The sequence below is a fragment of the Haematobia irritans genome, chromosome 4, assembly GCF_050003625.1.
Source record: "Haematobia irritans isolate KBUSLIRL chromosome 4, ASM5000362v1, whole genome shotgun sequence".
Lineage (NCBI taxonomy): Eukaryota > Metazoa > Arthropoda > Insecta > Diptera > Muscidae > Haematobia > Haematobia irritans.
This window is the reverse complement of record NC_134400.1, coordinates 39729700-39801788: the sequence shown is the minus strand read 5'-3', so window position 1 is coordinate 39801788 and position 72089 is coordinate 39729700. Positions and strand designations below refer to the sequence as shown.

Below are 72089 nucleotides of genomic sequence, written 5' to 3'. Positions count from 1 at the left end.
AAAATTTTGACAAAATTTTCGATAGAAATAAAATTTTGACAAAATTTTCGATAGAAATAAAATTTGGACAAAATTTTCTTCAGAAAAAAATTGACAAAATTTTCTATAGAAATAAATTGACAAAATTTTCTATAGAAATAAATTGACAAAATTTTCTATAGAAATAAAATTTTCTATAGAAATACAATTTTGACAAAATTTTCTATAGAAATAAAATTTTGACAAAATTTTCGATAGAAATAAAATGTTGACAAAATTTTCTATGGATATAAAATTTGGACAAAATTTTCAAGTATTTTATGCACCTTACCTACTAATAATTTTATTCACCCAATAATAAAATTTTGACAAAATTTTCTATAGAAATAAAATTTGACAAAATTTTCTATAGAAATAAAATTTTGACAAAATTTTCTATAGAAATAAAATTTTGACAAAATTTTCTTCAGAAAAAAAATTTTGACAAAATTTTATATAGAAATTAAATTTTGGCATAATTTCCTATTGAATTAAAATGTTGACAAAATTTTCTATATAAATAAAATTTTGACATAAATTTCTATAGAAATAAAATTTGTACAAAATTTCTATAAAAATAAAATTTGACAAAATTTTCTATAGAAATAAAATTTTGACAAAATTTTCTATAGAAATAAAATTTTGACAAAATTTTCTTCAGAAATAAAATTTTGACAAAATTTTCTTCAGAAATAAAATTTTGACAAAATTTTCGATAGAAATAAAATTTTGACAAAATTTTCGATAGAAATAAAATTTTGACAAGATTTTCGATCGAAATAAAATTTTGACATAATTTTCTATGTTGACAAAATTTTCTATGGATATAAAATTTGGACAAATTTTTCAAGTATTTTATGCACCTTTACTACTAATAATTTTATTCATCCAATAATAAAATTTTCTATACAAATAAAATTTTGACAAAATTTTCTTTAGAAACAAAATTTTGACAAAATTTTCTATAGAAATAAAATTTTGACAAAAATTTTCAATAGAAAAAAAATGTGAAAAAATTTTCTATAGAAATAAAATTTTGACAAAATTTTCTATAGAATAAAATTTTGACAAAATTTTCTATAAGAATGAGGTTTTGTTAAAATTTCCTATAGAATTACAATTTTGTTGAAATTTTCTATAAGAATGAGATTTTGTTAAAATTTCCTATAGAATTACAATTTCGTTGAAATTTTCTATAGAAATAAAATTTTGACAAAATTTTCTATAGGAATAAAATTTTATCAAAATTTTCTATAGAAATAAGATTTTGAGAAAATTTTTGATAGAAATAAAATTTTGACAAAATTTTCTATAAATATTTTTGACAATTTTCTATAAAAATTAAATTTTGACAAATTTTCTATAGAAATAAAATATTGCAAAAATTTACCTACTATATTTTGCAAATATCGTCCAAATTTTCTATAGAAAAAAAAAATTTGACAAAATTTTCTATAGAAATAAAATTTGACAAAATTTTCTATAGAAATAAAATTTTGAAAAAATTTTCTATAGAAATAAAATTTTGACCAAATTTTCTATAGAAATAAAATTTTGCCAAACTTTATATAGAAATAAAATTTTGACAAAATTTTCTATAGAAATAAAATTTTGACAAAATTTTCTATAGAAATAAAATTTTGGCATAATTTCCTATTGAATTCAAATGTTGACAAAATTTTCTATGTAAATAAAATTTTGACATAAATTTCTATAGAAATAAAATTTTGACAATATTTCTATAAATAAAATTTTGACAAAATTTTCTATAGAAATAAAATTTGAAATAAAATTTTGACATAATTTTCTATAGAAATAAAATGTTGACAAAATTTTCTATGGATATAAAATTTGGACAATTTTTTCAAGTATTTTATGCACCTTTACCTACTAATAATTTTACTCACCCAATAATAAAATTTTGACAAAATTTTCTATAGAAATAAAATTTGACAAATTTTTCTATAGAAATAAAATTTTGACCAAATTTTCTATAGAAATAAAATTTTGACAAAATTTTCGATAGAAATAAAATTTGGACAAAATTTTCTTCAGAAAAAAATTGACAAAATTTTCTATAGAAATAAATTGACAAAATTTTCTATAGAAATAAATTGACAAAATTTTCTATAGAAATAAAATTTTCTATAGAAATACAATTTTGACAAAATTTTCTATAGAAATAAAATTTTGACAAAATTTTCGATAGAAATAAAATGTTGACAAAATTTTCTATGGATATAAAATTTGGACAAAATTTTCAAGTATTTTATGCACCTTACCTACTAATAATTTTATTCACCCAATAATAAAATTTTGACAAAATTTTCTATAGAAATAAAATTTGACAAAATTTTCTATAGAAATAAAATTTTGACAAAATTTTCTATAGAAATAAAATTTTGACAAAATTTTCTTCAGAAAAAAAATTTTGACAAAATTTTATATAGAAATTAAATTTTGGCATAATTTCCTATTGAATTAAAATGTTGACAAAATTTTCTATATAAATAAAATTTTGACATAAATTTCTATAGAAATAAAATTTGTACAAAATTTCTATAAAAATAAAATTTGACAAAATTTTCTATAGAAATAAAATTTTGACAAAATTTTCTATAGAAATAAAATTTTGACAAAATTTTCTTCAGAAATAAAATTTTGACAAAATTTTCTTCAGAAATAAAATTTTGACAAAATTTTCGATAGAAATAAAATTTTGACAAAATTTTCGATAGAAATAAAATTTTGACAAGATTTTCGATCGAAATAAAATTTTGACATAATTTTCTATGTTGACAAAATTTTCTATGGATATAAAATTTGGACAAATTTTTCAAGTATTTTATGCACCTTTACTACTAATAATTTTATTCATCCAATAATAAAATTTTCTATACAAATAAAATTTTGACAAAATTTTCTTTAGAAACAAAATTTTGACAAAATTTTCTATAGAAATAAAATTTTGACAAAAATTTTCAATAGAAAAAAAATGTGAAAAAATTTTCTATAGAAATAAAATTTTGACAAAATTTTCTATAGAATAAAATTTTGACAAAATTTTCTATAAGAATGAGGTTTTGTTAAAATTTCCTATAGAATTACAATTTTGTTGAAATTTTCTATAAGAATGAGATTTTGTTAAAATTTCCTATAGAATTACAATTTCGTTGAAATTTTCTATAGAAATAAAATTTTGACAAAATTTTCTATAGGAATAAAATTTTATCAAAATTTTCTATAGAAATAAGATTTTGAGAAAATTTTTGATAGAAATAAAATTTTGACAAAATTTTCTATAAATATTTTTGACAATTTTCTATAAAAATTAAATTTTGACAAATTTTCTATAGAAATAAAATATTGAAAAAATTTACCTACTATATTTTGCAAATATCGTCAAAATTTTCTATAGAAAAAAAAAAATTGACAAAATTTTCTATAGAAATAAAATTTTGACAAATTTTTCTTTAGAAATAAAATTTTGACAAAATTTTCTATAGAAATAAAATATTGACAAGATTTTCGATCGAAATAAAATTTTGACATAATTTGCTATAGAAATGGGAGCCACCGTGGTGCAATGGCTAGCATGCCCGCCTTGCATACACAAGGTCGTGGGTTCGATTCCTACTTCGACCGAACACCAAAAAGTTTTCAGATAATCCCACCTCAGTAATGTTGGTGATATTTCTGAGGGTTTCAAAGCTTCTCTAAGTGGTTTCACTGCAATATGGGACGCCGTTCGGACTCGGCTATAAAAAGGAGGTCCCTTGTCATTGAGCTTAACATGGAATCGGGCAGCACTCAGTGATAAGAGACAAGTTCACCAATGTGGTATCACAATGGACTGAATAGTCTAAGTGAGCCTGATACATCGGGCTGCCACCTAATCTATCTAATCTCTTCTATAGAAATAAAATTCTGACAACACTTTCTATGGATATAAAATTTTGACAAAATTTTCTATAGAAATAAAATTTGACAGAATTTTCTATAGCAATAAAATTTTGACAAAACTTTCTATAGAAATAAAATTTTGACAAAATTTTCTATAGAAATAAAATTTTGACAAATTTTTCTATTGAATTAAAATTTTGTATAAAAATAAAAGTTTGACATAAATTTCTATAGACATACAATTTTGACAAAATTTCTATAAAAATAAAATTTTACAAAAATTTTCTAAGAAAATAAAATTTGGACAAAATTTTCAAGTCACTTATGTACCTTTACCTATTATAATTTTATTCGTCCAATAATGCGTGAATTCTTTAGGAATTGCAATGTCTTTAATTATACCATGAAGACCTACTTAAATTCGTGTTTAATGCTTGCTTACAAATTCAATTTAATGAACTTGAGTATTTGATAATCAATTCCATAGGCCATGCGCATGAACGGACAATATGGTCAACTCGCAAACTACACTCAAGCAAAAAAATATGTTAATTAGCTATCAACCTAAGGTTAGTGGAAGATCTACGATGGAACGTGGATTGAATCACTAGGGGATACTATAGACCTTTTACCGGAAACTAATTTTCCAGAAAGTAAAAAAACAGTGACATAGCCGATATTTGCAAAATATAGTAGGTAAATTTTTGCAAATTTTTATTTCTATAGAAAATTTGTAAAAATTTAATTTTTTTAGAAAAATTTGTCAAAATTTTATTTCCAAAGAAAATTTTGTCAAAATTTTATTTCTATAGAAAAGTTTGTCAAAATTTTAGTTCTAAAGAAAATTTTGTCAAAATTTTATTTATATAGAAAATTTTGTCAAATTTTTGTTTCTATAGAAAATATTGTCAATTTTTTTTTTTCTATAGAAAATTTTGACGATATTTGCAAAACATAGGTAAATTTTTGCAAAATTTTATTTCTATAGAAAATTTGTCAAAATTTAATTTTTATAGAAAATTTTGTCAAAAATATTTATAGAATATTTTCTATAGAAATAAGATTTTCTCAAAATCTTATTTCTATAGAAAATTTTGATAAAATTTTATTCCTATAGAAAATTTTGTCAAAATTTTATTTCTATAGAAAATTTCAACAAAATTTTAATTCTATAGGAAATTTTAACAAAATCTCATTCTTATAGAAAATTTTGACAAAATTTTATTTCTATAGAAAATTTTGTCAAGATTTTATTTCTAACGAATATTTTTATTTCTATAGAAAATTTTGTCAAAAAAAAATTTTTTAAGAAAATTTTCTCAAAATTTTATTTCTATAGAAAATTTTGTCAAAATTTTATTTCTATAGAGAATTTTGTGAAAATTTTATTTTTATAGAAGATTTTGTCAAAATTTTATTTCTACAGAAAATTTGGTCAATATTTTATTTTTATAGAAAATATTGGTCAATATTTTATTCTATAGAAAATTTTCTCAAAATTTTTTTGTATAGAATATTTTCTCAAAATTTTATTTCTATAGAAAATTTTGTCAAAATTTTATTTCTATAGAAAATTGTCAAAATTTTATTTCTAAAGAAAATTTGGTCAAAATTTTATTCCTATAGAAAATTTTGTCAAAATTTTATTTCTAAAGAAAATTGTCAAAATTTTATTTCTATAGAAATTTTTGTCAAAATTTTATTTCTATAGAAAATTTTGTAAAATTTTGTTTTCTATAGAAAATTTTCTCAAAATTTTATTTTCATAGAAAATTTTGTAAAAATTTTATTTCTAAAGAAAATTGTCAAAATTTTATTTCTATAGAAATTTTTGTCAAAATTTTATTTCTATAGAAAATTTTGTCAAAATTTTTTTTCATAGAACATTTTGTCAAAATTTTATTTCTATAGAAAATTTGGTCAAAATTTTGTCAAAATTTTATTTCTATAGAAAATTTTGACAATTTTTTTTTCTATAGAAAATTTTGTCAATTTTTTTTTTTCTATAGAAAATTTTCTCAAAATTTTATTTTTATAGAAAATTTTGTCAAAATTTTATTTCTATAGAAAATTTGGTCAAAATTTTATTTCTATAAAAATTTTTGTCAAAATAGTATTTCTATAGAAAATTTTGTCAAAAATGTACTTAACCAATTTAATTTTTATGGAAAATTTTGTCAAAATTATGTATCTATAGAATTTTTTTTAACAAAATTTTATTTCTATAGAAAATTTTCTCAAAATTTTATTTCTATAGAAAATTTTCTCAAAATTTTATTTCTATAGAAAATTTTGTCAAAATTTTATTTCTATATAAAATGTTGTAAAAATATCTATAGAAAATTTTTTTCTATAGAATTTTTTTTATATATAATTATAAGGTATAAAATCCATGATTACATTGTTTGTGCAATTTTAATATTTTTTATTGTTGCTGAATATAAAACTAAACCTATTTTATATATGTATTAGCAAAAGCTTAACAAAAAGAAAGGAAGGATTTATATCAAGATTAGTTGGATATACATTATTGATTTAAAAAAAAAAACGTTTAATTTTCCTTCATTTACTATAAATGAATTTAGTTGTTTTTTTCTGTTGCTCCCATATATGACTAACATTACAAATAGAAAGAAAAAAGACGGAGACACCATAACAAATAAAAAAGGACAGCCAATTGATAAAAAATTATCGTAGATCAGGATCTCCATCGGCTGCTTTTTTAATACGCAACAATATAGTCGTATACCATTGATCCAAACGTGAAATGCTATCGTAGCTTTTAATGGCCTCAGTAAAACCATCGATATTTTGATCCTCCAAATGCTCACAAAGGACCTAGAACAAAAATTTTAAATTAAATTCAAGTTGAAGAGTGTTCTGCTTACTATCGCCCCTACCTTTACCAATTTGTATTCCCTGCAATCCTGAAATGCTGGATACTGTTGACAATATTTCTCAATGGCATGCTGGGCATTAAGTAAATCAATACTTAAATGACATAAAGCGGCACGGAAGAAATATTCCTTAGCACTGTATTTTAGCAATGAGCTTTCTAGTGATGTAGCAGCCACCTGTTAAATAGAAACCAAATAACAATTATTTTTTTAAGGGAATCCTTTAGGCCGTATATTATACGCACTTGTTCATATATGGATATGGCTTTTTCATAATCTTCTAATTGAGCGGCATATTGAGCTACTTTCAGCATACATTTATTGGCTGAGCTTGTTGACTCTTCGCCCTTAAAGTAATCGGCTGCCTTCTCGTAATGTTCTATGGCTTTTTGCAGGGTATTCGGGTCCGCTTCATACATTTCAGCAATGCTTTGATGATATTTGGCAGCCATTGTAAATCGACCCATATCTGTGTAAATATCTATAGATTTTAATAGGCATGCTACAGCACTTTCCACATCCACCTGGAATAAATGAAATTAAAAAAACTATTTACTGGGCTCTTTAAGCATTGTCTATACCTTTTTATAACAATTCGATGCATCCACATAGCAAATACCAGCATCGTGACGACCACCTCCTCTAGCATGTAGGTTAGCAGCTTCACAAAAGCATTCACCAGCTTTAGTCCAATTTTTGGACATTTTAAACATGTTTCCTGCACGTTGATAGCATTCGATAGCTTCCTCTACTTTATTTGAGCTCCTATGGAGAAAGATAAGGCCACAAAATTAGAACAAAGGAGTAAGGAAAGTCAGGCGAGACTGACTTCTCAAAATGTTATTTCTATAAAAATTTTGTCAAAATTTCTATAGAAAATTTTATCAAAATTTTATTTCTATATTTCTATTTTATTTCTATAGAAAATTTTGTCAAAATTTTATTTCTTTAGAAGATTTTGTCAAAGTTTTATTTCTATAGAAAATTTTGTCACAATTTTATTTCTTTAGAAGAAATAAATTTTTTTTCTATAGAAATTTTCTCAAAATTTTATTTTTTTAGATATTGTCAAAGTTTTATATCTATAGAAAATTTTGTCAAAATTTTAATTCTATAGAAAATTTTGTCAAAATTTTATTTCTTTAGAAGTTTTTGTCAAAGTTTTATTTCTATAGAAATTTTCTCAAAATTGTATTTCTATAGGAATATATGGGGGATATATTTAAATATGGACTGATCTCTGCAACATTCCACGTAAATCATAATAAAATTTTGGCCTTTATCTTAAGGTGAGTACTATGTTCGGGTTTTTCACCAAAACACTAAACTAAAAGTACAAAAATATGTATGAAGACGATTATATTTTGATCAAGTCTTACCAAATAATGGAAGGAAAAGATCCAAGGAATTGATTGCAAATAATTTTATATTTCTATATTAATTTATTAAAAAAAAGTAACCATGAAAACAAGCTGGTTTTCAGCTTGAAAACTGAACATAGTACTCAGCTTTAATCTGAATTATGTAGACCAAAGATTATAGAAGAGGAAGATGGGAGATTGGCTACTGAGCACATCAAACCATTTACCACATTAGTTTAATACTCGAACCAAACGCATATACGACAAGTATTGACATATCATTAAATTGCAAATAAGAAGAAATTAAGGGCACGAAATAAATTTCCATAAAGAATTTAACATTGTTTCATTAAGAAAATTAAATTTTTCATTTAAAAAATAAAAACTAAAACAACTAAAATATTACAAACATGTATTAAACTAATCTGGTAAATGCAACATTTGGTATGACGCAAGCCAATCTCCCATCTTCCTCAAATCTATAATCTTTGATGTAGACAAGTGCATCCTCCATTATTTGAAAAGGAGAGTTAACAACACTGTTTACAAAAGCAAAACAATTCCCTCGCCCTCGACGTCTCTGACTGTCGATAACTATCGGATTCTTGAGAAATGTATTATTTCTTGTCAACATATATCGAATTTCGACATGAATCCATCATGACTAATTAATAAAATATAATAAAGAAAAAAAGTATATATTTATATTATATAATATATTACTCATATAAATAATTGTCAGTTGGTATATTTCCAGCAAAACAAACTACAAACCCAAATAAAATTCCAAAGAAGCTCTTTTGTTGAGTTAATTTTTTGGCAGCTTCAGCCATCAATTGCAAGGCTCTCTCCTCATTGTCACCCATTGTGTATATATTCTATTGTACACAAAATTAAGCGTTTATTTAATATATTATGACCGTACTGGATAAATAACAATAAAAATTTTGATATTACGTTCAACACCACAAAATCTATGACGTTTTGTAAATGTAGAAATGTTGCTGTATTCGATGACAACACAACTCATCAAAACACAGGGTGTCTCAGAAAAAGTAAAATGATATATGGGTCATTCCGACGAATGCAACTTATTATGCGTCGTTCATTATAAAGGGTGTTTGGTTTTTATTGCACCTTGTGCGCTTTATGCGCTTTACATATTATTAGTTATTCCTGACGGAATGTCGGTGTTTGTAAAGAATCTTATGCGCTTTACAGACTATCAGTTATTCCGGACGACAGTGCTCGTGTCGAACATATCCCATATATTGTGCAAAATATAAGTTAAGTCCGAAGGCATAATCGATACTGCTGCATGTTTATGGGATCGATAACACATTTACCGATTATTTAGTCATCGCCGACAAGTCGTATCGATCCGACACACTGTAAGATTCTTTACAAACACCGACATTCCGTCCGGAATAACTGATAGTCTGTAAAGCGCATTAAGCGGACCTTAGACGGTCGGATAAACACTTCGACCGAGGTTCATCTATTTGTTGTGTGTTCGTTCAAGTTTTGTCCTTACACTGCACGAACAAATATGATGACAACATGAAAAAATAAGAAGAAGCATAAACATGCAACGAAAATGTATGAAGAGTTATATTAGAAGAAACTATTTTTTACTGAAAAAATGGAAGAAAATAATAGAAATCCGATTATATGTTGCAAAACAATGATTCCTGAAGTAATCCACATTTAATATATTACAAATTACTTTATGAATTTCAAAATACCTCTCGCCTGGCTTTCCATTGAATGGAAGTGGAATTTTTCTACGTTTTTGCCATAATTCTGGTTTATATTTGTATATTTCTTTAATTTCCCATCAGAATTGGCAATATATCATTAATTTCATTGCAGAAATGCCTGTTTTTAGCGTAAAAATAGATTTGTTTTTGACAATGTTTGGCGAACATCCCCTTACACCTAATGATTTGTGCTACCCAACCAGAAAAAATCAAAGTTTTTATGATTTTATGCCAACACGTCCCCGCAACATTCGAACATGACCTTATACTATCGGATTTGTCACCGCAACGTGTTGTGTCGCAAGATTTATCCGACCGTATAAGGTGCCCTTTACAGTGTGTCGCATCGATACGACTTGTCGGCGATGACTAAATAATGGGTAAACGTATTATCGATCCCATAAACATGCAGCAGTATCGATTATGCCTTCTGACTTAACTTATAATGTGCACAATATAAGGGATATGTTCGACACGAGCACTGTCGTCCGGAATAACTGATAGTCTGTAATAGTCTCTTTACAGACTATCGATTGGACACACTGCAAGATTCTTTACAAACACAGACATTTCGTCCGGAAAAACCTATAATCTGTAGGACGCATAATATGAATCACTTTGCAGAATTGCAACTTATAAATCAACATAATTCCTTGTTTAAGGCATTATGTTGAACGTGTTTTTATTCGTATAAATGTTATACCTATATATAATTTATAAACTTTTATTCAAATTAGAAACATCTAAACAATCTTATTTTACTTGACCACAATGATTTTTTTTAATATTATCTTAAAATGCACTTTTTCTGATAATTTGAAGAGGCTCTTATTGGCGTCGTTCTAAATTTATTAATAAGGCACCTAATAATTGCACTCATGCGATACATTTTTGTAGTAAAGCCTAGTACTAAGATAACGTTTTCGCACGAAAAACTGTTATACTCCATATAAAAAACGTTAGCGCGGAATAAATGCGAAATCTTTGTTTTGAGCTTTTTAAACACATCTTTATACAACCCTGGATTTTTCGCACGAAAAAATAGGCAGGTATATTATTTCGCATAAATAAGTTAACATCCCTGGGCTTGAGACCCTATTTACGGAGATAAATGAATATATTCGTTTTTCGCAAAAACAAACTTAGTACTAGGCATAAGTTGGCATGGTCCAACTTCTCAATAGTGACGGCGCTTTTGCGAGAAGTTTTGGATATATTACTGTTTTCGACGTGGTGGGGATTCTCAGAAGCGCCGTCAAATTGAAAAAATGTGGGTAGGGATATAGCCGGATTTTTATTATTTTGTTCCATGTTTTTAGTAAACAACTTTTCGTACATCTTCATTGTTTATGTTTATGCTTCTTCTTATTTTTTCATTTTGTCATCATATTTGTTCGTGCAGTGTAAAGGTGTGTATTAAGTTCGAGTTTAGCGGCTATGTTTATGTATAATTGTATGACTTTTTTTACTGATTTAGTTTTCACTTTATGCTTAGTACTAAGTTCGTTTCTGCGAAAACCGAATATCTTCATCTATCTCCGGAAATAGGGTCCCAAACCCGGGGATGTTAACTTATTTATGCGATTTATGCCTGGAGTACAACAGTTTTTCGCGCGAAAACGTGATCTTAGTACTAGGATTAATGCTTAGTACTGAGTTCGTTTCTGCGAAAAACGAATATCTTCAAAAATCTCCGTAAATAGGGTCTCAAACCCAGGGGTGTTAACTTATTTATGCGAAATAATATGCCTACCTATATTTTCGTGCGAAAATTCCAGGGTTGTATAAATATGCGTCTGAAAATGCTCAAAACAAAGATTTCGCATTTATTCCGCGCTAACGTTTTTTATATGGAGTATTGCGCTTTACAGACTATCAGTTATTCCGGACGACAGTGCTCGTGTCGAACATATCCCATCCCTGCCAGCATTTCAAAGTTCCATTTCATCCTCATCGCTACCACAGACTCGTAAATGTCACCACAACCATCGCGAACTGTGATGGGGGAAGCATATCAAAAATTACAAAATGTACATGAAAGTATTTTGCCATCACTACTGTTAGAAGACCCATTTTATTTTTTGTGAAACGCCAAGCGCAACCAGCTTGTTATATTTTATTTAAATAAAAACGAAAATAAAGTTCTGAAAACATAGATATTACGCTTACAATTGTGAAAGGTATATGGTGAACAGTTTTCGACTTTCCAAATAGAATAAAGTGATCGTTTTTCAAATATTTTTCCAGGCACGCTGTCTCCATCGAAAATAAACAAACTGGCTGATAGACGCTGCAATATGTAACTTGCTACTTAAAACTCAACATCATTCTTTTATTAATTCAAAAAATTATGTTAAATGTGATGAGATAAACCGAAAAATGTTATATTTATAAGAAATTATAAATGTTTAATCAAATCAATAAACATTTACACAATCGTGTTTTACTTGACCCCAATGATTCTTCTACAATTACCTTAAAATGCACTTTTTCTGATAGTTTGCAGGGGTTCTTATTGGCGTCCATCGAAATTGATCTAAATATGCACCTAATAATTGCACTGATGAGAAACTTTTTCGTAGTAACTTGGCGTGGTACAACTTCTCAATAGTGACGGCGCTTTTCCGACGAGTTTTTGATGTCGTATATGATTGTTTTCGACGTAGTGGGGATTCTCAGAAGCGCCCCCAAATTCAAAAAAATGTTGGCAGGGATATATCGTGCGAAAACGTGATCTTAGTACTAGGCTTAAACTCGAACTTAATACTCACCTATTGGTTTGAAGCATTAAGGCCGCTAAAGGCCGGTATGCACCTCTAGCGAAATTTTCGGTAGCAAAAATTTATTTAAGTCTACAACTGTGTACACAAATTTTAAACCAGCTAATCGCTTTTAAAAATTTTTAATATATGTTCCAAATATTCCTCAAATAAATTGTTTATTATTTACAGACCTTTTAAAACTTTTACGCACACAATGATTGTAATAAATTAAATGTTTGCTGCCAAAATATGCTTTTGACAACCCTGTTATTTTCATTAGAGGTGCGTACCAGCTTACGAAATTGAATGCTACCGAAAATTTCGTTAGCATAAATAGCAATGCATTTCTTATGGGAATGACATTTTTCGCTAGAGGTGCATACCGGCCTTGAGGGTAAATATAATTTTCAACATAAATTCAACTTGACTTGAAATAGCTCATCTTCAATACATCTTCAAATTGTTTGCGAATTACTTCCAATTTGCCAAAATGTTGACGAAATCTTTGAAAAGGTGTTGAAGATAATATGAGAAAACTTTGACAAAACACTACCCTAAAATGCAACGAAAAAACCATGTGGTTTTCAATACTTATTTGTGCAACGAAGTTCGTGGTCAATTGCAAGAAATTAAAAAATGGAAAATTTTGGACAAATAACCAAATAGTTTATAAAAATAGGTAAGTCAAAATAAAAAATGAAATAAAACTTTAAGGAAGTCACTAAATGTATATCTCTTTGCAGAAAACTAAAATATGGATTCTACGTTCTTGAAAACCTTAAAGCATTAAGCTGACCGATGAAAAAATGGTGGACAATTAACTGGAAATGCTTCAAATAGTTTATAATAATTGGTACGTCAATATGAAAAATTAAATCAACACTTTAGAGAAGACACTAAATTTAAATCTCTTTGCAGTAAACTAAAATCTTTGGATGCTACATTCTTGCAAACATTAAGAAGCTGACCAATGAAAAATGAGTGGCTTATCGACAAGAAAAAGTTTCAGAAACATTACAAGTGCAACCAATTAAAGTTGTTAAAAACGACAAATTGTTGAAATCAACAACTTCTGGATGAAAATGTGCATCACATCGTCAGTTTAATTCATATGCTATTATCAGTTAAAAATGGATATTTTGTGAATTCCTTCTGCTGGAAATCAATTCTAACACGCCGTCCAGTACGTTCCTAATTTCAAATTGCCCGCATGTTAATAAATATTAATGCTGTTTTATGACACCAAAAGGAAGGAAATCGAATTATCAATGCAAAAGTGTTTACTAATAATGTTTAAGATATTTAAAGTTTTGTTGTTTGTTTTTTTTTTTGTTCTTATTTGTTGAAATGTTTAATAAGATTTTTATTTATCAATTTGTATTGTAGTGTATTATGTAGTGTAGTGTATTATTATATATTTTATTTTGATGAAAATGAATAAATTATAGAAAATTCATAGAATTTTGGCTTTGACTTTCAATTTGAAGTGGGGATATCATTCATACAAATTTAGGTTGAAAAGTATTTGCAACGATGTTAATTTTGAATTTGACTCGCATCGAAAATTGTTTGACAAATTTTTGAGTAGCGATGCATTTCAATTTGAGGATAACACTTGAGATATTATTCCTAATGTGTTGAATTTCACTGTTGAGGGTAATGTCTGTTTTTTGTTGAGAACGCGATTTTCTCAACAATTTCTCAACTTGAATATTACCCTAATCCTTTGAAAAAATGTTTGAAAAATTGTTGAAATTTAGCATTTTTCAAACGTTTGTGTTTATTGGGGCTACTTAAAACTCAACATCATTCTTTTATTAATGCAAAAAATTATGTTAAATGTGATGAGATAAACCGAAAAATGTTATATTTATAAGAAATTATAAATGTTTATTCAAATCAATAAACATCTATACAATCGTGTTTTACTTGACCCCAATGATTCTTCTACAATTACCTTAAAATGCACTTTTTCTGATAGTTTGCAGGGGCTCTTATTGGCGTCCATCGAAATTGATCTAAATGGGCACCTAATAATTGCACTGATGAGAAACGTTTTCGTAATAACTTGGCATGGTACAACTTCTCAATAGTGACGGCGCTTTTCCGACGAGTTTTTGATGTCGTATATGATTGTTTTCGACGTAGTGGGGATTCTCAGAAGCGCCCCCAAATTCAAAAAATGTTGGCAGGGATATATCGTGCGAAAACGTGATCTTAGTACTAGGCTTAAACTCGAACTTAATACTCACCTATAGGTTTGAAGCATTAAGGCCGCTAAATCAGTAAAAATAAGGCATAAAATTATACATGGCCAAACGATTCGGTTAGGTTAAACCATACCAGTTCTTGTTCAAAGTCCATTAATAGAGGTGTGATGGAGAAGAATTCTGGAGCAAATAATCCCGCCATTATTCAGATAATGTTTTTGTAGTGCCTGTATAAATTTTTCTTTTTTTGAATTTTACGGTTTTTTCCGTATGCCTTTTTTCAACGCTTTCAGTTTTTCTAACCCGGCTTTTTCTGTATGCTTTTTTTTCAACGCCGTCAGTTTTTCTAATCTGGCTTTTTTCTGTATGCCAAATGTTGCATAGTTGCCATATTAAGAAACATATCGCATATTGCCGGCGTTTATTTGTTAACACACTTACGGCGGGGAGGTTCGCCACGGCTTTGTACTCTTCAATTCTGGCGTTCTTTTTCGGTTTCGTTGACATATTTTTTTTCATACAGGTTTTGATTTTGATAAATCACCTTTTTCACTATGTTTAACGCAACAAGATTATATGGATTTTATTGAAAAAGTTTCCATTGACTGGATATACAACAAATTGTAGTGAAAAGGTTTTGTAAAAGTATTGTGAAAGTGATTTTTTGCATCCCGAAAAAAGATAAAACAAAGGAACACACACGCCGCCGATTTGCTTCCTCTTACCCCACTTTTTCAATGAAGTGATCATGGAAAACTTACAAATTAGTGATAATTTATTTACAAATATTCGCTATTTCATAGTGGGAAATTTGGATGAAGAGGTATGTTATGGAGTTTTGTTTTGTATGCCACAACCAGATTGGTTGTGGCATGAGGGTGAAATATATAGAAAAGGCGCTCATTTTGATAATAGAAACCAGAGCAGCAAGTTGTCGTAGTCCAATGTTGTGCATTGTGAATAATAGGTCATTGGCTTTTTTTTCGCAAGGAAGAGATTTGGAAAAATTTTAAATATTAGCTCGAGTTTATACTCAAATATGATAAAATGGAATATGATAAAATGCTGTCAAGATTTATCTTTGTAGCCACAGGACTTTTCATAAGGGTCCGGTGAAAATTTCTCACTTACCCAAGAGTTGATTTCGATCTAATTTTTCGCTTAATTGTAATGGAACTTCTTTAAGCTGATTCCAAATTTATAATATTTTGAAATTTGGGTTTTAAGCTCTCGACCCTATTCTGTGTAGAATGATAATGACCATTGGATCCAAAGGGTTGGCAGTTATATCCTTAATATATTTTTAATACTTTTGCGAATATAATGCTTTTCTTTTTATTTCAGATTGAAAACCTATTGAAAAATGGAGGTGCTACCGCAAAGATATTCCTCTCCGATATGGTTACCCACTTAATATGTGCTCCCAATTATCCTGAAGGCGAATTGGTTATGAGTCTGGATCTATACAATGTTATACCTGTGACCGAACAATGGATAATACACAGTGCTAAACTGGGACGTTTGGCCTCAACAGCGGCTTTTGATCCCAGTGCAAATCGTCTAATGAGGAATATCTCCGTGGCCATTGTTAATGTCTCTGCAAATGATCGTAAGCGTCTGTATGCTATGCTCACGTATCATGGAGCCCAAGTTACATCAAATTTCAATGGAAATAATAGTCATTTAGTATCCGGTGTGGCCGGTGGTCCAGTGTATACAAAAGCCAGTGCTTTACCAAAGAGTGCAATGAGTATTGTTACTCCAGATTGGGTAGTCGATTGTTTGAAACAAAAGAAACTATTGGCATGTGAGCCATATCATCCACGTTTGTTGAAAGTAGTCGAACGACCCAAATTGGTTATACCCAGTGCGGTGCATGTGCAGACATCTGTATCGAATCCCGTAACATCTCCAGTTACTAGTAAATCACAAACGCCTACAACTCCCATACAAGTTCAAGCTCAGGAACAAACATCATTGCCAGTGCCACCACTCCCTCCTGCCCAGATGACGGTCACCAATATGGGTTCTGCTACACAAGCTACTTCTTCCTCGCAGTCTGTTGAGCAGACTTTGTCCAATATTTTGGGCTTCGATGATGATGCCCTAATGGATAAAGCTACAGAATCGTCATCGCTAAATACTTTGGATGCAAATGCTGCCCAAAGTATAGCCAATATTAAATCACAGCTTCAAGCGGCAGCTGTTCAAATAACTGCCGCAGCTGCCAAAGACAATAAGACTGCCATACAACAACCAACACTGACTCCTCCGAGTCTCCAGCAACCACAACAGCCACAGCCCAGCCTTATGCCATCCTCATCACCCTCCTCGACTTCACTGCCCGGCACAATTCCAACAACTCCAACAACACCAAGACATGAAGTGCCTCCGTCTACATCGCCTTTTGGTCCCAATTTGACAATGGACAATACAACAAATTTGCAACCACAGCCCCCATTGACAAGCCAACAACACCCCCAACAATCCCAAATAGTTTTTGTAAGGCCTCGTAGTATAAATCAACAACAACAGATTCTTCAGCAGCAACAACAGACAATTTCTAGTTCAGCAGCTACGTCTACAAGTGCCATGACCACAACTGGTGGAGGTGTAGGAGCTCCACAACAAATTATATTACAACAAAAAATAATACCGCATAATATTCAACAACAGCAACAGTCGCAACAATCACCAAATCATGCACAGCAACAACAACAAAGTATGCAATTGCAACAGCATCTAATGCAACAACCCAGGACTCCAACTTCTTCCAATCCCGAATCTAGAACACCAACCCCAACAGGTACACCACAGCCACCACGAACACCACAACCTCCTAGTGGTAGGCAAACACCACAAGCTCCACGTACTCCACAACCGGCAACTACACCACAACCACAAACTCCTCAACAACAAATGGCAGGACAATCACCTCAACATATATCACAGGTGCAAATGTCACCATCCTCCTCGGCATCGTCTTCGTCGCAGCAACAGCAGCCACAGGTCGCTTCGCAACAACCGCAACAGCAGACCATAGCAATGTCACCACAAATGTTGCATCAACATATACTACAACAACAACAAATATTGCAGCAGCAACATATTCAATTGCAACAACAAATACAAAGTGGCCAGAGTTTGACACCGCATCAACAGGCCTTACAAAGGCAAATACAGCACAAACAACAGCAGCTAATACAACAGCAACAGCAATTGCAACAACAACTTCAGCTGCAACAACAACAACAGCAAATTCAACAACAATCTCCACGAATTCATCAAATACCGTCTCCTGCACCGCAAGCACCATCCCCATCGCTAAGTACTACACCGAATAGTAATAATGCTGCTGGAGGTTCTTCGACAACTGGTTCGGGTACTATGATGCCACCACGTTCGCCACGTCAACTTCAATCACCGGCACCACAAATGACCCCACCACCACCACCTCAATCACCGGGTCCCTCTATGGTTGTAACACAGCAACAACAACAACAATTGAGACAACAACTACAGCAAGTACGTCAAAATTCGCAACAGCAACGACAACAACAACAGGTATGCAAGAAACAATAGAGCAACATATTAAATTTGTGAAGATATAAAATTTTGACTAAATTTTCTATAGAAATAAAATTTTCCAAAAATTTTCTATAGATATAAAATTTTGTCAAAAAATTTGTATAGAAATAAAATATTGCAAACATTTTCTATAGAAATAAAATTTTGAGAAAATAGAAATAAAATTTTGACGAAATATTGTATAGTCATAAAATTTTGACAAAATTGTCTATAGAAAAAAAATCATAAAATTTTGCAAAAATTTTCTATAGAAATTATATTTTGACAAAATTTTCTATAGAAATAAAAGTTTGAGAAAATTTGCTCAAATAAAATTTTGCAAAAATTTTCTATAGAAATAAAAATTTCACAAAATTTTCTATAGAAATTATATTTTGACAAAATTTTCTATAGAAATAAAAGTTTGCAAAAATGTTCTATAGAAATAAATTTTTCTATAGAAATAAGAGTTTATACAAATTTTCTATAGAAATAAAATTTTGCAAACATTTTCTATAGAATTAAAATTTTGACAAAATTTTCTATAGAAATAAAATTTAAAAAAATTTTCTATATAAATAAAATTTTTACAAAATTTTCTATAGAAATAAAATTTTCCAGACATTTTTTATAGAAATAAAATTTTGACAAAATTTTCAATAGGAATAAAATATTGCAAACATTTTCTATAGAAATAAAATTTTCCAAACATTTTTTATAGAAATAAAATTTTGACAAAATTTTCAATAGGAATAAAATATTGCAAAAATTTTCTATAGAAATAAAATTTTGACAAAATTTTCTATAGAAATAGAAATGAAATTTTTGCAAAATTATTCTATAGAAAACAAAAATTTTGCAAAATTATTCCATAGAAAACAAAAATGTTGCAAAAATTTTCTATAGAAATTAATTTTTTTACAAAATCTTCAATAGAAATAAAATTTTGCAAAAAATTTCAAAAAATCTTCAATAGAAATAAAATTTTGCAAAAAATTTCTATAGAAATAAAATTATGAGAAAATTTTCTATAGGAATAAAGTTTTGACCAAATTTTCTATAGAAATAAAAGTTTGCAAAAATTTTCTATAGAAATAAAATTTAACAAAATTTTCTATAGAAATAAAATTTTGTCAAAATTATTTATAGAAAAAAAAATAAATTTTGTTTTATCTTCCAGTCACCGCAACATATGATGTCACCACAACCATTCCAACAGCCTCAGAGGGTTCAATTACAAATGCAGCAAATGCAGCAACAACAGCAACAACAGCAGCAATCACCACAACATAGAGCTTCACCATCGGCCCCACCATCTCCCATAATGAATCAGCAACAATCGAAAATGATTTCAAGTCAAAAACCCATAGATCCCACCGATCCGGTGCAAGTGGCACAAATTCTAAGTCGTTCCGCTCCAAGTCCACATGAATCTTTGATATTAAGGACACAGCAATTAAAACAGCAACAATTGCAACAACAACAGCAGCAACAACAGCAGCAACAACAGCAGCAACAACAGCAGCAACAACAGCAGCAGCAACAACAACAGCAATTGCAGCAACAACTGCAACAACAACAGCAGCAGCAACAGCAAACCCAGAGCACACAATCACCACAACAACAGCCGCAACAACAAATAGCTTCTGCTAATAACGCTGGCGGTAGTGGCAGTGGGGTTTCTGGTCCACGACAGATTATTAACACGGCCACTGTTCAGGGTCAACAAATTATACAAAGTCATATGCTACAGCAACAACAACAGCAAAAACAAATTATTCAAATGCAGCAACAACAACATCAGCAGCAGCAGCAACAAATTATACAACAAAAACCGGCAGCCCAAACAATGAACCAGCAAACCATAATAGGCAACCAATCACAGCAAACTATTCAACAAAATCAGCAAATACTTAGCGGAACTTCACCTCAACATCAAGCCATTGTCAATCAGCAACAGCAAAATATACAACAGAATCAACAAATACAGCAGCAGCAACAACAATTGATAATGCAACAACAATTAATGCAGCCACAAAATCAACAGCAATTACAATCTCAGCCCCAGCAAATACAGCAACAACAACAACCGTCCAGTATAACTACTGTCACCGGACCCGGTGGTGTCCGCATAATACAACAAACCATTCAACCAGCGGGTAATTTTTCGACTTCACAACAGCAGCAGATACTGCAGCAAAGACAAGTCCAGTTGCAACAACAAATCCAGAATCCCCAACAACAGCAGCAAGGTCAACAATTGCAGCAGGTATGACGTAAATTTAGTCTCATTGGTTATTTCTTCAGCGACGATGGCTAAAATTTTATTTCTATAGAAAATTTTTGACAAAATTTTATGTATATAGAAAATTTTGCAAAATGTTGCTTCTATAGAAAATTTTTGCAAAATTTTATTGCTATAAAAAATTTTTGTCAAAATGTTATTTCTACAAAAAATTTTGTCAAAATGTTATTTCTATAGAAAATTTTTGCAAAATTTTTTTTCTATAAAAAAATTTTGTCAAAATTTTATTTCTATAAAAAAATTTTGTCAAAATGTTATTTCTACAAAAAATTTTGTCAAAATTTTATTTCTATAGAAATTTTGTCAAAATTTTATTTCTATAATTGTCTATAATAAAATTTGTCAAAATTTTATTTCCATAGAACATTTTTGCAAAATTTTATTTCTACAAAAAATTTTCTCCAAATTTTATTTGTATGGAAAATTTGGTCAAAATTTTATTTCTATAGAAAATTTGGTCAATATTTTATTTCTATAGAAAATTTGGTCAAAATTTTATTTATTTAGAAAATTTCTGCATAATTTTATTTCTATAGAAAATTTTCTACAAAATTTTATTTCTATAGAAATTTTTTCTTAAGATTTTATTTCTATGAAAATTTTTGCAAAATTTTATATCTATCGAAAATTTATTTCTTTATTTCTATAGAATATTTCTGCAAAATTTTATATCTATAGAATATTTTTGCAAAATTTTATTTTATAGAGAATTTTTGGAAAATTTGATCTCTATAGAAAATTTTGTCAAAATATTATTTGTATAGAACATTTTTGCAAAATTTTATTTCTATGTACAATTTTTGACAAAATTTTATTTCTATAGAAAATTTTGTTAAAATTTTATTTCTATAGAAAATTTATGGAAAATTTTATTTCTATAGAAATTAAAGTAATTTCAAAAATGCCTATCCATCCCTGAAAAAATGTCCTAAATAGTATTTTACAGTTCGTTGCGCATTCGATTTATACAAAAAATATAACATTCTTTTTTCTTTCTAATCTAGGTGCTTAGTTCTGCTGGTCCTACTCAAGCAGCCGCTGGCACTCCAAATAAACCCAAATACATTATAAGCCAACAACAATTTAATCAATTGAGTGCACAACAACAGCAACAAATTCTACAACAAAATCAACAAAATCAGAATTTCTTTATTGTCAATCAAACGAATGTTACTTCGATACAGCAGCAACAACAACAGCAGCAGCAACAGCAACAACAGCAAGCGGCTGGACAACAGATTCAACAAGTTCTAAATCAACCTCAAACTCAAATTATTCAGCAAATATCTCAAAGTCCACAAATGAAACAACAGCAACAGCCTCCCATGTATGCCCAAAGGCAGCAACAGCAGCAGCAGCAACAAATTATGGACATTGAAGGAAATTTATTGCAAACTTCACAACAACAGCCCCAGCAACAGCAGCAAACGCAACAACAACAACCACAACCCCAGCAGCAACGTATTCTATTGCAACAACATCAAGTGGTAGGACCCAATGCTTCACCTCAACAATCCAATCATCCACAGCAGATAGTTATCAATCAGCAGATTATCAATAATCCTCAACGTTTGCAATATTTACAACAACAACAACAACAATTGCAATTTCAACAAAAATCACAAATGCAACAACAGCAACAAGTTGGTAACACCGTACCTCAGATAGTGCAACAACAAATCCTACAACAAGGTAGTCCTCAGCATACGGGGCAACAACAGCAGCAAATAATCATACAACAAACCACAATACCGCAGCAACATATTTTAGCGGCGGGAACACAAACAATTTTGCAAAGTCCCAGTTCTCAACAACAGCAACAGTTGTTAGATAATCAACAGCAGCAGCAGCAAATACCACAATCGCCCACACATCAACAACAAATTATATTGCAGCAACAGCCCTCTGCCTCGTTGCAACAGCAACAAGCACTCCTTCAACAGCAGCAACAACAACAATTACCTCAGCAAACACCACCACCCCAATCGCCCCAACAACAGCAGCAAATAATAATCCAACAAGGAGGCTCACCACAACAGCAACAACAACCCCATTGGTCACCTCAAAGTCCAGCACAGCAACCAGGAACTCCAGGCTCCGTAACTGGCTTACAATCGCCCCTCCAGGGCCAACAATCTCAAATCCAACAAATGCCTCAACAACAATCCCAGCAACAACAAACTCAATTTATACGTACGGTACGACCAGCCGGTGGCCAATGGCAACAACAACCTGGATTACCACCTCCTGGGGGAATTGTACAGCAGCAACAACAGCCTCAACGTCAACTCATACAGCTGGACGATAAGACTCATGCCCATTTTATGTCATTGGATCCAATTAAAAAAGCCGAATACATATCCAAATTACAGCAGACAAAGCAACGAGTAATGCTTCGTCAACAAGTCGCCTATCAGCCGAGACCTGGGGCTCCAAATGTTGTGGCCAGTACCTTGGGGACAACACCACGGCCGGCCGGACCCACAACCCAGCATATAATAGTACAACAACAAATGCCAGCTGGTCTAACGCAACAGCAACAGATGCAATGGCTGCAACAACAACAACGCCAAGTTGTTGTAAGAACAGCCAATAGGGCTCCGGGTCTTACCCCCATTTCAGCTCAGCAACAAATTACAACGACCAGTGCTGGCACAGCTGTTAACATTCAACAGCAGCAGCAGCAGATTCCCTCCCAACAACAACAAGTTTTCAATCCCAATGATCCCAATCATTTACTCCAAAGGCAGCAATTACGAGTACAGCTGCAACAGCAACAGCAGCAGCAACAACAACAATTGGTTGTACAAAAACCAGGACAACAAACGGTTCAGGTTATTACAGGTCCCGGTGGTCAAGTAATCGAACAGCAGACTACAATTATACAACATCCTCAACAACAATCAGTTGTGGTAACCAATCAGATGGGACAAACCATACAACAACAAATTGGTCAAAGTAAGATATATATGCGAAAGTTGTTTTTTTTTTAATTTTATGGCTCCTATTCTCAGATACTATACAAAAAAGACTAGATCAGACTTACGTAGAGTTGAGTTTATTTTCCAAAGACTTAAAATTTATTATAGAAATAAAATTTTGCAAAAATTTTCTATAAAAAAAAATTTTTGCAAAAATTTTCTATAGAAATAAAATTTTGAGAAAATTTTTATATAAATAAAATTTTGCAAAAATTTTCTATAGAAATAAAATTTTTCAAAAATTCTACAGAAATAAAATTTTTCAAAAATTTTCTATAGAAATAAAATATTTCAAAAATTTTCTATAGAAATAAATTCAAAAATGTCTATAAAAATAAAATTTTGACAAAATTTTCTATAGAAATAAAATTTTGACAAAATTTTTTAAAGAAAAAAAAAATTTCCAAAAATTTTCTATAGAAATAAAATTATTTAAAAAATTTTCTATTTAAATAACATTTTCAAAACAAATTGTATAGAAATAAAATTTTGACAATATTTTTTAAAGATATAAAATTTTGCTAAAAATTTCTATAGAAATAAAATTAAAAAAAAAATGTATAGAAATAAAATTTTCAAAAAATTTCCTATAGAAATAAAATTTTGCAAACATTTCTATATAGAAATAACATGTTGCAAAACATTGATATAGAAACAAAATTTTGACAAAATTTTCTATAGAATAAAATTGTGCAAAAATTTCTATAGATATAAAATTTTTTAAAAATGTTCTATAGAAATAAAATTTTGCGAAAATTTTCTATAGAAATAAAATTTTCTAACAATTTTATTTAGAAATAAAATTTTCTATAGAAATAAAATTTTGCAAAAATTTTTCATAAAAACTTGTCAAACATTTATTGAGAATTTTAATGAGGAATATTAAAAAATACTGTCAACACTGTGTTCGTCTTTTTCAAAATGTTGAAAAGTCGGATGTTCGAATTTTCGTTTTTTTCCAAAATTTGTAATTGTTTAGTTACCAAAATATGAAGTGCTCTTCAAATTTCGGTTTCGCTGGAGTCGAACATAATTTCTACGACTCCAGAAAAATATTCAGACTCCAACTCCACAGCCCTAGCCATAAACGAGTTAAAAACCGATAGCATACTTTTTGTCCTTGAGCTTCTAGAAGCCATATTTTGGCTCAGATCTTGTAAGCAGTGGCCAAGGCGACCTTTTGTGCCCTCAATATTTTCTCAATTGAGGATATTCCCTAGATGGATGATGTGTGTGTGTGTGTTGGATGTGGATGTGGAAAATGTGGTCGTTAATGTTCTATTCTATTTTTCACAGCAATCCAAGGTCCTGGCAATCTAATCTCTGCTTCAGCTCCTCAGACGGTTGTCATGGCAGCAAATCAGGCAGGAGGATCTAATGATGGACAAACAATGCAACAGCAGCAGCAACAAGTTAATATGCCCCAAACACAACAACAAATGAATCTAAATACAAAGACGGCCTTGGCAAAAATGTTAAATAGTCGTGTACAACAGCAACAACAACAGCAGCAACAGCCACAACCAGGCCAGGCAATAATGGGTGGAGGAGTTGGTGTGGTACAGACGGCAACGCAACAACAACCGCAAACTTTGATGCATATGCCCCAGGATCATAATAGCAATCAAATGCAACAGCAGCAGCAACAACAAATCCCACACCAACAACCCCAAATAATCCAACAAACCCAAGTTGTAGTGGCAGGACCACAACAACAACAACAACAGCAGCAGCAACAACAACAAAACCAAATTATTATGAGTCAACAACAATTGCCTGCTGGCATGATAAATGCTGTACAAACTGGAGGCACAATACTTGCAGGTGGCCAACAGCAACAGACTGTAGAAGCCAGTGCAGCTGGAACTCTGCGTCTAATGACACAACAACATAATGCCACAATGCAACAACAACAAGTCCCGCCTCCTTCAGCCGTTCCCTCTGGTGGCCCTGGTGGTCAAATTGTAACACAACAAATTGGCGTTGCTGCTCCTGGTGGTGGTAGTGGTGCGGGTGGTGTTGTAGGAGTAGTTCGCAGCCAGCAAGAATTACTACTCCTACAACAGCAACAGCAACAACAACAACAACAGCAGCAGCAACAACAACAAATGCGTAGACCCATGCTTCAAACGCAAATGTCAACGAGTGGCGGTGGCGGTCCAGTAGCTGCTAACAATATAATAGCCGCCGGTGTACCAGGACAACCGCAGCAAATTGTACAACAACAGCTGGTCGTAACAGCGGGAGTTGGTGCTGGTACAGTTCAGCAGCAAATTGTTGCAGCTCCTGGACAGGTGCATGGTCCCGGCGTAATGCCTCCTGCTGGTTATATACAGCAGGGACGTGTCACGCAAATTACTATGCCCCAGCGGCCTCAATACTATGGCCACAATCCCAACTTGAAATTACCACCAGATCTATTCTTGGTCGGCTGCACTTTCTACATTGTCGAAGAGTATGAAGAGACGGATGGCGAAGAATTGCCCATTTGGATGGAAACCATACGACAATTTGGTGGCGATATTGAAAAAATCTACTGTCCGCGTGTCACCCATGTCCTGTGTCGTACTCAACGCCATGGTGTGGTTATGCAGGCCCTACGGGAATCTAAACGTTGCATCACTGCCTATTGGCTGAGTGATATATGTTTGAAGAAGCAGCTTTTGCCACCCTGGCAACCTCTACACCTGCCCTTTCCCAGCCAGTTTGGTAATCAGAAACCATTAGAGCGACATATAATCGCTTCAAATGGCTATGAACCCGAAGAGGAGCATCGCATAAAACAAATGGTCCAAGAATGTGGTGCCATCTATACATCATATCTGTCGAAAATGAACACAGTCCTATTGTGCAAAAAACTTGATGGTGAAATGTTCAGTGCGGCAAAGGAATGGAATATACCAATTGTCAATTCGCTATGGCTGAGTGATATAACAATGGGAAATCTTAGCAATATGTCACAGTATGATAATCAAAAATACCAGCAATATAATATACAGGCACCATTTCGTATAGACTATGGACTGGTACCCCATCTCATGGGTAAGTTTGAATTAGGCTGTGACGAGAGAGTAACAGAGAGATAGAGATTGATAACTTTTTTCGTTGTGACAAAATTTTCGTTTTGACAGAAATTTCTATAGAAATAAAATTTTGCAAAAATTTTCTATAGAAATAAACTTTTGCCAAAATTGTCTATAGAAATAAAAGTTTGACAAAATTTTAGTTCTATAGAAATAAAATATTGCAAACATTTTCTAAAGAAATAAAATTTTGCAAAAGTTTTCTATAGAAATAAAATTTTTTATAGAAATAAAATTTTAATTATACAATTATTTTTCGAGCTTTATGGACAGATATAGATTAAGGAACATGGTTAATAGAGCCATTGAAAAGAAAACGCCAGATACCAATCTATACACGCCTGGATAAAGGGCCCAAAATTGAGTTATATCTCCCAGCCAGATCTATACTAAAGGCTGTGGAAAGGTTCATTCGCCCGAACCGAAACATGTACAGTCCAGGCGTGTATAGATTGGTATCTGGCGTTTTCTTTTCAATGGCTCTATTAACCATGTTCCTTAATCTATATCTGTCCATAAAGCTCGAAAAATAATTGTATAATTAGATATAATGCATTTGGACGTCAATTGCCTGTTTCGGTATCAGGCTAACATGTAATATAATAAATAAAATTTTAAGAAAATTTTCTATAGAAATCAAATTTTGACAAAATTTTTTATAGAAATAACATTTTGCAAAAGTTTTCTATAGAAATAAACTTTTGCAAAAATTGTCTATAGAAATAAAAGTTTGACAAAATTTTAATTCCATAGAAATAAAATTTTGACAAAATTTTAATTCTATAGAAATAAAATTTTGCAAACATTTTCTAAAGAAATAAAATTTTGCAAAAGTTTTCTATAGAAATAAACTTTTGACAATTTTTTTTTTATAGAAATAAATTTTAAGAAAATTTTCTATAGAAATAAAATTTTGCAAACATATTCTAAAGAAATAAAATTTTGCAAAAGTTTTTTATAGAAATAAAATTTTGTCAAAATTTTTTATAGAAATAAAATTTTAAGAAAATTTTCTATAGAAATAAAATTTTGCAAAAGTTTTCTATACAAAAAAATTTCTATAGAAATAGATTTTATAAAAGTTTTGAGAAAACTTTCTAAAAAAAATAACATTTTGAGAAAATTTTCTATAAAAAAAATATCGAGAAATTTTTCTATAAAAAAATGAGAAAAATTTCTATAGAAATAAAATTTTCTATAGAAATAGAATTTTGAAAAAAATTTCTATAGAAATAAAATTTTGCAAAAATCTTCTACCGAAATAAAATTTTGCAAAAATCATCTACCGAAATAACATTTTGGCAAAATTTTGCATAAAAACTAAAATTTTGACAAAATTTTATACAAAACATAAAATTTTGCAATAATTTTCTAAAGAAATAAAATTTTGCAAAAATTTTCTATGGAAATAAAATTTTGACACAATTTTTTATAGAAATAAAATTTTAAGAAAATTTTCTATAGAAATAAGATTTTGCAAAAGTTTTCTATAAAAAAAAAATTCTATAGAAATAGATTTTTAGAAAAATTTCTATAAAAAATAAAATTTTGAGAAAATTTTTTATAAAAAAAATTCGAGAAAATTTTCTTTCTATAGAAATAAAATTTTCTATAGAAATAGAATTTTGAAAAAAATTTCTATAGAAATAAAATTTTGCAAAAATCTTCTATAGAAATAAAATTTTGGCAAAATTTTCCATAAAAACTAAAATTTTGACAAAATTCTCTACAAAACATAAAATTTTGAAAAAATTCTATAGGAATAAAATTTTGCAAACATTTTCTAAAGAAATAAAATTTTGCAAAAATTTTCTATAGAAATTTTGACAAAAATGTTTATAGAAATAAAATTTTAAGAACATTTTCTATAGAAATAAAATTTTGCAAAAGTTTTCTATACAAAAAAAAATCTATAGAAATAGAATTTTATAAAAATTTTGAGAAAATTTTCTATAAAAAAGAAATTGAGAAAATTTTCTATAAAAAAGAAATTGAGAAAATTTTTTGTAGAAATAAAATTTTTTATAGATATAGAATTTTGAAAACAAAAATCTATAGAAATAAAATTTTGGAAAAATCCTCTATCGAAATAAAATTTTGCAAAAATCTTCTATAGGAATAAAATTTTGGCAAAATTTTCCATAAAAACTAACATTTTGACAAAATTTTCTATAAAAATAAAATTTGCAAAAATCTTCTGTAGAATTTTGCAAAAATGTTATTGATATTTTCTCCAAATTCTTGGTATATTAGTTTTGACTCGAGTATCAACCGTGAATCAGAATCGGTTATACATATTATTTATTATTAATTACTAAGGAAATAACGAATTTTCACGTCTTTTGACGAATGCTTTTTTCAATATTTCAATGTGCAGTGTTGTCAGTATTTTTCTGGATCTTGTCCCAAAATTGGTACGCTCTCGTTCTCAATATTCTCCAATTTAAATTAAAATTCCTCACATAATTCCCCAATAAGTTTTTGACAAATTTTTAATTGAAAAAAAAAAAAAAAAAGAATAATAATAATAATGTAATATGCTGCGCTATGGGAAATCAGTAATAATTTAAGAATTTAAAAATATATATAAATTTTTTGTTACACCTGCTTGCGAGCTGCAAAAAGATCAAGATTTTGAAACACAAAACCAGGAGACCAGTGATCTACCAAATGCTGAAGAAATGAAAATGGGAATTCGGTCGGCCAAAATTTATGGAAATTCCCTACCAAATCCTCAACCCAATCCCCAATACTGGCAACACTGGTGCTATGTACTCTACATATTGAAACTTGTCTTTGTTACTTGTAAGATTGTGTACATGACATAAATTAGAATTTTTTACTAATCGGTGTGGTGCAATGGTTAACATGCCCGCCTTGCATACACAAGGTCTGGGTTCGATTCCTGCTTCGACCGAACACCAAAAAGTTTTTCAGCGGTGGATTATTCCACCTCAGTAATGCTGGTGACATTTCTGAGGGTTTCAAAGCTTCTCTAAGTGGTTTCACTGCAATGTGGAACGCCGTTCGGACTCGGCTATAAAAAGGAGGTCCCTTGTCATTGAGCTTAACATGGAATTGGGCAGCACAAGTTCACCAATGTGGTATCACAATGGACTGAATAGTCTAAGTGAGCCTGATACATCGGACTGCCACCTAATCTAACCTACTAATCGGCTCTAAATTGGTCTAATAAAGTGTCCTAATATATGACGATCATAATACAATATTTTATCGTGAGTGAAATTTCTTCTATCATCTTACAGTTGAATAAACGATAACAAGTAAATACGTCCGAAATTTTGGTCAGTCCGTATCTTATGTATCCTCCACCATGAATTGTGTACAAAGTTCTACTAAATTCTGTTTCCCACAATCGAATTACTTGGATTGTGGTAACAGTTACCGATCGCAATGTATATTAAATCTTGTCAAAATTTTTTTTCTATAGAAAATTTTTGCAAAATTTTATTTCATTTCATTTCTATAGAAAATTTTGCAAATTTTATTTCTATAGAAATTTTTGCAAATTTTATTTCTTTAGAAAATTTTTGCTGAACTAAATTTTATTTCCATAGAAATTTGTTGCAAAATTTTATTTCTATAGAAAATTTTTTGCAAAATTTCATTTCTATATAAAATTTTTGCAAAATTTCATTTCTATAGAAAATTTTTGCTAAAGTTTATTTCCATAGAAAAATTTTGCAAAATTTTATTTCTATAGAAAATATTTGGAGAATATTATTTCTATAGAAATAAAATTTAGACAAAATTTTATTTCTATAGAAAATTTATGCAAAATTTTATTTTGGTAGAATTCTGTCAAAATTTTATTTCTATAGAAGTTTTTAGAAATGTTATTTCTATAGAAATTTTCTTAAAAATTGTATTTCTATAAAACTTGTTTGCTGCTAAATTGTATTTCAATAGAAATTTTATTTCTATAGAAAATTTTTACAAAATTTTATTTCTATAGATTTTTGCAAATTTTTTTTTTTACAGAAAATTTTTGCAAAGTTTTATGTATACAGAAAAATATTGGTAAATTTTATTTCTACAGAAAAAATTTTGTAATTTTTTTTTTCTATAGAAGATTTCGTCGAAATTTTATTTCCATAGAAAATTTTGTCAAAATTTTATTTCTATAGAAATTTTTTGTCAAAATTTTATTTCCATAGAAAATTTTTGCAAAATTTTATTTCTTTAGAAAATTTTTGTAAAAGTTTATTCTATAGTTTTTTATTTTTATTTCTATAGTAGATTTTTTTTTAATTTTATTTCTATAGAAAATTTTTACCAAATTTTTTTTCTATAGAAATTTTTTGAAAAATTTCATTTCTATAGAAAATATTGGCAAAATTTTATTTATTTAGAAAAATTTTGCAAAATTTTATTTCTATAGAAAATTTTATCAAAATTTAACTTCTATGGCAAATTTTTGCTAAGTTTTTCAACATTTTATTGCTATAGACAATTTTTGGAAAAAATTTATTTTAATACAAAATTTTTGTAAGATTTTATTCTATTGGAATTTTTGTTTTAGTTTTATTTCTATAGAACATTTGTGCAAATTTTTATTTCTTAGTAAATTTTTGCAATATTTTATTTCTATAGAAAATTTTGTAAAATCTTTTTAATGATTATAGCTATATTATACACAATAACTCTTCTATTTTTTTCTATTTTCGATTTCAGCTGCTTGGAAAGCCCCTATCAATTTAACGCAAGAGGCCCATGAACGTGTGAAACGATATTTAGCGGATCCATATTATGAAAAAGCCAAACGACAGAAAATTTCACCATATCAAGAAGAAATACCTGAAACAATTCTCTGTGTAGAATATCCACAAACAGCAAAACCGCCCAAAGTAATATTCTCACAAGTTGCCGATCCCGAATCACTAAAAAAGGCTGTACTGTAAGTAGAAAACATTTAATTCAAGAAATTCCCTAACGACAGTAACCATGGATTGTTTCATCTTTCCAGCTCTCTGGGTGGTATTGTGGTAGATAATCCCGCAGATGCTACATATCTTGTAATGACACGCGAAAGTCGTACCTGTAAGCTTATACAAGCTGTATGCCATGTTGACTATGTCCTCAAATCCCAATGGCTGGTGGAAAGTGCAAAGGCTGGCAAATTTCTACCACCCGAACCATATCGCATACAATACATACCAGTCGACGAGAATCTAAAATTCCACATAGACATTGTTTTGCAATCGACTATGCGATCTACACTATTTGCCGGTCGTTATTTCTTTGTTACACCTGATGTATTCCCTGCCCGATCGGAAATTGTTCGTATGATTGAATCCTCTGGTGGTAAAGTGGAGGAGAAACGACGAACTGCCCAATCCATAGCAGAGATACATAGTCAATCGCCAAATTCTTATATAATCGTAACCTGTCCAAATGATATGCATTTGTGTGTGGATCTGTCACGTTTTGGTAATCCCAAGTGTCCAATTGTTTCCACCGAATTCGTAATGAGTTCGATATTGAAACAAACCTTGGAAATTGAACCCAATATAATACCATATTTGTACAATAATAATAATAATTATAGTGGTGTTATCAAAACACCTAAATAGCCTTCAACAACAATAGGATCTTGACAGGATGACATAGAGAATGTCTATGATGACGAAGACTTTTATAATATCCTTGATTTAGAGGATTCCTTATCATTGGATGATCAGGATTTATTTCTTTGAAGGTTTAACCGAAAAAAACACAAAAATATTTTTTAAACCAACTAGAGTTGCTGTGCCTTGTATATATCTCAAGAAAAAAAGAAACAAAACACGTTAATATTGCAACTGTGCAAAAATTCACATAAATTATAGAGGACCAAATAACTAAGTACTAAGAGATAGAAATCAATACAAAATGATTTTCCCATAAAACAGTTCATTGCCATGAATTGTTGAACCTGTTTAATGTATAAAATCACTTTTATTCCTGTCGTTGTTGTTCCCTGAACAAGAAGAGATTTCTTGTTCCCTGAACAAGAAGAGATTTCTTGTTCCCTGAACAAGAAGAGATTTCTTGTTCTCTGAACAAGAAGAGATTTCTGGGGTCCGCCCGGGTGTGTTTCACAGAAAAAATATCACCAAAATATTTGCAATTAAAATTTTTCAATTAAAAAATAATAATAATTGATACAATTAACTTTTTAATAAAACTCGAGACATTAAGTCAATTAGGTTGTCATTGATTGAAAATTTGTAAAAACATTAATTGATACAATTGACTTTTTAATCATACTCGGAATACTAAGTTAAAAATGATTGATTTTTTTTATTTTTAATAGATACAATAATTTTTCTAATCAAACTAAGAACACAAATTTAGTTAAAAAAATGAGTGAACATTTATCCGGTCTTTATTTAACAATTGTTTCAATTAACATTTTAGTTATTAATAGTTAATTTAATAAAAAAATTTAATCGATGTCTATTGCAAAACACAATAGATTGATTAACTGTTTTAATAAAAAAAAAGTTTATTGGAAATTGTATTGAAGTTTAACTAAATAACTAATTGATTCAATTAAAAAATTGATTGGGGTTCCCAATCGACATCAATTACATTTTTTATTGAATCAGTTAATTAAAAATTAACGGGGTTTTGCAATTAACACCAATTAAATTTTTAATTAAATTAAATGTTTAATCAAATATTTGCTTATGCCCAATTAAAACTGTTGTAGATACTATCATTTACGTGATTGAAGACATTTCAATTAAAAACTTAATTGGATCAATTAATTTCGTGATTGAATCATAATTTTTTTTTTGTATGTTGGGGGGATTTTTTCGTCTCGCTAATAGTTTTATTGTCAGCTTCCAAGAATCTTGCGATTTCATCTATTTCTATTTTCGATTAATCACTGCAAAAATTGTTTGCTGAATAAATCCAATTACCATTTTCAATTACAATTAACTGATTTAATTGATTCACAATTTTATTTCTATAGAAATTTTTTTGCAAAATTTTTCAAAATTTCATTTCTATAGAAAATTTTTGCAAAATTTTATTACTATAAAATATTTTTGGAAAATTTTTATTTCTTTAAAAAAATTTTCCAAAATTTAATTTCTATAGAAAATTTTTGCAATTTTTATTTCTAGAGAAAATTTCTGCAAAATTTAATTTCTATAGGAAATTTCTGCAAAATTTTATTTCTATAGAAAATTTTTGCAAATTTTTTTTCATTTCATATTTGCTCAATTTTGTAATTTAAAGCCATAAGGCGGATTCAAGATAAATTAGAAAATTTTTGCAAAATTTTATTTCTATGCAAATTTTTGTCAAAATTTTATTTCTATAAAAAATTTTTGTAGAAAAAAATTATAGAAAATTTGTGCAAAATTTTATTTCTATAGAAAATTTTTGCTACATTTTATTTCTATAGAAAATTTTTTTTTAAATTTTATTTCTATAGAAAATTTTGTAAAAAAAATTTTTTAGGAAAATTTGTACAAAATTTTATTTGTATAGAAAATTGTTCCAACTTCTACTTCTACAGAAAATTTTGCAAAATTTTCTATAGAAAATTTTTGCAAAATTTTATTACTATAAAATATTTTTGGAAAATTTTTACTTCTTTAACAAAATTTTTGCAAAATTTTATATCTATAGAAAAAATTTTTGCAATTTTTATTTCTATAGAAAATTTTTGCAAATTTTATTTCTATGGAAAATTTTTGCATTTTTTTCATTTCATTTATTTGCTCAATTTTGTAATGCAAGATAAATTAGAAAATTTTTTACAAGATTTTTTTTTTTATAGAAAATTTTTGCAAAATTTTATTTCTATGGAACATTTTGTCAAAATCTTATTTCTATACAAAATTTTTGTAAAAAAAAAAATATAGAACATTTTTGCAAAATTTTTTTTTCTATAGAAAATTTCTGCTACATTTTATTTCTATAGAAAATTTTTTCAAATTTTATTTCTATAGAAAATTTTTACAAAATTTTATTTGTATAGAAAATTTTTGCAAAATCTCAAATCTATAGAAAGTACATCTTAGTTGCAGAGGAAAATTTTTATTTCTTTAAAAAAATTTTCCCAAAATTTTATTTCTATAGAAAATTTTTGCAAAATTTTATTTCTATAGAAAATTTCTGCAAAATTTTATTTTAATAGAAAATTTTTGCAAACATTTTTTTTTCATTTCATTTATTTGCTCAATTTTGTAAGTTAAAGCCATAAGGCTGATGCAAGATAAATTCGAAAATTTTTGCAAAATTTTATATCTATGCAAAATTTTGTCAAAATTTTATTTCTATAAAAAAAATTTTGTAGAGAAAAAAAATTATAGAAAATTTGTGCAAAATTTTATTTCTATAGAAAATTTTTGCTACATTTTATTTCTATAGAACATTTTTTCAAATTTTATTTCTATAGAAAATTTTGTCAAAATTGTATTTCTTTCGAAAAGTTTTGCAAAATTTTATTTCTATAGAAAATTTTGGCAACATTTTATTTCTATAGAAAATTTTTGCAAAATTTTATTTCTATAGAAAATTTTTGCAAAATTTTATTTCTATAGAAAATTTTTGCAAAATTTTATTTCTATGCAAAATTTTGTCAAAATTTTATTTCTATAAAAAAATTTTTGTAGAGAAAAAAAATTATAGAAAATTTGTGCAAAATTTTATTTCTATAGAAAATTTTTGCTACATTTTATTTCTATAGAACATTTTTTTAAATTTTATTTCTATAGAAAATTTTGTCAAAATTGTATTTCTTTAGAAAAGTTTTGCAAAATTTTATTTCTATAGAAAATTTTTACAAAATTTTATTTGTATAGAAAATTTTTCCAACTTCTACAGAAAATTTTTGCAAAATTTTCTATAGAATTTTTTTCTATAGAAAATTTTTGCAAAATTTTATTTCTATGGAACATTTTGTCAAAATCTTATTTCTCTAGAAAATTTTTGTAAAAAAAATTATAGAAAATTTTTGCAAAATTTTATTTATATAAAAAATTTTGCAGAAATCTATAGAAATTTTTTTCAAATTTTATTTCTATAGAAAATTTTTACAAAATTTTATTTGTATAGAAAATTTTTGCAAAATCTCATATCTATAGATAGTACATCTTAGTTGGAGAGGAATGCTTTGCAAAATCTACCAAAACATTTTATGTTGAATCACGAAATTAATAGTATCAAACACTGTTTTAATTGAGCATCAAAAAAATACTTTATTAAAAAAGTAATTGATTTCATTATCAAATTTCAACTAACTCTTTAATTGATTCTTTGAAAATTTAATTGATGTAGATTGTAAATCTTCATTCATTTTTTTTTATTTAAATACTTTCAATCACTTTCTTAATTGTCTTAAAAAAATGATTGTTTCAATTATTATTATTTTTTTATTAAAATTAAAAAAAAAAAAATCAATCATTTTTTTTAACTGACTTATTCTCCCCAGTTTGTTCTAGGGCAACCACAACTTCAAGAATAAAAGTGAATAAAATACTTACCCATATGGCGTATATTTATCTATCCTCTATGTACCATGTATATACCTTATAATTACTTATATATAAGTAAATAATAAAAACGCAAAATACGAGTTTTTTTACGAAAAAGAAAAAACTGCAATTAGCTTAGAACTTTGTAAAACAAATTATGTGTAACGTTAAAAATGATACATTATTATTTTTAATCATCTTTTTTCTCTTTGTATAAAAAAGTATAGATTTCAAAAATTTTATACATAATCATAACCACTCAGAATAAGTTCGATTAGTCCTTAAAAAAAAAAAAAAGTTTTCACAAAAGAAAGATAAAGTTTATTTTAATCCAAAATGAAATATGTTATAAATTATTTTCCTTGTCCCTATTTTTCTTTCTAATTTAATATGGGCAAACTTTTCAAATATTAATTTTTTGTTTTGTATACGATTATATGCTCCCTAAGAATTAATAATTTACTCTTACTTAAGTTATATTTAGAATTCGTACTTATGTTAGAGAATAAAACACAACAAAAATACAAATAAAAACAAATCTATCGATTTTGGTTAGCTGCAATGGGCTTTCTCCAAGATCAAAATTTATAATGCCAATAAAATAAGATTATGACTTACATTCATGACAAACTATCAGGTAATATAGGCGAACCTAAAGATTTAATTTTTTCCATCATTGCTTTCCAAATACCTAAAAAGTTGTCGTATAAATATTTTTTTTTTGTTTACGAACGGTCCCAACGCCCACTTTCCTGACCGTGAGGGCCTCGTTCCCATGACGTAGGGACAGCGTACACACCATGATCCGGACCATGGCGGGGTGGAGGCAGAGGGATTTGACCAGCTACAGAGAAGGACTCATCAGCCGGGTATATTCAAACACAAGATCAAATATTAGGTTATTCAATAAAACTAATGTATTATTTATCCAAATATGCTAAAATTCTAGACTTCATCATATCAATACTAAGGTTAGTTTCAACTAGATGATAGATTGAATTAAATACACATCCTACGAATAGGCTCCACATCCTACGAATAGGCTCCACAGAAGCATAATTCGAACGTTGAAAATCAATGTAAGGAAACTGGTAATTCCTAGATGCCCTAAAAGGAACATTTATCATAATCCTAGATATCAATTCCGAACATCATCATGGATCTCAACATCGTCCGTCGGCTCCTAAGAGTAGGCAAATTAATCAGCCTCAATCTAGAAGTGTATGAAGGATGAACAAAATCACTGTTCCAATGAAGATGTCTCAAAGCGAACAACAAGAACTGCTTCTGAACCGATTCTATCCTATCAATGTAAACTTCATACTCAGGATCCCACACGATAGAACCATACTCTAGAATGGGTCTAACAAGGGCAGTAAAGAGCCCCTTTGTAACATAAGGGTCCGAAAACTCATTTGCCCAACGCTTTATGAATCCTAGAACCCCATACGCCTTACTCACCATCGAATCAATATGACCATTAAAATTAAGCCTACGATCCATAACAATGCCGAGATCAACAAAAGAATCAACCTCTTCCAATAACGAGCCCCGTATACTATACCGAACATCAATAGGCCTAGACCTAAAGAATCGCATAAACTTGCATTTCCTCAGGTTCAAATCCATCAGATTTACCCTACCCTATCCAAATCAGCTTGTAATAAATGCACCTGACCAGAATTATCAAACGAGGAGAATAACTTAACGTCATCAGCATACATCAAAATCCTAGAGTTAACTACGGACTGAGGTAAATCGTTTATAAACAACAAAAATAAGACAGGCCCCAAATGACTACCCTGAGGCACACCTGATGGGACATCAAAGCACCTTGAATAGGAATCACCAAAAGACACAATCTGCGTACGGCAATCAAGATACGACGAAATCCAAGCCAAAAGTGTACTGGCCAATCCAATCCTATCCAGCTTATATAACAAGAGCTTATGATTCACCCGATCAAAAGCCTTACTAAAATCCGTATTTAAACCCAAAGGCTACAATGTAGCCCAGCAAAAACAAACTTGGAATTTATTCTAAAGGCCCAATTTTAAAGCACATCCAAAAATGTTCTCCGGTAGAAATTTTTTCAAAATTTTATTTCTATAGAAAATTTTTGCTACATTTTATTTCTATAGAAAATTTTTTCAAATTTTATTTCTATAGAAAATTTCGTCAAAATTTTATTTCTTTAGAAAAGTTTTGCAAAATTTTATTTCTATAGAAAATTTTGGCAAAATTTTATTTCTATAGAAAATTTTTGCAAAATTTTATTTCTATAGAAAACTTTTGTAAAATTTTATTTCTATAGAAAATTTGTTCAAATTTTATTTCTATAGAAAATTTTAATTCTATAAAATGTTTGCAAAAATTTATTTCTATAGAAAATTTTGTCAAAATTTTATTTCTATAGAAAATTAAATTTTATTTCTATTGGAAATTTAATCAAAATTTTATTTCTATAGAAAATTTAATCAAAATTTTATTTTATTTCTCTAGAAAATTTTGTCACATTTCTATAGAAATTTTTTACAAAATTTTATTTCTTTAGAAAATGTTTGCTAAGCTTTATTTTTATAGAAAATTTTGTCAAAATTGTATTTCTATAGAAAAGTTTTGCAAAATTTTATTTTAATAAAAAAATTTTGTCAAAAATTTTAGTTCTATAGAAAATTTTATCAAAATTTTATTTCAATAGAAAATTTTTGCAAAATTTTATTTCTATAGAACACTTCTGAAAAATTTTATTTCTATAGAAAATTTTTGAAAAATGTTATTTCTATAGCAAATTTGTGTAAAATTTAATTTCTATAGAAATTTTGTCCAAATTTTATTTCTATAGAATTTTTTTGCAAATTTTAATTCTATAAAATTTTTCCAAAAATTTATGTCTATAGAAAATTTTGTCAAAATTGTATTTCTAAAAAAATTGAATTTTATTTCTATAGGAAATTTAATCAAATTTTATTTCTATAGAAAATTGTTTATTTTATTTCTTTAGAAAATTTTGTCACATTTGTATAGAAAATTTTTACAAACTTCTACTTCTATAGAAAATTTTTGCCAACTTTATTTTTATAGAAAATTTTGTCAATATTTTATTTCTATAGAAAATTCTGTCAAAAAACCCAAAGGCTACAATATAGCCCAGCAAAAACAAACTTGGAATTTATTCTAAAGGCCCAATTTTAAAGCACATCCAAAAATGTTCTCCGGTAGAAAATTTTTTCAAAATTTTATTTCTATAGAAAATTTTTGCTACATTTTATTTCTATAGAAATTTTTTTCAAATTTTATTTCTATAGAAAATTTTGTCAAAATTTTATTTCTTTAGAAAAGTTTTGCAAAATTTTATTTCTATAGAAAATTTTGGCAAAATTTTATTTCTATAGAAAATTTTTGCAAAATTTTATTTCTATAGAAAATTTTTGTAAAATTTTATTTCTATAGAAAATTTTTGTAAAATTTAATTTCTATAGAAATTTTGTCCAAATTTTATTTCTATAGAAAATTTTAATTCTATAAAATGTTTGCAATAATTTATTTCTATAGAAAATTTTGTCAAAATTTTATTTCTATAGAAAGTTAAATTTTATTTCTATTGGAAATTTAATCAAAATTTTATTTTATTCTCTAGAAAATTTTGTTACATTCCTATAGAAATTTTTTACAAAATTTTATTTCTATAGAAAATTTTTGCTAAGCTTTATTTTTATAGAAAATTTTGTCAAAATTTTATTTCTATAGAAAAGTTTTGCAAAATTTTATTTCTATAGAAAATTTTGTCAAAATTTTATTTTAATAACAAAATTTTAGTTCTATAGAAAATTTTGTCAACAATTTTACTTCTATAGAAAATTTTCTGAAAATGTTATTTCTATAGAAAAAATCTGAAAATTTTAGTTTTTATTTCTTTCTTTGTTGTAATATAAAGCCTATTATTTCTATGAAAATTTTATTTCTATAGAAAATTTTTGCAAAATTTAATTTCTATAGAAATTTTGTCCAAATTTTATTTTTATAGAAAATTTTTGCGAAATTTTAATTCTATAAAATTTTTGCAAAAATTTATTTCTATAGAAAATTTTTGCTAAGCTTTATTTTTATAGAAAATTTTGTCAAAATTTTATTTCTATAAAAAATTTTGTCAAAAATTTTAGTTCTATAGAAAATTTTATCAAAATTTTATTTCTATAGAAAATTTTTGCAAAATTTTATTTCTATAGAACACTTCTGAAAAATTTTATTTCTATAGAAAATTTTTGAAAAATGTTTTTTCTATAGAAAATTTTTGTAAAATTTAATTTCTATAGAAATTTTGTCCAAATTTTATTTCTATAGAAAATTTTAATTCTATAAAATGTTTGCAAAAATTTATTTCTATAGAAAATTTTGTCAAAATTTTATTTCTATAGAAAGTTAAATTTTATTTCTATTGGAAATTTAATCAAAATTTTATTTCTATAGAAAATTTAATCAACATTTATTTTATTTCTATAGAAAGATTTTGCTAAGCTTTATTTTGATAGAAAATTTTGTCAAAATTTTATTTCTATAGAAAAGTTTTGCAAAATTTTATTTCTATAGAAAATTTTGTCAAAATTTTATTTTAATAACAAAATTTTAGTTCTATAGAAAATTTTGTCAAAAATTTTATTTCTATAGAAAATTTTCTGAAAATGTTATTTCTATAGAAAAAATCTGAAAATTTTAGTTTTTATTTCTTTCTTTGTTGTAATATAAAGCCTATTATTTCTATGAAAAATTTATTTCTATAGAAAATTTTTGCAAAATTTAATTTCTATAGAAATTTTGTCCAAATTTTATTTTTATAGAAAATTTTTGCGAAATTTTAATTCTAATTATACAATTATTATTCGAGCTTTATGGACAGATATAGATTAAGGAACATGGTTAATAGAGCCATTGAAAAGAAATTTTCAATGGCTCTATTAACCATGTTCCTTAATCTATATCTGTCCATAAAGCTCGAATAATAATTGTATAATTAGATATAATGCATTTGGACGTCAATTGCCTGTTTCGGTATCAGGCTAACATGTAATATAATGAAATTTTAATTCTATAAAATTTTTGCAAAAATTTATTTCTATAGAAAATGTTGTCAAAATTTTATTTCTATAGAAAATTAAATTATATTTCTATAGGAAATTTAATCAAAATTTTATTTCTATAGAAAATTTAATCAAAATTTTATTTTATTTCTTTAGGAAATTTTGTCACATTTCTATCGAAAATTTTTACAAAATTTTAATTCTATAGAAAATTTTTGCTAAGCTTTATTTTAATATTTCTATAGAAAATTTTGTCAAAATTTTATTTTAATAAAAAAATTTTGTCAAAAATTTTAGTTCTATAGAAAATTTTATCAAAATTTTATTTCTATAGAAAATTTTTGCAAAATTTTATTTCTATAGAACACTTCTGAAAAATTTTATTTCTATAGAAAATTTTTGAAAAATGTTATTTCTACAGAAAATTTTTGTAAAATTTAATTTCTATAGAAATTTTGTCCAAATTTTATTTCTATAGAAATTTTTTGCAAATTTTAATTCTATAAAATTTTTGCAAAAATTTATGTCTATAGAAAATTTTGTCAAAATGTTATTTCTATAGAAAATTAAATTTTATTTCTATAGGAAATTTAATCAAATATTATTTCTGTAGAAAATGTAATCAAAATTTTATTTTATTTCTTTAGAAAATTTTGTAACATTTGTATAGAAAATTTTTACAAACTTCTACTTCTATAGAAAATTTTTGCCAACTTTATTTTTATAGAAAATTTTGTCAAAATTTTATTTCTATAGAAAATTTTGTCAAAATTTTATTTCTATAGAAAGTTAAATTTTATTTCTATTGGAAATTTAATCAAAATTTTATTTCTATAGAAAATTTAATCAACATTTATTTTATTTCTCTAGAAAATTTTTTTTACATTTCTATAGAAATTTTTTAGAAAGTTAAATTTTATTTCTATTGGAAATTTAATCAAAATTTTATTTCTATAGAAAATTTAATCAACATTTATTTTATTTCTATAGAAAGATTTTGCTAAGCTTTATTTTGATAGAAAATTTTGTCAAAATTTTATTTCTATAGAAAAGTTTTGCAAAATTTTATTTCTATAGAAAATTTTGTCAAAATTTTATTTTAATAACAAAATTTTAGTTCTATAGAAAATTTTGTCAAAAATTTTATTTCTATAGAAAATTTTCTGAAAATGTTATTTCTATAGAAAAAATCTGAAAATTTTAGTTTTTATTTCTTTCTTTGTTGTAATATAAAGCCTATTATTTCTATGAAAAATTTATTTCTATAGAAAATTTTTGCAAAATTTAATTTCTATAGAAATTTTGTCCAAATTTTATTTTTATAGAAAATTTTTGCGAAATTTTAATTCTAATTATACAATTATTATTCGAGCTTTATGGACAGATATAGATTAAGGAACATGGTTAATAGAGCCATTGAAAAGAAATTTTCAATGGCTCTATTAACCATGTTCCTTAATCTATATCTGTCCATAAAGCTCGAATAATAATTGTATAATTAGATATAATGCATTTGGACGTCAATTGCCTGTTTCGGTATCAGGCTAACATGTAATATAATGAAATTTTAATTCTATAAAATTTTTGCAAAAATTTATTTCTATAGAAAATGTTGTCAAAATTTTATTTCTATAGAAAATTAAATTATATTTCTATAGGAAATTTAATCAAAATTTTATTTCTATAGAAAATTTAATCAAAATTTTATTTTATTTCTTTAGGAAATTTTGTCACATTTCTATCGAAAATTTTTACAAAATTTTAATTCTATAGAAAATTTTTGCTAAGCTTTATTTTAATATTTCTATAGAAAATTTTGTCAAAATTTTATTTTAATAAAAAAATTTTGTCAAAAATTTTAGTTCTATAGAAAATTTTATCAAAATTTTATTTCTATAGAAAATTTTTGCAAAATTTTATTTCTATAGAACACTTCTGAAAAATTTTATTTCTATAGAAAATTTTTGAAAAATGTTATTTCTACAGAAAATTTTTGTAAAATTTAATTTCTATAGAAATTTTGTCCAAATTTTATTTCTATAGAAATTTTTTGCAAATTTTAATTCTATAAAATTTTTGCAAAAATTTATGTCTATAGAAAATTTTGTCAAAATGTTATTTCTATAGAAAATTAAATTTTATTTCTATAGGAAATTTAATCAAATATTATTTCTGTAGAAAATGTAATCAAAATTTTATTTTATTTCTTTAGAAAATTTTGTAACATTTGTATAGAAAATTTTTACAAACTTCTACTTCTATAGAAAATTTTTGCCAACTTTATTTTTATAGAAAATTTTGTCAAAATTTTATTTCTATAGAAAATTTTGTCAAAATTTTATTTCTATAGAAAATTTTGTCAAAATTTTATTTTAATAAAAAAATTTTGTCAAAAATTTAGTTCTATAGAAAATTTGGTCAAAATTTTATTTCTATAGAAAATTTTCTGAAAATATTTTTATAGAAAAAATCTGAAAATTTTAGTTCTTTACTTCTTTCCTTGTTGTAATATAAAGCCTATTATTTCTATGAAAATTTTATTTCTATAGAAAATTTATGGAAAATTTTATTTTTACCGAAATTTTAATCAAAATTTTATTTCTATAGAAATTTTAATCAACATTTTATTTTATTTCTCTAGAAAATTTTGTCACACTTTTATTTCTATAGAAATTTTTTGCAATATTTTATTTCTATAAAAAAATTTTTACTAAACTTTATTTTTATAGAAAATTTTTGCCAACTTTATTTCTATAGAAAAATTTTGTCAAAATTTTATTTCTATAGGAAATTTTGTTAAAATTTTATTTCTATAGATAATTTTGTCAAAGTTTAATTTCTGTAGGAAATTTTGTCAAAATTTATTTTTTCTATAGAAAATTTTCTGTATCAATCGTGGTCAAGAGGCCGATTAACCGAAGCCAAAATTATTTTCCATTTAATCTTTTTTTATATACACACATATATTTACAAAACAAAAATATAAAAATTCCTCTTATGATGTATTTTTTTCATTTTGTTTTCTTTTCGGTATTTTTTCCTTTAGGTTCATCACACAAAAACCATAAACCCATGACAATGAATGTGGTTCCCAGTGTGGATAGTATAGTAATGGGTTCCTTGTACACCGTGGAAGCTAAAATGAACTAAAAAGAAACTAATTATAAGTAAAGCCTGATAGAAATTGGGGAAAATTACTGGATTATATGCAGTATTAGTCTAAATGCACTTACCGATACAATGTAATTAGATGCTGATGTCAATACTGTAGCAGTCAATGTTTGTTCAGTCAATTGTAGAGCTTTCAGAAAGTAACGCCAATTTAAAACGTTGCACAAAATCATAGCCACAAGCGGCAAAATTTTCACGATAACGAAAACTGTAAAGAGGGATTTAATTAAGATTTGCTTTTACTTGCAGATATCTGGAGTTCTCAGGTAATATGTCCACCTTTATATAAATCGTCCAAAAATTAAATTAGACTAAATTTTCACTTCCATTGTTAAGACAATATTTGTATATGCAAAATATTATATAAAAAGTGAAGAACTTACATGGTGCTTTTAGAACACAAAAATCATACGTATATAGAACAAGTAAGGAAAGTCTAAAGTTGGGCGACTATATTATACCCTGCACCACTTTGTAGATCCACATTTTCGATAGCATATCAAATCCGTCCAATTTGTTGGGTGCTATATATAAAGGAGTATGGTCCCATATGCATACATATATTTAAATCTGACCCGATCTGAACAAACTTTGTTAAGAGTTCTACACAATTTATAGATTTTAAATTTAAGTCGACTTTTGCCGTGGGATGGAACACAATGTTAGTAAAAACAAGTAAGGAAAGTCTAAAGTCGGGCGGGGCCGACCATATTATACCCTGCACCACTTTGTAGATCTAAATTTTCGATACCATATCACATCCGTCAAATGTGTTGGGGCTATATATAAAGGTTTGTCCCAAATACATATATTTAAATATCACTCGATCTGGACAGAATTTGATAGACTTCTACAAAATCTATAGACTCAAAATGTAAGTCGGCTAATGCGCTAGGGTGGAACACAATGTTAGTAAAAAAATATGGGAAACATTTAAATCTGGAGCAATTTTAAGAAAACTTCGCAAAAGTTTATTTATGATTTATCGCTCGATATATATGCATTAGAAGTTTAGGAAAATTAGAGTCATTTTTACAACTTTTCGACTAAGCAGTGGCGATTTTACAAGGAAAATGTTGGTATTTTGACCATTTTTGTCGAAATCAGAAAAACATATATATGGGAGCTATATCTAAATCTGAACCGATTTCAACCAGATTTGGCACGCATAGCTACAATGCTAATTCTACTCCCTGTGTAAAATTTCAAATAAATCGGAGTTAAAAATTGGCCTCTACGGTCATATGAGTGTAAATCGGTCGAAAGCTATATATGGGAGATTTATCTAAATCTGAACCGATTTCAACCAAATTTGGCACGCATAGCTACAATGCTAATTTCACTACCTGTGCAAAATTTCAACTAAATTGGAGGAAAAAATTGGCCTCTGTGGTCATATGAGTGTAAATCGGGCGAAAGCTATATATGGGAGCTATATCTAAATCTGAACCGATTTCAACCAAATTTGGCTCGCATAGCTACAATGCTAATTATACTCACTGTGCAAAATTTCAACTAAATCGGAGCAAAAATTGGCCTCTGTGGTCATTTGAGTGTAAATCGGGCGAAAGCTATATATGGGAGCTATATCTAAATCTGAACCGATTTGGCTGATATTTTGCAAGTTTTTCGAGACTCATAAAATATTCGGATGTACAGAATTTGAGGAAGATCGGTTGATATACACGCCAATTATGACCAGATCGGTGAAAAATATATATGACAGCTATATCTAAATCTGAACCGATTTTTTCCAAAATCAATAGGGATCGTCTTTGAGCCGAAACAGGACCCTATACCAAATTTTAGGACAATCGGACTAAAACTGCGAGCTGTACTTTGCACACAAAAATACATCAACAGACAGACATACGGACAGACAGACAGACGGACATCGCTAAATCGACTCAGAATTTAATTCTAAGACGATCGGTATACTAAATGATGGGTCTCAGACTTTTCCTTCTTGGCGTTACATACAAATGCACAAACTTATTATACCCTGTACCACAGTAGTGGTGAAGGGTATAAATATGGGAAACATTTAAATCTGAACCAAGTTTGAGGAAACTTCACAAAGGCGTATTTATGATTTATCGGTCGATAGATATGTATTAGAAGTATAGGCAAATTGGAGTAACTTTTACAAGTTTTCAACATAGCAGTGGCCAGTTTTGCCCACATCGTAAAAACGTATATATGGGAGCTATATCTAAATCTGAACCGATTTCAACCAAATTTGACATGCATAGTTGCTAAGTTAATTCTACTCTACTCACGTCAATCAAAATACAACTTTGGCCTCTGTGGTCATATTAGCGCAAATCGGGCGAAAGATATATTTGGGAGCTATATATAAATTTGAACCTATTTCAATCAAATTTGGCACACTTGACTACACTACTAATTGTACTCCAAGAGCAAAATTTTAAGTAAATTAGGGTAAAATTCTGGCTTCTGGGGCCATGTAAGTCCATATCGGGCGATAGATATAAGAGGGAGCGATATCTAACTCTAAACCGATTTCAATCAAATTTGGCACACTTGGCTACAGTACTAATTGTTCTTCTTGTGCAAAATTTCAAGCAAATTAGGCTAAAACTCTGGCTCTGGAGCCTTATAAGTCCATATCGGGCGATAGATATATATGGGAGCTATATCTAAATCTAAACCGATTTCTACCAAAATCACAAGGATTCTATTCTAATCCAAAACAGAAACTTGTGCCAAATTTGAAGTCGATTGGACTAAATCTGCGACCTAGACTTTGATCACAAAAATGTGTTCACAGACATACGCACATGGCTAGATCGACTCAGGGACCCGCCCTGAGCATTATTGCCTAAGAAAACATGTGTCTATCTCGTCTCCTTCTGGGCGTTGCAAACATATTCACTAACTTTTAATACCCGGTTCCACAGTGTGGCGCAGGGTATAAAAATGTTATTGGAAACTATATACTTGCAAGAAGCTATTGGTGGTTTGTATTCTATGTTTCCTCCATGAACTCTGTTGGAGGGCCTATATTTCAAGTTGTTGTACTTGCTCTAACTTTCTAGCTGTACGCTAGCCCAATTATTGTATATATTGAAGTCTCCATAATTTACTTACCTGCATAATGGCAATCTACACTCTCCAGGAAACTGGGTAATTTGCCAAAGAAACTACCTGTTAGAAAACATTTTGTACATAACTCAGGTCTCCAAAGTGGTAAGATGTATTTCGAAATGCAATACGTACCACCCGCTGCAAAACATCCGGCTATGAAACAATAACGATATTTTGGCAAATTTAACATTTCTGATAGTGACGCCATAATTATATAATTTTCTGTTGTTATTTGAAAATTGAAACATTCTTCTTCGTGGATCTATGCTGCCACCTTTCCTGGTATCAAAGATACGTCCACACGCTACAGATTAGGGTCAAACATCCAACATGTTTTGTTTACATTACATTACTTGGAAATAATATTAAAAATAATATCAAATAATAATTATATTCATTAATAATTTATTACAACTCTTTGGTTGACATGGACCAAAACAATAACAATGTATAGTATTGCCAACTGTGAAAATGTCTATGTATTAAGTATTGCCAATCCAAAACAAATGATGGATAAGGTAGTGCCATCATACAAATATTCAAAGTACTATGTTCACACGAGCGACTTCTTACAGGGGATTTAGCTATGGTTGCCAATCGCGCCATAGAGAATCTAATAAAATTTTCTCAAAATTTTATTTCTATAGAATATTTTCTAAAAATATTTATTTCTATAGAAAACTTTTGCAAATTTTTATTTTTATAGAAAACTTTTGCAAAATTTTATTTTTATAGAAAAATTTTGCAAAATTTTATTATTTCTATAGAATATTTTCTTAAAATTTTATTTTTATAGGAAATTTTGTCAAAGTTTTATTTCTATAAAAAATTTCTCAAAAATTTATTTTTATAGAAAATTTTTCATAATTTTATTTCAATAGAAAAATTTCTTAAAATTTTATTTTTATATAAAATTTTCTCGAAATTTTTATTTCTATAGAAAAATTTCTCAAAATTTTTTGTTTCTATAGAAATATTTCTCAAAATTATATCTCTACAGAAAATTTTCTTAAAATTTTATTTTTATAGAAAATTTTCTTAATTTTTTTATTTCTATAGAAAATTTTTGCAAAATTTTATTTCTATAGACAATTTTCTCAAAATTTTATTTCTATAGACAATTTTCTCAAAATATTCTTTTTATAGAAAAATTTCTCACAATTTTATTTCTATAGAAAATTTTCTCAAAATTTAATTTCTATAGAAAATTTTCTCAAAATTTTTATTTCTATAGAAAATTTTCTAGAAATTTTAGTTCTATACACCCTCACAAAAAATCGCTTCTGTAACATATACTCCCAAACATATTTTGCTTCAAGCATATACATTTTTGGGTATTGCCCAAACATTTATATGCTTGATCTCTACCAATATATAATATGTTTGAAAGCATATTGGTCTAAATAATATATGTTTGGGTAGTCTAAGTTCCAAACATTTTGTATTTTTGCATCCAAATTCAATAATGTTTGTCTTCCAAAAAACAATATGTTATTATGTGACCATATAAAATGTTTGGAAGAATTTTGCACCCAAAAATATTATATGCTTAAAAAAATTCTCCCAAACAATATTGTGCTCAAAATTTTATTTATTTATTTATATATTTACAATCATAATGAATTATGAAAATAAACAGGTAATATAGGTGCTAACAACATAGGTTTTCGACCTGAATGCTCAAAATTTTGTTTCTGCCCAATTGTATATTCCCCGACATCTTTCTCACTTCCACGAGATTTTTTAGTTCTTAGCACCTTTTTCTGTAATACAAACATTGTAGAAGAAATTATTCAATTTTATGATTTTTTTATTTTATTTTAATTTTACCTTTTGCCAGACGGGGATTCGAACAGCGGACCACACAGTTTGTAAGGATCAAAGAAGTAGCTGATCAATTGTCCAAGGAAAAATAAAATGTTAATTTTGTAATAACAAGCAACAACCACCAACTTGATTCAATATCGCTCCCTGTTAAATAGCGCTCCAAGCTACTAAACACATATATGTTTATAGGCTATTTCTAAATTAATATATGTTTGCATCCAAGCATATTATATTTACAAACATTTTATGTCCCAAACATAATATGTTCTAACATATTAACATATATGTCCCAAACATGTTATGCTAGTTTATGAACATTATATGCTTGCACTCAAAAATATTGTGTTTAAAAATTTGTGTTCCAAACATATAATGTTTATAGCCAAGCATATGAAAAACAGTCTTTTTCATCCGTGTAGAAGGTTAGGTTAGGTTTGGTATAGTGGAAGCCCGATATTTCAGGTTCACTTTGACTATTCAGTCCATTGTGATACCACAGTGGTGAACTTCTCTCTTATCACCGAGTGCTGCCCGATTCCATGTTAATAAAAGACAAAGAACCTCATTTTTATAGCTGAGCCCGGAGGGCGTTCCGCATTACTGAGGCGGGATAAACTACCGCTGAAAAATTTTTTGGCGTTTGGTTGAAACTGGGTTTGAATCCACGACTCTGTGTATGCAAGGCGGACATGGTTAGGTTAGGTTAGGTTAAAGTGGCAGCCCGATTAAGATTCAGGCTCACTTAGACTATTCAGTCCATTGTGATACCACATTAACTAAAAGTACCTATTACATATGGGCACTTCTAGTTTTAACCGCTGAACCTTCTTGATTATTTTTCTTTGTTGAACCAACCAGATTGTTCCAAAAATATTAGCAGACTGCTTAAGTTAACGTTTTCCAGATCCGCCAGTAATCTGAAGCTATATGCTCCTAAAAGTTGCTTGCGCTTTACACAAAATGCAGGACACTCACACAAGAGGTGTTTAATTGATTCTTTTTCCTCCGCATCATGACAGCTCATACAATAGTCATTATACTTCGCGCCAATAGTTTTTGCAAAATCTCCTATCAGGCAGCGACCCGTTATAGCAGATATCAGGAGTGATATCTGACGTCTCGAGAACATTAGCATATCTAGTGTGCGGTTTAAGTTGAAATGGGGCCATATTTGCTTAGTGTCGTTACAACCCTTGCAATTCTCCCATCGAACATTTGCCATCATAACAGCCTTCTCACGCAGCATGAGCTTGCAGGTAGCTAGGGGCATACCAACAAATTCTAGTTCCCCTGGAATATGTAAGGTAGTCCCTAGCCTTGCCAACTCATCCGCTTCGCAGTTCCCCGGTGTGTTCCTATGGCCAGGCACCCATATTAGGTGAATATTGTACTGCTCAGCCATCTCATTGAGAGATTTGCGGCAATCGATGGCCGTTTTCGAGTTGAGGAACACAGAGTCCAAGGATTTTATTGCAGGTTGACTGTCTGAGTATATATTAATGCCCACATTTTTTGGAACATTACTTCTCAGCCAATTCGCCACCTCTCTTATTGCTAATATTTCAGCCTGAAAAACACTACAGTGATCAGGTAATCTTTTCGCTATTCGAAGTTCCAGATCTTTAGAATATACTCCGAAACCCACTTGGCCATCCAATTTGGAGCCATCAGTGTAGAAATCTATATATCTTTTATTCCCCGGGGTCCGTGTACACCACGCCTCACTGTTGGGAATTAGAGTCTCAAACTTTTTGTCGAAAAGTGGACTCGCCAAAGTGTAATCCACTACGTTAGGCACATCTGGCATTATTTTGAGTACCGGACTGTGACCGTAACTTTTTTCCGACCACAGCGATAGCTTGCGCAACCGCACAACCGTTGTTGCAGCTGACTGTTTGGCCAAAATGTCTAAAGGCAATAGATGCAGTATGACATTAAGGGAGTTTGTTCCTGTCTTGCTGAATGCACCTGAGATACACAAGCACGCCATACGCTGAACTTTGTCTAAACTTGTCGGCTGGTGAAGTGCCGGCCACCAGACTACAACACCATATAGCATTATAGGTCTAACCACTGCCGTGTATAGCCAATGTACAATTTTTGGTTTTAGTCCCCACTTTTTCCCTATTGCCTTTTTGCACGAGTATAAAGCTACCGTTGCTTTCCTCGCCCTTTCTTCAATATTAAGCTTAAAGTTCAGCTTCCTGTCCAAAATAACGCCAAGGTATTTTGCACACTCCCTAAAGGGAATTTCAATACCCCCTAAGGAAATGGGCCTAACCGTGGGAGTTTTGCGATCTTTGCAGTACATGACTAATTCTGTCTTTGCAGGATTTACCCCAAGACCATTGTCTTTCGCCCATTTCTCAGTCATCCGGAGGGCCCTCTGAATAATATCTCTGATTGTGGATGGGAATTTTCCCCTGACTGCCAGAGCCACATCATCTGCGTATGCCACCACTTTTATCCTTTCTTTTTCTAGAGTAACCAGAAGGCTATTTATAGCAACATTCCAAAGAAGAGGTGATAGGACTCCTCCTTGGGGAGTGCCTCTGTTCACATACCTTTGTATGTTTGCTTGTCCTAGTGTGGCTGAAATACGTCTCTTCATTAGCAGTTCGTCTAACAGCCTGAGTATACATGGATCAACATTCAGAGTTGTCAGTCCATTTAATATCGAGCTCGGATGGACATTATTGAACGCCCCTTCGATGTCTAGAAACGCCACGATTGTGTATTCTTTGACAGATAATGAGCTTTCAATAAAGCTGACTAGTTCATGTAGTGCGGTCTCAGTAGACCTGCCCTTCGAGTATGCATGCTGTCGTTTCGAGAACAAACTTGAATCGATGCTAGTTCTAAGATAAATATCTATCATCCTCTCCAGAGTCTTAAGTAGGAATGAGGATAAGCTGATTGGTCGGAAATCCTTCGCCCTCGAGTGAGAGGCTTTTCCCGCTTTAGGTATGAAAACGACTTTTGTTTCCCTCCACTTTCCTGGGATATATGATAAGTTGATACATCCTTTATATATCACCGACAACCAGGGGATAATTTTGTCAGTTACAGCTTGTAACTCCGCCGGAGTAATTCCATCAGGTCCAGGGGATTTGAATGGTCCAAAGCTATTTAGCGCCCATCTTATTCTAGTTTCCGATACAATTTCCTCGACAGGAAACGACCGCTGAGCAACTGTGGCACCGCCAGTACATGGTTCAACCGTCTGATTTCCAGGAAAATGTGTGTCCAATAGTACCTCCAGCGTCTCCTTACTGGACGTTGTCCAATTGCCCTCCGATGTTTTAATGAAACCTGGAGCGGAGTTGGTGGATGCTAGAACCTTCCGTAGTCTGGAAGCCTCGGACGTATTCTCAATACTGCTGCAGTAAGCATTCCAAGAGTTATGCTGAGCCTTTCTCAGTTCTCGCTTGTATCCTCTCAGATTCTTCTTGTAAGCGTCCCAGTCCTCAGGGGCTCTGGTGGACTTTGCCTTGTTAAAGAGCTTCCTGCAGGATTTCCTCATATTACTTAATTCCGTAGACCACCATGGTGGTCGATGTTTCCCCCTTGGCTTTCCTCTAGGGCATGCAGCTTTCAGTGAGATGTTGAAGGCCTTAGTAATCCGCTCCACTGCGTGTTCGATATCTTGCACATTTCTCATATTTGTCTCTGTTATTTCCGGTATCATCATATTGAACGATTCCCTATACCTATTCCAGTCAGCTTTCCTAACATTTGGCGGAAATATGATCTTGGTGATATGAACATCAAATTTGAAACTGATGTAGCGATGATCTGAGAAGCTGTGTTCACTTAAAACCTGCCACTCAGATATCATTTCATTTAGTTCTTGCGAGGCCAAGGTGATGTCCAAAACCTCTTGCCTGTTTTTAGTGACAAAGGTTGGGACATCTCCCTTGTTGCAAACTACCAGATTAGTACGCAAAATAAACTCTATTAGCGACTCTCCCCTTGCATTAGTATCACTACTTCCCCATATACTATGATGTGCATTCGCATCGCATCCCATAATGAGTTTCGTCTTTGTTTTCAGTGACTCCTCCACTAAGGTCTTAACGGCATATGGAGGCATCTCCCTGTCATGTCCCATGTAGACCGAAGATACCCAATATTTGCATTTGGCTATTTCTAAACTTGCAACGACAGTGTCTGTATTGCACATTGAGGGAAGCAGAAACAAATTGAGCTCGTTTTTAGCAATTATACAGGCTCGATTTACATCATTACCAGTATACTGCAATAGTTTGAACCCCGGAGTACTTAATTCACATATTTTGTTTTTGTAAACATATGGTTCTTGAATAAGAACTATATCTATGTCCCCTTTCATCAGGAGAACTTTTAAGGCAGCACATGCAGCCTTACAATGATGAAGATTTATCTGGAGGATCCGTAGGACCATCGAGATTTTCAACAACCGTCACATCAGCCGCTTCAATCGAGTCATCAAGAATGTCCTCTTCAGAGATATCGGTGACTCTCGCAATAACCATAGGTTCAACTTTGGTGAGTTCTGAGGCAGTAGAAGCCTCCTCACGCATACGGTATCTATCCATGTCTTCAAATGTCTTGGTATCCCCCTCGACTTCGCAAGAGGATCCGCTTACTTCTGATTCAGACAGAGGCTTGTCCATTTCTGAATCCTTTAGCTGATCGTTTTTATACACCTTCATTTGGATATAATGAAAGCCATAGCAAAGACTGAGTGTTCAATATAAACACTGCATGCCGTCTTGGCCCATCCACTTCATCCAAACGGCCAACCTTCCAATCAGCTGTTGGAAGATCTGGATTGCATTGTTTCAGTCTATTTAAAATAGATTCAGGGTCAGGAGGGTTTGCAGGTATCCACGCATGTGCTCTTGGTCTAGCCGGTATGTCTTTCTTCTCGACTAACTCTAGAGCAGCTCCTTCCCAAACTTCACCAATTAGTATCAGAGCAGCTTTAAAACATTCTATAGACCTCTGGTCCTCAAATGCGACTAGCTTAAATCGTCCTTGATACCAACCAGCCTCTTGGTGTCGAGGATCTGGGCCGGGAAACTTTTCCAGCACCTGTGAGTAGACGCCAGACAAAGCATTCTCAATTTCCCCCCATTTTTGCTTTGGAACCATACCGTCCAATGCTCCTTTATTTATGATAGCCATCACAAGGCTGTCTTTAGCAACTGAGGCAAACGATCGTTGATCCCTTTTGGAGGATGGCAGCTCATCCGGTGATCGTTCCCTTTTTCCAACCTCAAGAATTCCTTGAGCCCATTTTAAGGAATCGCTTTGTTTAGCCGACAACGTGCTTGGGTCGACTGATCCTAATTTCTTTAGGATAAACAAAGCATTTCTGCGTTCTTTGAATCTCTTTCGTGAGGGATTACCTCCTTTTGATGCCGTTACCTTGGAAAAGGTCCGACTTGTCAAATTGTCGCCACCTGTCGACCCGTCTACAGGTCGACTAATTGGGCCTAACTCTTGGTCATTGCCCAAATTTATAACTTCAGTCGATACCCGTCCACTGGGCCCTGAAGTTAGCAACCCAGTGGATGTCTTTGAATTTCTCTGCATGGTGGCCTAATATCCCACCACACTTGAAATTCGTAGTAGGTACTTATTACGATGATTTTATCCGCTATTAAAAAAACACGTCCGTTCCGTTCGACGGTTGAGTTAATAGGCGGACATGCTAACCAAACAAATTTTCTATAGAAAATTTTCTCACAATTTTTATTTCCATAGAAATTTTACTCAAAATTTTTATTTCTATAGAAATTTTTCTCAAAATTTTAGTTCTATAGGTATTTTTGTCAAAATTTTATTTCTATTGGAAATTTTCTCCAAATTTTATTTCTATAGAAAATTTTCTCGAAATTTTTATTTCTATATAATTTTTGTTTTTTCAAAATTTTATTCTCCATAGAAAATTTTTTCATAATTTTATTTCAATAGAAAATTTTCTCAAAATATTTTGTCAACATCTTATTTCTATAGAAAATTTTGTCAAAATTTTATTTCTATAGAAAATTTTATCAAAATTTTATTTCTATAGAACAACTTCTAAAAATTTTATTTCTATAAAAAAAATTCTCAAAATTTTATTTCTATAAAAAAATGTCTCAAAATTTTATTCCTATAAAAAAAAATTCTCAAAATATTTTTCTAATTTTATTTCTATAGAAAATTTTGTCAAAATTTTATTTCTATTGAAAAATATATAAAAAAAATTCTCAAAATTTTATTTCTATAAAAAAAATTCTAAAAATATTTTTGTCAAAATTTTATTTCTATTGGAAATTTTCTCAAAATTTTATTTCTATAGAAAATTTTCTCGAAATTTTTATTTCTATATAATTTTTTTTTCAAAATTTTATTCTCCATAGAAAATTCTTTCATAATTTTATTTCAATAGAAAATTTTCTTAAAAGCTCTCAAGCTCGAAAAAACATAGAATTTTCATTTGGAAAACAAAGATCGAAAAAGCACAAAAATCAAAAAAATATTTTGTCAACATTTTATTTCTATAGAAAATTTTGTCAACATTTTATTTCTATAGAAAATTTTGTCAAAATTTTATTTCTATTGAAAAATTTCTCAAAATTTTATTTCTATAAAAAAAAATCTCAAAATTTTATTTCTATAAAAAAAAATCTCAAAATTTTATTTCTATAAAAAAAATTCTAAAAATATTTTTGTCAAAATTTTATTTCTATTGGAAATTTTCTCAAAAATTTATTTCTATAGAAATTTTTCTCGAAATTTTTATTTCTATATATTTTTTTCAAAATTGTATTCTCCATAGAAAATTTTTTCATAATTTTATCTCAATAAAAAAATGTCTCAAAAAATATTTCTATAGAAATTTCTTTAAATTTGAAAAATTTCTCAAAATTTTATTTCTAAAAAATTTTTGTTTTTAAATTTTCTTTCTATAGGAGATTTTTCAAAATTTTTTTCTACAGAAAATTTTTGTAAAATTTTATTTCTATAGCAATTTTTGTCAAAATTTTATTTCTATAGAAAATTTTGTCAAAATTTTATTTCTATAGACAATTTTCTTACAATTTTATTTCTCAAAATTTTATTTTTATTTTCTTAGAATTTTGGTTATATAGACAATTTGAACAAAATTTTATTTCTATAGAAAAATTTATGTAAATTTTTATTTCTATATAAAATTTTCTCAAAATTTTATTTCTATAGGAAATTTTGTCAAAAATTGATTTCTATAAAAAATTTTCTCAAAATTTTATTTCTATCGGAAATTTTGTCAAAATTTTATATCTATAGAAAATTTTGTCAAAATTTTATATCTATAGAAAATTTTGTCAAAATTTTAGTTCTATAGAAAATTTTGTCAAAATTTTATTTCTATAAAAAATTTTGTCTTAATTTTATTTCTATAAAAAAAATTTCACAACATTTTATTTCTATAGAAAAATTTCTCAAAATTTTATTTCTATAGAAACTTTTCTTAATATTTTATTTCTATAGAGACGTTTTTTCCAAATTTAATTTCTAACAGTGAGAATATATTAATAACAAACGAAATTAATTTTGTAAAATATTGATTTTATTTATTTTTTTCATGTATATTTGTTTCTCTTAAAATTTCCAGTAAATTGAATTTTATTTTAACTAATTATTTTTTTAAGTAATTCTTGCAATTAAGTATGATTTATCGTATTTCAACAATTATATTCAGTTTTCGATATATATAAATTTTATTCTAATAATGAATAGAATTTCTAATTCAATTTGATTTGATTTACAGTAATTGTATTTATTGGTGTATGTTTGTAGTGTATTTTTTGTAGCGTGTTGTAATTAAAATCTCAAAAGACAGGACATTATTCCTACCATTGGTTTGTTCTTATATTATTTGACAAATTCTAGTTGGTGTACAATACAAGAAATTTCATTAGAAATTTTTCTATAAAATATGGTAATAAAGAATTTCATATAAAATAAATACCATCTCAAATGAGTTTGTATAAAATTATATGTTTAAGATTTTCAATTTCCCATGATTTTAGAATTTTTATAATTTTATTTAAATTTTTTTCTTGAGAGGAAAAACCTAAAAAAAAACATTTCTCGAGATAATAAAGGCCACATTGTTTTAAATAATATAAGTACAATTTAATTAATTCGTATAATACAAAATAAGTTCTTATTTGTTATACCATTCTCTACCAGTTGGCAACAGTGTTGTCTGTTTTCGGGATATTTTCGTGGATGTGCAAGAAATTTTTGATTTGGGGACTTGAAGATTTGGATTTGGAATTTTCATAAATGTGGTGATTTTTGTGGGGAAATCAGTTTAGTATAATAAATCAGGTTTACATTAATAGTCTACAATATTTTTTTTACTTCTATAAGAAGCACAGCGATTCGTCAAAATTAAAAAAGAAAACCTTACTCATGTTTGTCCCCTTGCTTACAGAAGGGTGTCGGATTTAATTTTGGGACCAACAACAACTTACCAAAATTTGGAGCAAATTTTACCAAAAAACTATCAAACAAAAAACTTATTTTGCAAAATTTTATTTCTATAGAAAATTTTTACAAAATTTTACTTCTATAGAAAATGTTTGCAAAATTTTATTTCTATAGGAAATTTTTGTCAAAATGTTATTTCTATAGAAGGTTTTGTCAGAATTTTATTTCTATAGAAAATTTTGTCAAAACTTTATTTCTATAGAAAATTTTGTCAAAATTTTATACATTTTATTTCTATAGAAAATGTTGTCAAAATTTTATTTCTATAGAAAATGTTGTCAAAATTTTATTTCTATAGAAAATTTTGACAAAATGTTATTTTTATAGAAAATGTTGTCAAAATCTTATTTTTATAGACAATTTTGTCAAAACTTTATTTCTGTAGAATATTTTGTCAAAATTTTATTTCCATAGTAATTTTTGTCAAAATTTTATTTCTATAGAAAATTTTGTCAAAATTTTATTCCTATAGAAAATTTTGTCAAAATTTTATTTCTATAGAAAATTTTGTCAAAATTTTATTTATATAGAAAATTTTTGCAAAATGTTATTTCTATAGAAAATTTTGTCAAAATTTTATTTCTATAGAAAATTTTTGTAAAATTTTATTTCTATGGACAATATTGTCAAAACTATATTTCTATAGAAAATTTTGTCAAAATTTTATTTCTATAGACAATATTTTCAAAACTATATTTCTATAGAAAATTTTGTCAAAATTGTATTTCTATAGAAAATTTTTGCAAAATTTTATTTCTATAGAAAAGTTTGTCAAAACTATATTTCTATAGAAATTTTTTTCAAAACTATATTTCCATAGAAAATTTTGTCAAAACTATATTTCTATAGAAAATTGTTGCAAAATTTTATTTCTATAGAAAAGTTTGTCAAAACTATATTTCTATAGAAATTTTTTTCAAAACTATATTTCCATAGAAAATTTTGTCAAAACTATATTTCTATAGAAAATTGTTGCAAAATTTTATTTCTATTATTATTTCTATTATTTCAAAATTTTTATCAAAATTCTATTTCTATAGAAAATTTTGTCAAAATTTTATTCCTATAGAAAATTTTGTCAAAATTTTATTTCTATAGAAAATTTTGTCAAAATTTTATTTCTATAGAAAATTTTGTCAAAATTTTATTTCTATAGAAAATTTTGTCAAAATTTTATTTCTATAGAAAATTTTTGCAAAATGTTATTTCTATAGAAAATTTTGTCAAAATTTTATTTCTATAGAAAATTTTTGTAAAATTTTATTTCTATGGACAATATTGTCAAAACTATATTTCTATAGAAAATTTTGTCAAAATTTTATTTCTATAGAAAATTTTGTCAAAATTTTATTTCTATAGAAAATTTTGTCAAAATTTTATTTCTATAGAAAATTTTTGCAAAATTTTATTTCTATAGAAAAGTTTGTCAAAACTATATTTCTATAGAAATTTTTTTCAAAACTATATTTCCATAGAAAATTTTGTCAAAACTATATTTCTATAGAAAATTGTTGCAAAATTTTATTTCTATTATTATTTCTATTATTTCAAAATTTTTATTAAAATTTTATTTCTATAAACAATTTTGTCAAAATTTTATTTCTATTATTTCAAAATTTTTATTAAAATTTTATTTCTATAGAAAAGTTTGTCAAAATGTTATTTCTATAGATAATATTGTCAAAGTGTTATTTCTATAGAAAATGCTTGCAAAATTTTATTTCTATAGAAAATGTTTCCAAAATTTTATATCTATAGAAAATTTTGTCAAAAGTTTATTTCTATAGAAAATTTTGTCAAAACCTTATTTCTATAGAAAATTTTGTCAAAATTTTATTTCTATTGAAAACTTTCTCAAAATTTTATTTCTATAGAAAATTTTGTGAATATTTTGTTTCTATAGAAATTTTTGTCAACATTTTATTTCTATAGAAAATTTTGTCAAAATTTTATTTCTATAGAAAATTTTGTAAAAAAATTATTTCTATAGAAAATTTTGACAAAATGTTATTTCTATAGAAAATGTTGTCAAAATTTTATTTCTATAGACAATTTTGTCAAAACTTTATTTCTATAGAATATTTTGTCAAAATTTTATTTCTATAGAAAATTTTGTCAAAATTTTATTTCAATAGAAAAGTTTGTCAAAATTGTATTTCTATAGAAAATTTTGTCAAAACTATATTTCCATAGAAATTTTTGTCAAAACTATATTTCTATAGAAAATTTTTGCAAAATTTTATTTCTATTATTTCAAAATTTTTATTAAAATTTTATTTCTATAGAAAAGTTTGTCAAAATGTTATTTCTAGACAGTTTTGTCGAAATTTTATTTCTATAGAAAATTTTGTCAAAATTTTATTTCTATAGACAATTTTGTCAAAATTTTATTTCTATAGACAATTTTGTCAAAATTTTATTTCTATTATTTCAAAATTTTTATTAAAATTTTATTTCTATAGAAAAGTTTGTCAAAATGTTATTTCTATAGAAAATGTTTGCAAAATTTTATTTCTATAGAAAATGTTTCCAAAATTTTATTTCTATAGAAAATTTTGCAAAATTTTATTTCAATAGAAAAATTTTTGTCAAAATTTTATTTCTATAGAAAAATTTTGTCAAAATTTTATTTCTATAGAAAATTGTGTACCTCTTAGTTGCAAAATCTACCAAAAGAATACTGCCAATCTAGCTAATAGTAAAAAATCTACTATTTTTGGTATAATACTACCAACTGTGGCAACCATCCAATTTTATTACATCAGTGTATTTGAAACCAAATTTCGTTCAGAAAAACATGGTGACCGAAATTCCATTTCCATTTCTCGAGCATTTGAAAGACGATCAGAAGGGCGATGATGTGTGATGTGATTCGAAATCGTGATCTCTTCAATTTTTAAATTATTGCCGATTTTCTACAGAAGAGCCTATTTCTTTAATTTTCTTTTCATAAAAATTATAAAAAATTTATTGGGGATTTTAATTTAAATTAGGGATTTTTGGGGACAAACAGCGTCTTAATAATGGTAAATTGCTACAATTCTTGATGGTTTGGTAGATTTTAAAATATTCCTCTCCATTTTAAAGGTACTTAAATTTGTTATAGAAATAAAATGTTGACAACATTTTCTATAGAAATAACATTTTGCCAAAATTTTCTATAGAAAAAAAAGTTTTGACAAATTTTTCTATAAAAATAAAATTTTGTTAAAATTTTCTATAGAAATAAATTTTTGTTAAAATTTTTCTATACAAATAAAATTTTGACAAAATTTCCCATAGAAATAAAATTTTGTGAAAATTTTCTATAGAAAAAAAAAATTCTATAGAAATAAAGACAGCGGAGAAAATGTAAAGTACAATAGATAGTTTGATTTTAGTTTGAGAATTTTGTAATTAATTTTTGTACAATTTTGTAATTTGTAGCCTTGAAAACGGTTCTCACGAGGTCAACCGAAATATCGGAAAATAAAAAAAAAAAACAAAAACCAACAATTTCAAGTTTAATTTATAGAGCCGAGATTATGAGATAAAAAATCATAGAAATAAAATTTGGACAAATTTTTCTATAGAAATAAAATATTTGTTGTTTTGATCTCAGCTTAAAAACCATTGCGTTGACTAAACTACAAGAGTAGCTTTACCAACAGAGGAAAAGAATGTTTGTCAAATTTATTTGGGCAAAGCCCTATAGACTGCAAGATGGTTGGATGGAAGCACGTTTCGGAATTACCACATTCCTCATCAGCATCCTCTACTTGCAGCAAAACTATCAACCAATTATCAGGACAAATTCTGGTAGTTCACCAAATCCAAAGTGAACCACACTTGAACCTTCCGAAAAAAGGTTTATGATAGTCGGCTTTTGCCGAAATAAATCTGTACAAACATTTTTCTTTTCCTTTGCCAATTTCAAATCATCGACTTGAGTGCAGTTGGCTGGGTTTATTTTGAGCGTGCTTCCTCTTACTTCATTCGTTTTGTTTTGTTATTGTTGGTTTGTACTTCAATCATATTTGATGGACGCACGTTTCGGAAGGTTCAAGTGTGGTTCACTTTGGGTTTGGTGAACTAACAGAATTTGTTCTGATAATTGGGATAGTTTTGCTGCAAGTAGAGGATGCAAATATGAATGAAGTACAAACCAACAATAACAAAACAAAACGAAATAGAAAAAAAAACTTTAAGAAAATTTTCTATAAAAATAAAATTTTGAGAAAAGTTTCTATTGAAATAAAATGTTGACAAAGTTTTTTATGTACATAAAATTTTATTTCTACTAAGAGGGACTTCACAAATTTTCTATAGTAATAAAATTTTGTTAAAATTTGTCTATAGAAATACAATTTTCTATAGATATAAATTTTGACAAAATATTCTATAAAAATAAAATTTTGCTAAAATTTTCTATAGAAATAAAATTTTGCTAAAAGTTTCTATAGAAATAAAATTTTGCAAAAATTTTCTAGAGAAATAAAATTTTATATATATTTTCTATAGAAATAAAATTTTGCAAAAAATTCCCGTAAAAATAAAATTTTGACAAAATTTTCTACAGAAATAAAATTTTGACATAAATTTCTACAGAAATAAAATTTTAACAAAATTGATTAAATTTCCTAAAGAAATAATATTTTGACAAAATTTCCTATAGAAATAAAATTTTGGGCTGAGTGAATTCCCCGAATTTATTCTGATAATTGGTTGATAGTTTTGCTGCAAGTAGAGGATGCTGATGAGGAATGTGTGGTAATTCCGAAACAGCTGTACATCCAACCATCTTGCAGTCTATAGGGATTTGCCCAAATAAATTAGACAAGCATTCATTTCCTCTGTTGGTTAAACTTGTAGTTTAGTAGTTTAGTCAATGCATGGTTTTAACCCTCTAATGCCCAATCGCGCCTTTAGGCGGGCTTCATTAAATCAGGAAGCTTTTAGTAAAACACACCTTAAGGCAACAAAAAACAAGTAAGGAAAGTCTAAAGTCGGGCGGGGCCGACTATATTATATCCTGCACCACTTTGTACACTTAAATTTTCGATACCATATCACATCCGTCAAATGTGTTGGGGGCTATATATAAAGGTTTGTCCCAAATACATACATTGAAATATCACTCGATCTGGACAGAATTTGATATACTTCTACAAAATCTATAGACTCAAAATTTAAGTCGGCTAATGCACTAGGGTGGAACACAATGTTAGTAAAAAAATATGGGAAACATTTAAATCTGAAGCAATTTTATGGAAACTTCACAAAAGTTTGTTTATGATTTATCGCTCGATATATATATATGTATTAGAAGTTTAGGAAAATTAGAGTCATTTTTACAACTTTTCGACTAAGCAGTGGCGATTTTACAAGGAAAATGTTGGTATTTTGACCATTTTTGTCGAAATCAGAAAAACATATATATGGGAGCTATATCTAAATCTGTACCGATTTCAACCAAATTTGGCTAGCATAGCTACCCTGTGCAAGCCCTGTGCAAAATTTCAACTAAATCGGAGCAAAAAATTTGCCTTTGTGGTCATATGAGTGTAAATCGGGCGAAAGCTATATATAGGAGCTATATCTAAATCTGAACCGATTTCAATCAAATTTTGCACACTTAACTGCACTACTAATTGTACTCCTAGTGCAAAATTTCAAACAAATTGGGCCAACACTCTGGCTTCTAGGACCATATTAGTCCATATCGGGCGAAATATATATATGGGAGCTATATCTAAATCTGAATCGATTTCAACCAAATTTGGCACGCATAGCTACAATGCTAAATCTACTCCCTGTGCAAAATTTCAACCAAATTGGGCTAAAACTCTGGCTATTAGAACCATATTAGTCCATATCGGGCGAAAGATATATATGGGAGCTATATCTAAATCTGAACCGATTTCAATTAAATTTGGCACACATGACTATACTACCAATTGTACTCCTAGTGCAAAATTTCAACCAAATTCGGCCTAAAATCTGGCTTCTGGGGCCATATAAGTCCATATCGGGCGAAAGATATATATGGGAGCTATATCTAAATCTGAATCGATTTCAACCAAATTTGGCACGCATAGCTACAATGCTAAATCTACTCTCTGTCCAAAATTTCAACCAAATTGGGCCAAAACTCTGGCTTTTAGGACCATATTAGTCCATATCGGGCGAAAGATATATATGGGAGCTATATCTAAATCTGAACCGATTTCAATCGAATTTTGCACACTTGACTATACTACTAATTGTACTCCTAGTGCAAAATTTCAACCAAATTCGGCCTAAAATCTGGCTTCTGGGGCCATATAAGCCCATATCGGGCGAAAGATATATATGGGAGCTATATCTTAAACTGAACCGATTTCAATCGAATTTTGCACACTTGACTATACTACTAATTGTACTCCTAGTGCAAAATTTCAAGCACATCGGTATAAAAATCTGGCTGCTGGGTCCATATTAGTGCATATCGGGCGAAAAATATATATGGGAGCTATATCTAAATCTGAACCGATTTCTTCCAAAATCAACAGGGTTCTATTCTGACCCAAATTAGGAACATGTGCCAAATTTGAAGGCGATTGGACTTAAATTGCGACCTAGACTTTGATCACAAAAATGTGTTCACAGACAGACGGACGGACGGACAGACGGACATGGTTATATCGACTCAGAGACCCACCCTGAGCATTATTGCCAAAGACACCATGTGTCTACCTCGTCTCCTTCTGGGTGTTACAAACATATGCACTAACTTATAATACCCTGTTCCACAGTGTGGCGCAGGGTATAATAAAATTTTGGGTTGAGTGAATTACCCGAATTTATTCTGATAATTGGTTGATAGTTTTGCTGCAAGTAGAGGATGCTGATGAGGAATGTGGTAATTCCGAAACAGCTGTACATCCAACCATCTTGCAGTCTATAGGGATTTGCCCAAATAAATTAGACAAGCATTCATTTCCTCTGTTGGTTAAGCTTGTAGTTTAGTAGTTTAGTCAATGCATGGTTTTAACCCTCTAATGCCCAATCCCGCCTTTAGGCGGCCTTCATTAAATCAGGAAGCTTTTAGTAAAACACACCGTAAGGCAACAAAAATGAGTAAAATAAGAAGAAATCTTAGATAAAAGAGGCTTTGCAGCATATACTGACAAGGCCGTATTAAAGGGGGGGGGGGGGGGGGGATGAGGGGGATCAAACCCCCCCGAAATGAATGAATATTTTTATATAAATAAATATATATTTTTAGCTGCATAGAAAAATCTTATCGAAGATGTTGAAGAAAAGCTGGAGGTTTTATTTTGAAAAACGCTTACCTATAAAACTTGCACAAATCATAGAATACTAGTTGAAAAGCCCGTCAAACGACGGTCGAAAAAAACAAATTGTTTTTGTTCTCGCAACACAAATTTCATTTTTGGAAAATGTATTTCTGCTTTTTATGTGTGTTTGTTGTTCTTTTTGTGAACATGACTCGCTTTGTTTGGCCATAGCAACAACAACGAAACAGCCAAGCACACATGTGTAAATGAAATGGCGCAAAACCTGCGAAAAGAACCCGCCTAATTCAGCGATGGAAGCAAGAGATATTTCCAAACTTGCATATTCTTTTAAAAATTTTGGTCACTTTGCCAGTTACTCAGGGATGGAAAATACAATTTTTAAGAAAGTACAAAAAAGGTATTTTTTGAGCGGAAAGGTACTTTTTACTAAATTTCAACAAAAATTTCACTGGAAGATTATTGTCAAGAGACTGAATTTTAAAGAAAATAAAATTTTGACAAAATTTTCTATAGAAATAAAATTTTGCAAAAATTTCCTATAGAAATAAAATTTTTACAAAATTTTCAATTGAAATAAAATTTTGACAAAATTTTCTATAAAAATAAAATTTTCCAAAAATTCTATATAGAAATAATATTTGGACAATATTTTCTACCGAAATAAAAAATCGATAATATAGAATCGCATTCTTTTTTCGACTAAAACTTTCTTGAAGTTCAATAAAATCCTGTTTTTGACTATGTCTTTTACAAAATCGAGATTTTCTTCCCACATGAACATGTCTGTTTTGCCATATTTGTAAAAGACTATTAGCAAATAAGGTTGATAAAGACTTTCTCAAAATATTAAAATATTTTGTCAAAGCTATTGTACCATAAATCTGATATCGACTCAAAAATGTCTACACAAAAGGTACTAAATCATTCGCGGGGGTACTACGGTACTGACCGGGGTGAAAAAGGTTTGAAAAAAGTACTATAGGACTGCATTTTCCATCCCTGCAGTTACTACGTGCTCATCCGAACGTTAATTTTCAACAATGAAGAGATTAAAGACGTATCTTAGAAACTCGACTAGCGAGAGTAGACTCAAAGGATTGGCATTAATGTCGGTTCATCGCCGAATAAATGTGCCGACTGAAGAAGTCATTGATTTATTTGCTGCCCAAAAAGCCCGTCGGCTCAATTTAATATTATAAAAATATTGTATACATACCTATGCATAAATAAAATTTTCTTCACATGAGATTATATGAATATTTTTTTTTAAAGTTGAACACTCCCCCCCCCAATTTAAAATCCTGGCTACGGCCTTGTATACTGAATTTTACCGTATAAATTTTTCTTGCTTTTGTATCGTTAACATTGAATGTTTAATCGGCTGGCAAAAAAATTGGGGCATTAGAGGGTTAAGCTGAAATCAAAAACAACAATTTTGACAAATATAATTATATATTTTGTTTGCAAAAACGTTGCATACTTTTTGGTGTTTTGAAGAAATCCATTTAAAGCTAAAAATAAAAACGAAAATAAAGAAGACACTACGCTGAAATCAAAATCGATATCCTGATAAAAAACAAAATCCTATTGAATCAAATATTTTATTAATTAGCGTCCCTCCGAAAATGTGCATGTATTTGTGTTTTTTTTCTGTAGAAATATTTTTCAATTTGTCAACTGTCTTCTAAATTTTTAAGCTGTAAAAACGAGATATTGCTTATTTTTTCTTTAGACCAACATACAAGATAGCCAAGGATTAATTGTTATGGGATTTCATTTGCTGCCCGCATGATGGAAATGAAAAGCAAACTTTCAAAACAAAATATATTTTCTTGTAGATTTAACACTACTAATTCATGTGTAAAAGATGTTTTCTGTTTTTTTTTTAATAATTAACTTGGGACTTTACTTTTATTTTTCATTTATATTTTTACAAGTTTTTCTTTTTTTGCTTTTAAGAAAATATACCGTTTTCTTTGTTCTGGAAAATTTATTTAATTGTTGGTTTATTTTATATAAATGTAAACTTATAAAAAAATACAAACCACAAAAAAAAGAAAACTATACAGTAATAATTTTACATAAATATTACAAAAACATCAAAGCCTATTTTTAGGCAAATATGCAAGTGGTTGTATGTAAATACATGGTTCGTATTTTTTATGGGGTATTTTGTATATATATTTATCAACTTAATCACTATATATATAATTAATATAAATAGAAAATAAATTGGTAATAATAATAATAATAATCATTTAATTAACAGATAATTATGTATATTAATATTATAAGCTAAATAATCCACATAAGCACACACATTCATATGCTAGCAAAAACACACACCCTAAGTAGGATTTATTGAATAGGTTAAAGGCAATATTGGATAATTTAAATTAATTTTACCCAATTAAAGCCAACCAACCGCCGATGGCAAAAATTGAGGCTCAGCTTCATATTTCGGTACAGAACTGTGGTGAACATGTTGATATTTCCAAATTTTGAAAAAGGCGAATACTCGATAAGCCGACTTTAAAAATTTTACAAAAAGTCGACATAACCAAATGATCAAAAATGCCGACTTTACCAATTTTTTCCAAAATTTGAAACTTTTATATACTTTAAAATCGAAAGGTTGAAAACTCGATTTTTTTTTGGGTCGACTTTATTTTTTGATACAGACACATGGTGAATGTATAAATTTTTTTCAATGCAAAATTGGTGAATGTATAAATTTTTTTCAATGGAAAATTTGGAAAATTTTGAGCTGCGGTTAACTGAAAATTTAAAAAATCGATTTTTCCAAAAAGTCGAATTTAGAAAATTTTATAAATTTGGTTTTTTTTGTTTTAAATAATTTTTTTTTCTCCAAATTTTGTAAATAACCAAAGACCCTGTTTTTTTATTATTTATTAAACTTATAGTAAATATAAGAATAATAGAGAAAAATCTAGCATTAGCTACTTAGGCTATCAGCTATCGGTTTTTTATTCTAGCCTAAATTCTTTGTAGTTTCATTTCCATTTTTTTTTTTCAAATTTTCGAAAAGTCTAAATTGTTACAAATTCAAAAATTTCAAATGTGGTATTTTGGAAATTTTCAAAAAGTGGACTCTTCGACTCGAAATGTCGGCCCAATTTTCATAATGTAAATTCTTCCAAATTTTCAAAAAGTTGTCTTTTCCAAATTTTAAAACAGTCGAAAAGTCGATTTTTCCCCATATTTTGAAAAATTTAATTTTTCCAAATTTTCAAATGTCAACTTTCCAAATTTCCCAAAAGTCGCCTCTTCAACTATTCAACATTTTCAAAAAGTCGACCTTTCCAAATTGAAACAAAAAATTGACTTTTTCCCAAATTGTTAAAAACCAATTTTTCCAAAACCCATAATTGTTACAAATTCGATTTTTCCAAATTTTCAAATGTTGTATTTTCGAAATTTTCAAAAAGTCTACTCTTCGACTCGAAAATTTGACTTTCCAAATTTTACAAAAAGTCGACTCTTTGCGTCGAAAACTCAATAAGTTAACTTTTCCAAATTTTCAAAAAAGTCTAATTTTTCCAAGGTCGGCTTTTCCAAATTTTAAAATAATAGAAAAATCGACTTTTCAGAAATTGTTAACAATTCGATTTTTCCAAATTTTACAAAATTCGACTTTTACAAATGAAAAAAGTCAAATTTTTCCCAATTCTCAAAAAGCCGGCTTTATCAAAATTTGAAACAGTCGAAAACTCGAAAAGTCGACTTTTCTAAATTGCAAAAAAGTCAAAATTTTCCAAATTTTCAAAAATTTCACTTTTCAAACTTAAAACATTCGTCTTTCTCCAAATTGTTAAAAATTCGATTTTCCAACTTTTCAAATGTTGATTTTTCTAAATCGAATGCGGAATTTTTGAAATTTTTAATTTTTCCAAATTTTCAAAAAGTTAACTTCTCAAAATTTTAAAACAGTCGAAATGTCGATTTTTCCCAAATCGTTAAAAATATAATTTTTCTTAAATTTTACAAAAGTCGACTTTTACAAATTAAAAAAGTCAAATTTTTCCCAATTCTCAAAAAGCTGGCTTTACCAAAATTTGAAACAGTCGAAAACTCGAAAAGCCGACTTTTCTAAATTGCAAAAGTCAAAATTTTCCAAATTTTCAAAAATTTCACTTTTCAAACTTAAAACATTCGTCTTTCTCCAAATTGTTAAAAATTCGATTTTCCAACTTTTCAAATGTTGATTTTTCTAAATCGAATGCGGAATTTTTGAAATTTTTAATTTTTCCAAATTTTCAAATAGTTAACTTCTCAAAATTTTAAAACAGTCGAAATGTCGATTTTTCCCAAATCGTTAAAAATATAATTTTTCTAAATTTCCAAAGTTGATTTTCCGAATTTTACAAAAAGTCGACTCTTTGCGTCGAAAACTCAATAAGTCAAATTTTCCAAATTTTCAAATTTTAAAATAATAGAAAACTCGACTTTTCAGAAATTGTTAACAATTCGATTTTTCCAAATTTTACAAAATTCGACTTTTACAAATTAAAAACGTCAAATTTTTCCCAATTCTCAAAAAGCCGGCTTTACCAAAATTTGAAACAGTCGAAAACTCGAAAAGTCGACTTTTCTAAATTGCAAAAGTGCAAGTCAAAATTTTCAAAAATTCACTTTTCAAACTTAAAACATTCGTATTTCTCCAAATTGTTAAAAATTCGATTTTCCAACTTTTCAAATGTCGATTTTTCTAAATCGAATGCGCAATTTTTGAAATTTTTAATTTTTCCAAATTTTCAAAAAGTTAACTTCTCAAAATTTTAAAACAGTCGAAATGTCGATTTTTCCCAATCTTAAAACATTCGTCTTTCTCCAAAGTGTTAAAAATTCGATTTTCCAACTTTTCAAATGTGGATTTTTCTAAATTGAATGCGGAATTTTTGAAATTTTTAAAAATTACATTTTTCCAAATTTTCAAAAAGTTAACTTTTCCAAATTTTAAAACAGTCGAAATGTCGATTTTTCCCAAATCGTTAAAAATATAATTTTTCTAAATTTCCAAAGTTGACTTTCCAAATTTTACAAAAAGTCGACTCTTTGCGTCGAAAACTCAATAAGTTAACTTTTCCAAATTTTCAAAAAAGTCTAATTTTTCCAAGGTCGGCTTTTCCAAATTTTAAAATAATAGAAAAATCGACTTTTCAGAAATTGTTAACAATTCGATTTTTCCAAATTTTACAAAAGTCGACTTTTACAAATTAAAAAAGTAAAATTTTTCCCAATTCTCAAAAAGCTGGCTTTACCAAAATTTGAAACAGTCGAAAACTCGAAAAGTCGACTTTTCTAAATTGCAAAAAAGTCAAAATTTTCAAAAATTTTAAAAATTTCACTTTTCAAACTTAAAACATTCGTCTTTCTCCAAAGTGTTAAAAATTCGATTTTCCAACTTTTCAAATGTCGATTTTTCTAAATCGAATGCGGAATTTTTGAAATTTTTAATTTTTCCAAATTTTCAAAAAGTTAACTTCTCAAAATTTTAAAACAGTCGAAATGTCGATCTTTCGCAAACTTAAAACATTCGTCTTTACCCAAATTGTTAAAAATTCGATTTTCCAACTTTTCAAATGTCGATTTTTCTAAATCGAATGCGGAATTTTTAAAATTTTTAAAAATTACATTTTTCCAAATTTTCAAAAAGTTAACTTTTCCAAATTTTAAAACAGTCGAAATGTCGATTTTTCCCAAATCGTTAAAAATTTAATTTTTCCAAATTTTCGACATTACCAACATTTTAAAAAGTATTTTTTTCAAATTTTCGAAAAAGTTCACTTAAAACTTTCAAAAAGTCGACTTTCTCCGAATTGTTAAAAATTCGATTTTTCCAAATTTTCAAATGTCGGGTTTTCCAATTTTACAAAAAAATCGACACTTCAGTCAAAAACTCGATAAGTCAACTTTTCCAAATTTTCAAAGAAGTCTAATTTTACCAAATTTTCAAACAGTCGACTTTTCCAAATTTCAAAGTCGAAAATCAGAAATTTTCAAATGTCAACTTTCCAAATTTCCCAAAAGTCGCCTCTTCAAAAAGTTAACTTTTCCAAATTTTAAAACAGTCGTAATGTCGATTTTTCCCAAACTTAAAACATTGGTCTTTCCCCAAATTGTTAAAAATTCGATTTTTCAAATGACGATTTTTCTAAATCGAATGCGGAATTTTTGAAATTTTTAAAAAGTACATTTTTCCAAATTTTCAAAAAGTTAACTTTTCCAAATTTTAAAACAGTCGAAATGTCGATTTTTCCCGAATCGTTAAAAATTTAATTTTTCCAAATTTTCGACATTACCAACATTTTAAAAAAGTATTTTTTTTCAAATTTTCGAAAAAGTTCAGTTTCCAAACTTAAAACTTTCGAAAAGTCGACTTTATCCGAATTGTTAAAAATTCGATTTTTCCAAATTTTCAAATGTCGGGTTTTCCAATTTTACAAAAAATCGACACTTGAGTCAAAAACTCGATAAGTCAAATTTTCCAAATTTTCAAAAAAATCTAATTTTACGAAATTTTCAAACAGTCGACTTTTCCAAATTTCGAAGTCGAAAATCAGAAATTGTTAACAATTCGATTTATCAAAAATTTCAAAAGTCGACTTTTTTAAATTTAAAAAAGGTAGATTTTTTCAAATTTTCAAAAAGTCGAATTATTCCAATTTTTTTTGTAGTTCAACGTGTCCAATAGTCAAAAAGTCGACTTTTCCCAATTTGTCGAAAATTAAATTTTTCCAAATTATCAA

The 72089-nt window shown here is 28.4% G+C and overlaps 4 protein-coding genes and 1 long non-coding RNA gene across 6 annotated transcripts in view; 2 read left to right on the top strand and 3 right to left on the bottom strand.

The window, feature by feature from the left end:
• Positions 1 to 6471: 6471 nt before the first annotated feature.
• Positions 6472 to 9178, bottom strand: alphaSnap (Alpha-soluble NSF attachment protein). The gene is made up of 5 exons (XM_075305588.1): positions 8954 to 9178; positions 7400 to 7583; positions 7064 to 7342; positions 6822 to 6995; positions 6472 to 6759 (listed from the first exon to the last, which is right to left on the bottom strand). The coding sequence occupies exons 1-5, from the start codon at positions 9043 to 9045 to the stop codon at positions 6610 to 6612; spliced, it is 879 nt and encodes a 292-aa protein (XP_075161703.1). The 5' UTR covers positions 9046 to 9178; the 3' UTR covers positions 6472 to 6609.
• A 3966-nt stretch (positions 9179 to 13144) lies between these two features.
• LOC142236855 (uncharacterized) lies at positions 13145 to 14162 on the top strand. The gene is made up of 3 exons (XR_012722232.1): positions 13145 to 13380; positions 13445 to 13554; positions 13620 to 14162. It is a non-coding gene; the product is annotated as an uncharacterized LOC142236855 (long non-coding RNA).
• A 1249-nt stretch (positions 14163 to 15411) lies between these two features.
• On the top strand, positions 15412 to 32763 carry Ptip (PAX transcription activation domain interacting protein). The gene is made up of 7 exons (XM_075304075.1): positions 15412 to 15734; positions 16256 to 18475; positions 19659 to 20747; positions 21788 to 23741; positions 25061 to 26806; positions 31543 to 31765; positions 31835 to 32763. The coding sequence occupies exons 1-7, from the start codon at positions 15660 to 15662 to the stop codon at positions 32439 to 32441; spliced, it is 7914 nt and encodes a 2637-aa protein (XP_075160190.1). The 5' UTR covers positions 15412 to 15659; the 3' UTR covers positions 32442 to 32763.
• An 11570-nt stretch (positions 32764 to 44333) lies between these two features.
• LOC142233452 (uncharacterized) lies at positions 44334 to 48154 on the bottom strand. Of its 2 annotated transcripts, none has more exons than XM_075304383.1 (4): positions 47834 to 48154; positions 47705 to 47761; positions 44656 to 44801; positions 44334 to 44596 (listed from the first exon to the last, which is right to left on the bottom strand). In XM_075304383.1, the coding sequence occupies exons 1-4, from the start codon at positions 47907 to 47909 to the stop codon at positions 44474 to 44476; spliced, it is 402 nt and encodes a 133-aa protein (XP_075160498.1). In that variant the 5' UTR covers positions 47910 to 48154; the 3' UTR covers positions 44334 to 44473. The 2 variants fall into 2 exon arrangements, with proteins under 2 accessions (XP_075160498.1, XP_075160497.1); XM_075304382.1 differs by having other exon boundaries at positions 44334 to 44568; positions 47834 to 48152.
• Positions 48155 to 67289: 19135 nt separating this feature from the next.
• The window catches only part of MYPT-75D (Myosin phosphatase targeting subunit 75D), a gene marked incomplete in the record, with an annotated part of 265876 nt that continues 261076 nt past the window's right edge, over positions 67290 to 72089 (bottom strand). Inside the window, 1 exon segment of the mRNA XM_075307586.1 lies at positions 67290 to 72089. This exon segment is cut by the window's right edge and continues 1017 nt beyond it.

What these genes read in the sequence shown, in the direction of transcription:
- alphaSnap (XM_075305588.1), bottom strand. Translation starts at nt 9,045, where the DNA reads ATGGGTGACAATGAGGAGAGAGCCTTGCAATTGATGGCTGAAGCTGCC. An exon ending in CCATATCCATATATGAACAA is followed by an intron (nt 6,996 to 7,063) that starts GTGCGTATAATA and finishes TCTATTTAACAG; the next exon opens with GTGGCTGCTACATCACTAGA. An exon ending in GGGAATACAAATTGGTAAAG is followed by an intron (nt 6,760 to 6,821) that starts GTAGGGGCGATA and finishes TTTTTGTTCTAG; the next exon opens with GTCCTTTGTGAGCATTTGGA.
- Ptip (XM_075304075.1), top strand. Translation starts at nt 15,660, where the DNA reads ATGGAAAACTTACAAATTAGTGATAATTTATTTACAAATATTCGCTAT. An exon ending in AGCAACGACAACAACAACAG is followed by an intron (nt 18,476 to 19,658) that starts GTATGCAAGAAA and finishes TTTATCTTCCAG; the next exon opens with TCACCGCAACATATGATGTC. An exon ending in ACTGGTACCCCATCTCATGG is followed by an intron (nt 26,807 to 31,542) that starts GTAAGTTTGAAT and finishes TTTCGATTTCAG; the next exon opens with CTGCTTGGAAAGCCCCTATC.
- LOC142233452 (XM_075304382.1), bottom strand. Translation starts at nt 47,909, where the DNA reads ATGGCGTCACTATCAGAAATGTTAAATTTGCCAAAATATCGTTATTGT. An exon ending in CGGATGTTTTGCAGCGGGTG is followed by an intron (nt 47,762 to 47,833) that starts GTACGTATTGCA and finishes GTTTTCTAACAG; the next exon opens with GTAGTTTCTTTGGCAAATTA. An exon ending in TGTAGATTGCCATTATGCAG is followed by an intron (nt 44,802 to 47,704) that starts GTAAGTAAATTA and finishes CCCTCTTTACAG; the next exon opens with TTTTCGTTATCGTGAAAATT.